This window comes from Chaetodon auriga, chromosome 11 (assembly GCF_051107435.1).
Source record: "Chaetodon auriga isolate fChaAug3 chromosome 11, fChaAug3.hap1, whole genome shotgun sequence".
Lineage (NCBI taxonomy): Eukaryota > Metazoa > Chordata > Actinopteri > Chaetodontiformes > Chaetodontidae > Chaetodon > Chaetodon auriga.
In genome coordinates this window covers 16,346,873-16,398,534 of record NC_135084.1, presented here as the reverse complement: position 1 = coordinate 16,398,534, position 51,662 = coordinate 16,346,873, and the positions used below count along the sequence as shown (strand labels likewise).

General features: G+C 41.5%; 6 protein-coding genes across 6 annotated transcripts; 4 read left to right on the top strand and 2 right to left on the bottom strand.

Moving 5' to 3' along the window:
• The first annotated feature begins 2,633 nt into the window (after positions 1–2,633).
• On the top strand, positions 2,634–6,689 carry LOC143328322 (polymeric immunoglobulin receptor-like). Its single transcript, XM_076743396.1, has 5 exons — positions 2,634–2,679; positions 2,981–3,298; positions 3,446–3,745; positions 3,874–3,970; positions 6,455–6,689. The coding sequence occupies exons 1-5, from the start codon at positions 2,634–2,636 to the stop codon at positions 6,687–6,689; spliced, it is 996 nt and encodes a 331-aa protein (XP_076599511.1).
• A 1,879-nt stretch (positions 6,690–8,568) lies between these two features.
• Positions 8,569–12,361, top strand: LOC143328434 (polymeric immunoglobulin receptor-like). The gene is made up of 10 exons (XM_076743566.1): positions 8,569–8,639; positions 8,890–9,207; positions 9,355–9,654; positions 9,783–9,879; positions 9,980–10,080; positions 10,228–10,262; positions 10,636–10,695; positions 10,920–10,967; positions 11,136–11,216; positions 11,580–12,361. The coding sequence occupies exons 1-10, from the start codon at positions 8,594–8,596 to the stop codon at positions 11,640–11,642; spliced, it is 1,149 nt and encodes a 382-aa protein (XP_076599681.1). The 5' UTR covers positions 8,569–8,593; the 3' UTR covers positions 11,643–12,361.
• A 298-nt stretch (positions 12,362–12,659) lies between these two features.
• LOC143328321 (polymeric immunoglobulin receptor-like) lies at positions 12,660–14,798 on the top strand. Its single transcript, XM_076743395.1, has 5 exons — positions 12,660–12,705; positions 12,951–13,271; positions 13,418–13,714; positions 14,534–14,573; positions 14,765–14,798. The coding sequence occupies exons 1-5, from the start codon at positions 12,660–12,662 to the stop codon at positions 14,796–14,798; spliced, it is 738 nt and encodes a 245-aa protein (XP_076599510.1).
• Positions 14,799–16,594: 1,796 nt separating this feature from the next.
• On the top strand, positions 16,595–22,244 carry vdac2 (voltage-dependent anion channel 2). Its single transcript, XM_076743277.1, has 9 exons — positions 16,595–16,728; positions 18,024–18,095; positions 18,176–18,225; positions 18,770–18,922; positions 19,043–19,095; positions 20,515–20,742; positions 21,258–21,408; positions 21,508–21,565; positions 21,842–22,244. The coding sequence occupies exons 2-9, from the start codon at positions 18,029–18,031 to the stop codon at positions 21,931–21,933; spliced, it is 852 nt and encodes a 283-aa protein (XP_076599392.1). The 5' UTR covers positions 16,595–16,728; positions 18,024–18,028; the 3' UTR covers positions 21,934–22,244.
• Positions 22,245–24,221: 1,977 nt separating this feature from the next.
• Positions 24,222–27,714, bottom strand: LOC143328568 (uncharacterized). Its single transcript, XM_076743771.1, has 3 exons — positions 26,618–27,714; positions 26,391–26,515; positions 24,222–25,949 (listed from the first exon to the last, which is right to left on the bottom strand). Exons 1-3 carry the CDS (start codon positions 27,545–27,547, stop codon positions 24,602–24,604), a joined length of 2,403 nt encoding a protein of 800 aa, XP_076599886.1. The 5' UTR covers positions 27,548–27,714; the 3' UTR covers positions 24,222–24,601.
• Positions 27,715–29,538: 1,824 nt separating this feature from the next.
• comtd1 (catechol-O-methyltransferase domain containing 1) lies at positions 29,539–32,207 on the bottom strand. The gene is made up of 7 exons (XM_076743783.1): positions 32,153–32,207; positions 31,949–32,067; positions 31,155–31,260; positions 30,504–30,622; positions 29,998–30,052; positions 29,787–29,920; positions 29,539–29,691 (listed from the first exon to the last, which is right to left on the bottom strand). The coding sequence occupies exons 1-7, from the start codon at positions 32,205–32,207 to the stop codon at positions 29,539–29,541; spliced, it is 741 nt and encodes a 246-aa protein (XP_076599898.1).
• Between the last annotated feature and the right edge of the window lie 19,455 nt (positions 32,208–51,662).

Genomic DNA, 51,662 nt, shown 5'->3' with positions numbered 1-51,662 from the left:
AAGCTTGGGTAAATGTGCTTTGTTACTTTCCACCACTGTTCCTCACCAGGCCTCAATTTACTCGGGTGCTCCAGTTAAGTTATCCCACTTATCAGCATTTCAGACACTTATGCATGGACATCTCTGCCCCACTGAGCAGTGTGGACCAGTGTGAGCAGTGTGTCAAGTGTGGACCAAGGACCTTGATCAGTACATTGGTGTGGTGTGGTGTTTTATTATTTGGTCTTCAGTTGCTGATGCTTCAAAGCATCCTGACCAGCAGATGATACACCTCAGTCTTTTCTTGTTGTTTTTCTTGTTTGTCTGTTTGTTTGTTTGTTTCTAGCTTATGTGGTTCCCTTTTGCTGTGTTAATGTAAATTAATAAAGCAGTTGATCACAATTTCTTTTGCATATTAAAGAAAACTTGGTGAATTAATTAGAAAATGTGTACAGAAGTCTGTTAGTGCCCTAGTTAAAAAGGTTGATTTTATTATGCTTCTCATCCTGACTGGATCCACAGGTTAATCACAGGGATTGACTTAACCCACTGTGTGATTGATGAGAACCACGCAAATATGTTTCAGTTCCAGTGAGTTTATTTTGACCACACCATATTGTTTCCGCACAATTGTCTGATGAATCAGCATTTCTGACTAAAATGAACGTAATCAGGTAAGAATGCACAAGCCTCCAATGTGCAATGTAGTACAAAACTGTGTAAAACAATGTACATAGTCACTCTGATGTCACCAGTCATTGTGAAGCTCAGTGCCCGTGGCCATCACCACCGTGGCAGTGCCTGTCTCCACCAAACTCCAGGCTAATCCAAAAATGGGCAGAGAGGTGGAGTGTGGGTGGAGTTGAGGGGGGCTGAATGAAGCCTGGTTGCTGAAACCTAGCAGCTAGCTCTCACTCAAAGCAGCCATACCCATAATTATGTATAACATTAAGCTTCAATATAATTCAAATGACTGACATATAAAAAAACATCCTCTTACACTCATGAACAAGCAAACTGGCATAAGAGACCACAACCATTGTTTGTACCAGGCTGTAAACATGTTTAATTCTGCTGCAAAGCTTGGTATTTTAATATGGGGGTCGATGAGGATTGACTCGCCAGTGAAGCCAGCATCAAGTGGCCATTCAAGGAACTGCACTTTTTGGCCCTTTGTATTGGCTTCATTTTTCAGCCCAGGAGGTCGACACTGGGCCTGAAGAATGCAGAAAAAGCAGAGAATGGATGACAAATGTATTAACAGACATCTGTTGAACGGTGCATTCACTGTTCAAAAGCAGATTTATCTCCATTAGCAATGCAGCACTGCCCTCCACTGGCCAATGGAGTACTCTGTACCATAGGGGCATCCAAGGGGGTAGTTTTTATTCATTCATCTATTGAGCAAGAGGCAGCTAAGGACCACAAAGATTACAGAGATGGCTAAATCTGAAACATCTTTTCATCAAAGGCGTCATGTTGCCTTTTTGCCACACACATTAATAGTAGCTCAACACTCTAACTGCATCGATATTTACGTCATCTGACTAACCAATGGAAGGTAACTTCCTTACAACAGCAGGAAGACAGACCTGAACAGTTGCTATTACGAAAATTAGGAAGTAGATGATCAGTACTGTCACTGATTTGGAGACAGTTACATAAAATCTAAAACATCAGTAAATGCAGTATAATATTCAGTGAGCAAGGAATATAAAAGAAGAATATTGTTTTGTATATTGAAAATGTTGTATTTCTTCTTGTTGCAGGAATTCACAGCATTACCACAGTCAGTAAAGTGTCAGTAAAGACTGGAGATTCAATCTCTATCCCATGTCTCTATGGCTCACAGTACACAAACCATGTGAAATACCTCTGTAAAGGATATTATTTTGACTCCTGCTCATATGAAGCTAAAACAAACCAAAGAAATTCAAGAAAGTTTTCAATCTCTGATGACAAAAACCAAAGAATCTTCACTGTGACTATAAATCATCTGACAGAGACAGACTCTGGTTATTACTGGTGTGCTGTACTCCTTGACTTTCACACACTCAGAGCAACAACAACAGTTTAGATGTGAACCAAAAGCTGTGAAGTGGCTTCGCAATTAAAAGATTAAGATAGTTACTAAATTAAACAAGATCCTCTGTATTTTTCTACTTTATCCGATCATCTAATTTTTTATTTAGAATCTCCAGTACATGCCGTATCGAATGGAGTAGGACAACCACAGGCTTTGCTTGGGTTGTGGTATAACATCAGCTTTTTTTGGTTAACAGTGTGACAAATGTGTGTTTTGACTATTACAACAAAGTGTCAGCCGTCATTATTTTGCAAAATAAAAACTGAAAATTTTAAAACGTACATCTTCATAGCTGTTATTTTACCAAAAGCCTTTTATCATTTTTTGTTTTTACTTGTTTTTCAAAGCACTTTGTAACTTAAGTTTTAATAGCTTGCCGTGTACTCACTTAAAACAAAATGTAGGTCCATAATTATATGCGTTGTCATCAAACCAAATTAATGTTACTGCCTTAAAAGGAGGAGGAAGATTTCAACAGCTGCTTTTGCACATTTCAGAGCAGAGGAAGTAGATAACTAGTCAATGCATTGTGTTGCATGTGGCTTTGTCTGGCTCCGCTCTCGGTGACATGGCTGTTCATCTCAGACTTCTCCTCATCCTCACTGGACTCACAGGTCAGTCAGGGATCATCTACAGAGGTTGTGTACAGATGTTTAGTCTTTTTCTTGAGCCGTCATCATGTCAGATGAACAAGGCATGAGGAATTAGGAACAAAATGTCACATGTCATTCTTTAAATTTCAGTCAGATGAGTGACACCAGTTTGTCTTCAAATTATACATGATTTGGAGACAGTTACATAAAATCTAAAACACCAGTAAATACAGTTTACTTTCAGTGGGCAAGGAATATAACAGAAGAACATTGTTCTGTATACTGTAAGTGCAGTAAAATGTTGTATTTCTTCTTGTTGCAGGAATTCACAGCATAACTACAGTCAGTAAAGTGTCAGTAAAGAGTGGAAAATCAATCTCTATCCCGTGTCTCTATGACTCACAGTACACAAACTATGTGAAATACCTCTGTAAAGGAGATTATTTTAGCTCCTGCTCATATGCAGCTAAAACAAACCAAATAAATTCAGGAAAGTTTTCAATCTCTGATGACAAAAACCAAAGAATCTTCACTGTGACTATAAATCGTCTGACGGATAGAGACTCTGGTTTTTACTGGTGTGCTGTGGAGATTAATGGGACAGATGTTAAAGAGTATTTTCACCTGTCAGTCACCAGAGGTAAGAGCCCTTAAAGCATCTCTATTCAAATCCTTTGTGACATTTGAACAATTTTGCAGGAAAAACACAAAGGAAGATCTCAGTTTTTGCTCTGGAGACAGTTTTTAATCTACCCACAATTTTTTATTGAATTTGTTTTCCCTTAAGGTACACCCAGACTTTATGTGGATCATCAGGAGATTACAGCATTAATCGGAGAAGAAAAAAACATCAATTGTTTCCATCATAACTCTGGAGGAATGAAGTGGTGCAGGCTCGGCGGCTCCTGTGTGACAAAGTCGTCTGGATCAATAGATGGAATATCGGTGACCATCAATGCGAGGCACCCCAGTGTTTCTACTGTGACTATGAGTGGACTGAGGACAGAGAGCAGCGGCTGGTATTTGTTTGTCCAAGGAGACTTCCAGATGCCAGTGCATCTAACTGTTACTCAGAAACCGACCACTGGTAAGTAATTACACATTCATAATATTTGTAAAGTACAGTCATTTGTAAATGTTTAGGTTTAATATAGATGAGATTCTATGTTTTATTACTGACATATTACTCTGGTATTCACTGGATTGTATTTACAGTTACAGGAACGAGCAGTTTAAACCCCTTTCCACCTGCTCCAGACTCTGTGAATCCCACAGACCAACCACCAATCACAGATCAGGCTGAACCCGACAGGTCAGACGGCTTTGTGTCTGCATGCAGCCATATTGCGGGAATGTTTAAACAAATCTGTTTATCTTAATCCATTTGCACTGTTTGTTTTTAATGTGTGCAGCAGGGGTCAAGCTGACTTAATGATCTTCATCATACGCTTGAGTTTGCTGATCTTCTTTGTAACGGTGACCTCGTTCATCTGGTTTATGCTAAAAAGACAGAGTAAGTTTCTGCTGAACTTTGATGAATCGAATTTGTGCCAAAATGACTTATTATTTCTATATATTTTTACTTCAAATGCAGAGTATTGAGCATTATTGTCACTCAGCACTGACAGTCAGTAAATTGAGTTTTCACTTTCATTTTTAGAGCGGACCAAAGTAGAATCATCAGCCACAACAACGGTATGATTTTCTGATTCATTTCCCACAACAAAGAAGGAGGCGTGCTATTATGACAATCTGCTTCAATGAAATCAGTAATAAAGATTTCAGGGACTATGTTGTACTGTCCCTTTACAGCTGCAGGGCTACTGTGTACTACTGCTGATGAATATCTATAAGTTAAAATACATACGATACATCTTAAGAATGAATGTCAACCTTGTTGATCTTTAAGAGGAGAACACAGTCAGCATGACATGACATTAAAGGTATTTATTCGTTCGTTCTGTTGTCATGTTGACGTTTCTTATCCGAACGAGTCTAAAAAAAACAGTGTGTAACCTTTATGTAAATGATATTTGGTTTGTTCTTTCATCAGGGTGAAGAGGAAGGAACATACATTAATGTTAAACATGTGAAGGGGAAGGTAACACATAGCTTGTATTACACAATGTTACTGAACTGAAAGGCACACACAATCTAATTTCTTATTCCCCACACACATCATTCATTGAATAAAGCAGCAAGAAAAGAAGCAAAAACAGTTAAACTGTTCATCTGATCTCTTCTTGTCTGTCTCGTCCTGTTTACCCAGAGGTCGGACGCTGAGATGAAGAGTGATGAAGAGTGATGAAGACGTGACGTACAGCTCTGTCTTTTGCAGTAGAACTACAAACTGTACAAAGTGTAAATTTAAACAAAGCCTCATACTGTTTCTCACATTCATAGTGAAGCTTTTTTGGCAAAATGTTTTAGCCACATTAGCAGTGTGGCTGTATGGATGGAAATGTCTGTCTGTCTGTCTGTCTGTCGGTCCACCACCTAGTCAGTTTTCATATAATTACAAATCAGTTGGCCTGGAGGGGCTTTACAATCTGTAGTACATGTAACACCCTCTGTCCTTAGACCCCTGTCTGACCTTCATGGGACTCCTTTTTTCCTCCTTTTTTTTTGCAATGTGTCGTCTGCTGTTTTTTGATTTTGCAGTAACTTCTTACTCCTTTCCTTCATTTTGAGGTTCTACCCATTTTTCCCTCCTCAGCATAGCTGTGAGAAGTGTTTCCCAGACACATCCACAAAAGCATTCATTCAGCAGTTTTTAGTCCAAAGTTTTTTCATGAACATGGATGTTCTGTTCAGTGACGTTTGATGTAAAATGAAGGATAAACTTTAAGTTACATAAAAATAATAATAAACTGTCAAACTAATAAATATGAGCAAATGAATTCAACAACTGATCTGCCATTTTCTGTCTTCATCCTCCTCTAACTCTTCTCGTTGAATATATTGATCACTTCTGGCTGAAATGACACTGTCCTGATTTTTCAGATTCCACATCTCATTGCTTTGTTTTTGTTTTTTTCCTTTTAATTTGATTTTATTTGCCTTATGACTCCTTTGTTTGGTTGTCCTTTTTGTTAATAAATTCATTGAACTGCACCAGCTCTGTCTTCCTGTTTTTTGTCCTTGACATAATTCCAACATCCAAACTGACCATAGACATGAACCCAGCAGACATTAGTTCCTGTTTGGAGAAAGTAAAAGATTTTGAATCCATTATGCACCACTTGCCCTTCTGTTTGGACAATGCTCTGGAGTCAAAGTATTTGTCAGGAGCCATAACCTCCTTAGAATCCATCATTTATTCTTAGTGCTGGTTGTGGGAAATTCCAGACGTGATCAAAATACATTAGGAAATAGATCTTCTTGAAGCCAGACTGGAGAATCAGAATTCCCCCAATGGCTCCAATTTTACTCCAAGCATGGGATCTGTCAGCCCTCTTTCGGTCCCAGGTTCCCGACTATCAGCCCAAGCTTCAGTCCCAGCTCCTCAGCCATCAGACCCACTGCCTGCTGGCCTCCTGTCATCTCCAGTTCCTGAGGCTGTTAGCCGGAGGCCTGTTTGCCTCCTGCCAGCTCCCACTCCCATGTTGGCTAGTCACAGGCTTGCCAGTATTCCGCTAGCTCCCATCCTTTAGTCAGCCAGCCAACATCCTCCCTGCCTTCAGCCATGTCCCGTTCCTGATTTGGGCCCCAAGTTGGCCACCACAAGAAAGAAGCCGAGGTCCCGACAACATTGTGCCTCACCGCTGCTTACATCTTTGTCCTCACCACTGCTCAGTGTCCCAGAGGACCCGCGGCCCAGTGTCCCAGTGTATGCTCCTCCAGTTCCTATGTTGATCACCACCAAGTCTGCTCCTGATCCCCAGCCAGCGGTCCGGCTGACATCTACTCCTGGTTCTCCATTGGTGGTCCAGCCAGCACTCACGCCTGTGCTGCAGCTGACTCCAGAGCCAGAGCTGCAGCGGCCTCCAGTTCTTGTGCTGCAGTTGCTTCCCACCTTCACCACCACCTAAAGAGCCTCATTATTCCTTTGAGCTTGTTGATCATCATTGTAATGGTGACCTTGTCCATCTGATTTGTGCTGACAAAGCACAGTAAGTTTTGATTAATTAAATTCATACCAAATGCATGTGCTTGTAATTTTTAAATATTTATTTTCAATACACATTATTGTGCATGCACAGGGTAAAAGGAGATTTATTGTTTCACTTTTAGAGCAGACGAAAGAGGCGCCATCAGCTATGACAGCAGTAAGATGCGGTTATTTATGTCTCACAAAGATGTCTACAAGGAATTTAAAGGCGGAAGTGTGAGAGTGACCATTTGTTTACGTGAGAAATGATGTGTAAAGGTTTCAGAGAATGTGTTGTGACTTTGCAGAAGTTCTGCAGAATTACGCTGTAGATCAAATAGAGGTTACATTAATTATTATCAGACTGAACTGAGCAGGCATGTGATCACAAAGTGTTCTTCATATCATGACTTTCCTTCGAAAGTAATATGTCAAAATCACTCATTTGATGATTTGAACATGTGTAATGACATTAGCTAATATTGTTCTATTGTAAATACAGTTTTGTTGAAACTGCATGAAAGCTAAATGAGAGGGTGAGAAAATAAATGGTTTTACTTTCAGTCCGTTGACATTTGATTTGCTCCTTCAACACAGGCTGAAGAGGAAGTAACTTACAGTACTATTGACCACATGAAAACTTCAAGACAGGCAATCCATAACTCCAGAAATGGTATGTATAACCAGTATAGGCTGCATGGTTGTACCATTGAAGATGCACGTACAGCATTAAAGTAAACATACTTGTATAGCATATCATTGAAATATTATTGCTAACACTTAAGCAACATTTTAATGTTACTGCTGATAAAGATGAGCGCATCATAACGACTTCTATCGACAGTTTAATCTACAGCACAATATCATATTTATAAACAAATCTTATAAACTGATCATATGATTTCTTTGTAAATCTTTGAGTAACTAGTACCTCCATCAGCCAGGTAAGTGTTGTTCAGTCAACAATATAAAGTATAGCATAAACTTGAAATACTCAAGTAAGGTAAAAGTACCTCGGACTAAGTACAAAGCTTGGGTAAATGTGATTTGTTACTTTCCACCACTGTTCCTCAACAGGTCTCAATTGACTCAGGTTCTCCAGTTAAGTTAACCCACTTATTAGCATTTTGGATACTTATGCATGGATGCTGTTCCCTCACTGAGCAGTAAAGCTATTAAGAACTTCCAGTGCATCTACAGTAAAACTGAGTCAAGTGTGGACCAAGGACCTTGATCAATACATTGGTGTGGTGTTTTATTATTTGCTCTTCAATTGTTGATGCTTCAAACCATCATGACCAGCAGATGATACACCTCAATCTTTTCTTGTTTGTTTGTTTGTTTCTAGCTTATGTGGTTCCCTTCTGCTGTGTTAATGTAAAATAATAAAAATCGTTGATCACAATTTAAAAAAAAAAACACCCAGTGAAAACAACACTGGTACTCACTGTTCAACAGTAGATTTATTTCCATTAGCAATGCAGCACTGCCTTCTACTGGCCAATGGAGTACTCTGTACCATAGGGGCATCCAAGAGGGTAGTTTTTATTTATTTATTCATTCATTGAGCAAGAGGCAGCCAATGACCACAAAGATTACAGAGATGGCTAAATCTGAAACATCTTTTGATCAAAGGCGTCATGTTGCCTTTTTGCCACGCACATTAATAGTAGCTCAACACTCTAGCCACATCAATTTTTACATCATCTGACTAACCAATGGAAGGTAACTTCCTTACAACAGCAGGAACACAGACCTGAACAGTTGCTATTACGAAAATTAGGAAGTAGATGATCAGTCCTGTAGTACATTGGCTTGTGTTGTGTTCTCCTCTCACTCCCCGACATGGCTGTTCATCTTAGCTTCTTTCTCATCCTCACTGGACTCACAGGTAAGACACAAGAATCATTTTATGTTTCTGTGTCTTGTGCTTCTAATGGTCCTAATGGTCATAAGATGATAATAAGAACGACTGTCAGACGAGTAATATCTTCCAGTTTTTATTCCACATAGATTTTGAAGACTATATTTAGCTAGAACGTGAAAAAGCAACTAATGTGAACATCTACAATAGGCAGGTCATGTGAAGGAATAATATTGTTAGTATGTCATTTAAAATGCTGTATTTGTTCTTGTTGCAGGAATTCACAGCATAACTACAGTCAGTAAAGTGTCAGTAAAGACTGGAGATTCAATCTCTATCCCGTGTCTCTATGGTTCACAGCACACAAACCATGTGAAATACCTCTGTAAAGGATATTATTTTAGCTCCTGCTCATATGAAGCTAAAACAAACCAAAGAAATTCAGGAAAGTTTTCAATCTCTGATGACAAAAACCAAAGAATCTTCACTGTGACTATAAATCATCTGACAGAGACAGACTCTGGTTTTTACTGGTGTGCTGTGGAGATGAATGGGCTTGATGTTGAGGAGTATTTTCACCTGTCAGTCACCAGAGGTAAGAGCCCTTAAAGCATCTTTATTCAAATCCTTTGTGACATTTTAACAATTTTGCAGGAAAAACACAAAGGAAGATCTCAGTTTTTGCTCTGGAGACTGTTTTTAATCTACCCACAATTTTCTATTGAATTTGTTTTCCCTTAAGGTACACCCAGACTTTATGTGGATCATCAGGAGATTAAAGCATTTACTGGAGACAAAATAACCATCAATGGTTTCCATGATAACTCTGGAGGAATGAAGTGGTGCAGGCTGGGCGGCTCCTGTGTGACAGAGTCGTCTAGATCAATAGATGGAATATCAGTGACCATCAATGTGGAGCCCCCCAATGTTTTTACTGTGACTATGAGTGGACTGAGGACAGAGAGCAGCGGCTGGTATTTGTGTGTCCAAGGAGACTTCCAGATGCCAGTGCATCTAACTGTTACTCAGAAACCGACCACTGGTAAGTAATTACACATTCATAATATTTGTAAAGTACAGTCATTTGTAAATGTTTAGGTTTAATATAGATGAGATTCTATGATTTATTACTGACATATTACTCTGGTATTCACTGGATTGTATTTACAGTTGCAGGAACAAGCAGTTTAAGCCCCTTTCCACCTGCTCCAGACTCTGTGAATCCCCCAGACCAACCACCAAACACAGATCAGGCTGAACCAGACAGGTCAGAAGGCTTTGTGTCTGCATGCAGCCATATTGCGGGAATGTTTAAACAAATCTGTTTATCTTAATCCATTTGCACTGTTTGTTTTTAATGTATGCAGCAGGGGTCAAGTTGCGCTTATGAGCGTCATCATCCCTTTGAGTTTGCTGATCTTCTTTGTAACGGTGACCTCGTTCATCTGGTTTATGCTAAAAAGACAGAGTAAGTTTCTGCTGAACTTTGATGAATCGAATTTGTGCCAAAATGACTTATTATTTCTATATATTTTTACTTCAAATGCAGAGTATTGAGCATTATTGTCACTCAGCATTGACAGTCAGTAAAATGAGTTTTCACTTTCATTTTTAGAGCGGACCAAAGTAGAATCATCAGCCACAACAACGGTATGATTTTCTGATTCGTATCCCACAACAAAGAAGGAGGCGTGCTATTATGACAATCTGCTTCAATGAAATCAGTAATAAAGATTTCAGGGACTATGTTGTACTGTCCCTTTACAGCTGCAGGGCTACTGTGAACTACGGCTGATGAACATCTAAAAGTTAAAATACATACGATACATCTTAAGAATGAATGTCAACCTTGTTGATCTTTAAGAGGAGAACACAGTCAGCACGAATAGACAGAGACTATATTGAGCAAATATGTGATGACAAATATGGTAATCGGTTTAATGAATGAACCAGTTATGGTTATTGATTCATACTTGGCATTCATTTTCTGCTCTCTGACATTTGGTTGGTTACTTCAATACAGGCTGAGGAGGAAGTAACATACAGCAATGTCAAGAAAAAGAGAAAAAGGACTGTGCGGCAGGTAAAGGACTGTATGAAAATTATTGGGGCTGAAACTTTTTTGTATTTTTTTTTTTCATCAGATTTATTCATATTTTCTTTGGACCCTGCACTCAGCAAAAAGCTAAAGCTGCTGAATAGAAAAAGGGTGAACTATTGTCATGTTCATGTTTCTTATCTGAACGAGTATAAAAAAAACAGTGTGTCACCTTTATGTAAATGATATTTGGTTTGTTCTTTCATCAGGCTGAAGAGGAAGTAACGTACAGTGATGTTAAACATGTGAAGGGGAAGGTAACACATAGCTTGTATTGCACAATGTTACTGAACTGAAAGGCACACACAATCTAATTTCTTATTCCCCACACACATCATTCATTGAATAAAGCAACAAGAAAAGAAGCAAAAACTGTTCAACTGTTCATCTGATCTCTTCTTGTCTGTCTCTTCCTGTTCACCCAGAGGTCAGATGCTGAGATGAAGAGTGATGAAGACGTGACGTACAGCTCTGTGTTTGCAGTAGAACTACAAACTGTACAAAGTGTAAATATTAAGACATCCAAACACAGCCTCATACTGTTTCTCACATTCATCGTGAAGCTTTTTTGGCAGAATTTTTTAGCCACATTAGCAGCGTGTCTGTCTGTCTGTCAGTCACTTTCCACCTAACTGAATTATCACAGCAGCTATTGGATGGATTATTGTAACATATCCCGTATCGTTCATTACCAAAGTGTCCAGCAAATGAATTCCCATCAGCCTCAGCTTTGCTTTATCTTTAATGCTAATCAAGTGGCAGAGTATGTTAGCATTTGAAACTGTGGACATGCTAATATGGCTGTGGACTGTTAGTGTGGTTTATCTTTGATCTTTCTTCCTAATTTTTTTTCTTTGGTTTTCCAACAGGTTCAAGCAAAAGCTGAGGATGTGACATATAGTACGTTGGCTCACCACCAGCAAAACCTGTAAATGTTACCCCTACCTCTACATCTTATCCATCAAGTCAAGTCAGTTTTATTTCTTTAGGCCATGATCACTAATCAGTTTGCCTGGAGTGTCTTTATAGTCTGTACAGCATGTAGAACCCTCTGTCCTTAGACCCCTGTCTGTCCTTCATGGGACTCTTTTTTAAATCATCGTGTTGCAATGTGTTTTCTGCTATTGTTTGATTTTGTGGTAACTTCTTACTCCTTTTTTCCTGATTTTTCAGTTTCCACATCCCTTGAGCTCACTAATGTGTCATGTATTAAGCCTCACAGTGGAAAGTAATCCTGACTTATATTTTTGGGATGTTTTGGAACTTATAGTGTATTTTCTCTCTGTTTTAACTAATTTATTTGTCAATAGATGAGTTTCCATATCTCAATGCACATTCGGACATCTTGCATGTCCGAAAAATCTAATTGAATAAGGCTACACAAACATACTTGAGTATATTGTGTCATAAGATGAGCAGGGAAACAGAATTTCCTCTCGTCAAGGCTGTAACGTAGGTTTTCAAATTAAGAATCACTTAGTGGTTTTCAACAGTCGCATGAGGGGTTGTTTCAGAAATCAAAATCATTTTATTTTGCCACGTTTGAAAAGCCAAAATGACAACCTTTTTCGCAGGAAAATTATATGTCAAAGGTCAAATGGAGGGTGATGCTGTCAAAGAATTACTATTTAAGTTATTATTGGATATTCTGTTGGTGCAGCCATGTTTAATAAATCATCACATTTCAGTTCACATGCTTGGAGCATCTGTCTTTTGTTATTACATTGTGTCTTCAATGGGCCTTGCCCCCAAGTCTGTTGTCATCATTATTCTGAAAGTGCACTGTGGCTGCATAGATATTTCTATATGTACATCATCCAAACAAATGCAAGAGTCGGAGGAAGAGATTTTAACTGTTGCAACTGCCTATTTAGAAAAATCAGGAAGTAAAAAATCAGTCTGTCAACCTTGGTCTGTGCAGTTTTGTCTCACTCTGCTCACTCACCGACATGGCTGTTGATCTCAGCTTTCTTCTCATCCTCACTGGACTAACAGGTCAGTCACAAGGGTCCTGGTGCAAATTGTGTATATGCTGCTATATGCAAACATATACCTTACATTAAATACAACAGTTACATAAATCTTTAAATGTCAGATAAGTTACCCTCCAGTTTTTATCCAATATATTTTGAAGACTATAATGGCCTAGTATGGAAAACAACAGCTAATATGACCATCTACAATAGGGATTGTTGTCAGTGAATATATCCATTAAAATGTTGTATTTGTTCTTGTTGCAGGAATTCACAGCATAACCATAGTCCGTAAAGTGTCAGTAAAGAGCGGAGATTCAATCTCTATCCCGTGTCTCTATGGCTCACAGTACAGAAACAACATGAAATACTTGTGTAAAGGATATTATATTAACTCCTGCTCATATGCCGCTAGAACAAACAAACAGAGTTCAGGAAGGTTTTCAATCTCTGATGACAAAAACCAAAGAATCTTCACTGTGACTATAAATGATGTGACGGATGTGGACACTGATTATTACTGGTGTGCTGTGGAGATTAATGGAGGGGCAGATGTTGGAGAGTATTTTCACCTGTCAGTCACCACAGGTAAGAGCCTTTAAAGTATTTAATGCATATTTAAAATCCTTTGTGCAATTTTAACAGCTTTGGAGGAAAAAAAATGGGGGGGGGGTCCTCATTTTTTATTGCTGTGGACTGTCATTAAGTTTCTATTGAATTTGTTTTCCTTTAAGGTACACCCAGGCTTTATGTGGATCATCAGGAGATTACAGGATTTAATGGAGAAAAAATAACCATCAATTGCTACCATCGTAACCCTGGAAAACTGAGGTGGTGCGGGCTGGACGGCTCCTGCGTGAGATCATCTGGATCGATAAATGGAACAAGAGTGACTATTGATGCTAGAGCCCCCAATGTTTTCATTGTGACTATGAGTGGACTGAGGACAGAGAGCAGCGGCTGGTATGCATGTATCAAAGGAGACTTCCAGATGCCAGTGCATCTCACTGTTACTGAGAAACTGACCACTGGTAAGTACTTTAAGTCATTTGAAATTATAATATTTGTACCACAATTTCTAAATGTTTTGACTTAATACAGAAGTCATATTAGCATTAATTATTGTCCTATTACTGTACTTTTCATTATAAACAAAGCCACAGTGACAGGACATTCAACCAACTTGTCGGACACTTCTGAACATATGAATCACACCAGTGTCTTTGCAAGCGAAGCATCTACTGGGCACCTGAGGTTTGTAGCCCTTGTTTTAACATACAGTATTTAGCACTAAGATTAATTAGCAATAAGGGTTTTGTAAAAGTGTAATGCAGTGTATGACCAAGATGATGAATAGATTTTAAGCTGTATCGTAGGACTGTTTAAATTACACATTGTTTTAAATTAATTTGTATTATGTGCTTAAAATTTTCATACTGCACTTCTTCCAATTGCTTCACAAGTTTCACCATCCGTCTGAGCCTGTTGGTCCTCTTTGTAATGATGACCTTGTTCATCTGGTTTATGGTCAGAAGATACAGTAAGTATTTGGTGATAACTTCATGTAAAAAAATCTGCTTCTTCTGAAATGTTTAGTTCTTCATTGTGAATTGAGAGACGTTAATGGGTGTTTTCACTGTCTCTCTTTTAGAGCTGAGCAAGGAATCATCAACCTCAACATCGGTAAAATATTCTGACAATACCTTTTTCTTGTTGAGGAGATTAACCACAATCAGAACTCGAGCATTGCTTTGATCACAAAGTTATTATGTAATGGTGATCATGGATGGGATCTAATAAAATTGTGCACTCTGACTGTAAGTGACGTTTGTTTTTCTCCTTCAACACAGGAACAACAAGAGGAAGTACGAGACACGAGAAAACCCTCAGGCGAGGTCCTGCAACCCTTAGCTCTTAAAAGCATAATATGTAATACACAACAAAAGCAAGATAAGAAACACATAAGTACATTTAAATGTTTTGTTTTTGTTTTTTTTTACAATCCACACCAGTAAATAAAAAAATTTGAAACTGATCAGAAACAGAAACTTTCATATCTGTCTCTCCTTGTTTCCCCACAGGCCCCATGCAGAGAGTGATGAGGAAGGCATGTAAAGATCTGTGGTTAAAACAACAGACAGAGTGTAAATATTTAAATAGCCAAACCAAGTCTGACACTTTCCACAAATGGTAGTTCAGGATTTTCAGCAGACCATCGTGCTGATGGTGTCACCAAGTTAAAATGTTTACCTTTAATTAAATCACATAATTTTTTCCTTCAAGCTTACATCATTTGTGCTTTGCATTGCAAAGTTTCTTTGCTCTTCCTTCCTCATTTTTATTTTCCGTTTGTTCTCTAACAAGTTGAAACAATTTTGTCTCAGTACCAAGTTTTGTTTTTTTGTTTTTTTGTTTTTTTTGGGGGGGGGTCACCTTTGCCATGCATTTTTATCCACTTCTGCATGTTCAGTATATCTGCAAAACATTTCAAAGATGCACTGGCTTGTTGGCTTTGGCAAGTCTTCGGGCTTGTCTGCAGTATTATTATTATTATTGAGTTTACTGTTCTTATGAAATGTAATTTTATAATCCTTAGTCCTAGTTTAGCCTACAATTTCAGAATATAAAGTCATGTATGTATACTCGCCTCATGTAAACTATTTTTAATGTATGTGCTGTTTTCATTCCTTTCAAAGTTACCGCACATTTATAGCCTATTGCATGTTTAGAGAATAAGTCATGATGTTAAATTGAAGTGAATAAAGAAAACTTACAGTGCATGATGGAGTATTTTTGTAACTTAGTATAATCAGTGTATTGCAGAGTTAAGGAAGAGAGTGTGATGTTGATAAAACCTTATTTTCCTCAGTATTGGAGAGAGAAGAACTGCATTTTTTCCATCGATTTTGCAATTCTTGCTACTGCTGCTCAGTGGCGTGGCTTGTGTCTCTTGGGGCTCCAAGCAAGAATCCCTAGGGCACCCACCCTACCTGTGCACACTGCAAAAATTGGATTTTTGCACACACAAATGCAGAATTTCCAGGACATTTGAGATGAATACTGAAAAAATAGATTAGTGGGTCTCAAAGTGAGGTCCAGGGACCAACAGAGGTCACTGAAAGCCCAGGCCTCTCAATAATCGATGCTGTAAACAAGTGGCCAGGGCTCCCCTTGTGGCCGTGGGCTCCAAGCAACTGCCTGGCTTGCCTGTCCACAAGCCCCGCCCTTGCTACTGCTACAAGTCAGTGTAATGGGAGGACTGCTCTTTTCTTTTGAAATATGGCCTCCACTGACTTTGCACCTGGTATGCATTACATGTATATTATTTGTAGTGTTGGGGAAATCTGTAGGCTAGCTGGTGAAGCTGAAAGAAACTCCTCATTAGAAGTACGAGTTAAGCATAAATTTGACTCTAAAGCAGCAAGCATCACTGCAAGCTACTCTGAAAAAGTAGCGTAAAACATTTCAAAAGTATTTCAAGAAACAGCGACAACTAGGTATGATAAATAAATGCACTCTTTTGTTTGCATGAAAGTATTACCACACAAGATAAATGTAAAGTACAAGCACAAAGTGTTGTTCTTTGAAGCAGTCAGCTATAAAATTATATATGGCTGAGCGTCATCATGGCGATGGATATCGGCCTTTACTTTTTTTAAAATGGGTGAATAACAAACACACACACACACACACACACACACACACACATATAATCTTTTTATTATTTTCAATACACACACACACATATATATATATATGTGTGTGTGTGTGTGTGTGTGTGTGTGTGTGTGTGTGTGTGTGTGTGCACATAATCTTACAATTGACTCCTACTATGACGCAACATGTCGTGAGATGGAGCCATTTTTGCTCAGGCACATATGTGGCCGCCCCGGGTCCTGAGCCGGGATGTGATAGGTCTGGATTTCATTGCAGTACAGTCTCCTTCAGCTCGCCCTCCAACCGGTGACGCCTGCCTCGGCCGTGCGGTGTGAGGAACATCTCTTATAAAGTCACTTTAGTTTACCGCTAGCCCCATCCTCTACTGGTAAGAGAGCTATTTATTCAGTCTGAGGCTGTTAATGAACTCCATAACTGGCCAGAATTAGTTTTTATGCGTGCTGTACACACACCGGCACTCTGTAGGCTAGCAAAGTTAGCTAAGCTAGCTGCACTCGGCATGCTGCGTCTGACACATGTCAAGTAATAGCAGGGGAGTTTTGCGTTGTATTACACGTCTCATGCTGCTGAGAAAGCGACAGAGGTTCTACAAAGATACTTTTAAAAAATATTTATAACTTTTTATTCTAACGTTAGCTATCATTTCGTAAACCTCCCTGTGGCCTAGTTAGCAGCAGTGAGGTAGCTGGCTGATAATGCCAGCGAACTGGCTAATTAACACATCCCGCTAATTGACACTGGCATGCGCCTTGACACGCCTAGCTGTGCCTGCCAATTCACGTGGAGGAGTAGTTTAATCAAGGCCAGACCTGAACTAGGCACTCCAGTGCGGCAAAATGGCTCCTCTCTCACTCAGTAACCTTGTCTAGCAGCTGTCAGAGACCTGTGCTGCTATGCCTACCTGCAGCACGTGAATGCTGTTAACAGTGCTAGGGGCATTTGATTCAAAAATGAAACCTACAATGTAATTGTCAAAGTCAGCAGTCGCACCCTGAACTTAGTAACACGAAGCTTATCTAATATTGGAGAGAGAGGGTTTGGCAGTGTGCAGCAAATGCTGTACAGTCCAGTGTTGTACAGTATGAGCTCAGATACAATAGAAGCAGGTCAGCAGCTGCTGCAGCACGGAGGACCCATGCATCTGTTTTTTAAGATACATCTTGTCATTGAGATATTGGTTATTTAAATATACACTAGCGCAAAGTCTAGCTTTCCACTCAACAGGTGTGACAACCATTTCTTTTGCTTTAAGAATGATTGTCTTGTACACAAGGCAGTGTTTTGCAGAAATCTGAGGAGTAAGAAGTGTGTAGCCTGTTTTTTGCACAAATAGTTGTCAAGCATTTTTAGCTTCATGGCATTTATATACTTTAACTTCACAATTCATTGCATGTATGTGGGCATGAGTGGTACATTTATGAAGGACAACAATCCCTGCCCTGAAGCCTGAAATATTGGTTCCCCTTACATCATACAAAGACCCTTTCCCCATGAGCTTGCTCTGTCTGTAACCGTTTCTCTGACAGACCTTTTATTTGCAGCTGTTAGACTTATACATAAGTCACACTCATCATCACATTTTTGGTTTCTCTCTAACTTCATGGAAATATACTTTAGGTCAGAAAAGTAAGGTGAGCGTCGTGTTTTTGCTTCTATCTACAGATACGATGGCTGTGCCTCCCTCCTATGCTGACCTGGGCAAGTCTGCCAAGGACATCTTCAACAAAGGCTATGGTAAGGTTTCTCACGCTTTGACACTTGATGTTGTCGACAAGCTTTGAAAAGACTTGAACAAAACAAATTGTTTTCTTCAGGATTTGGCTTGGTGAAGCTCGATGTCAAGACGAAGTCAGCCAGTGGAGTGGTAAGGCCGTTTCTTTGCTGATTTAACAATAGAAGACTAACTTACTTCAAAGTCACTCAAGTGGTGAAAGTGCACATTAAATTCATAGGATAATGTACATTTGCAATAGGAAAGTTAAGTAGCAGTTTATGTCTGGCTTATCTGTGTATATTACAAGGGTTGCAAGTAATTATTATTAGCAAATGGTTCAATTATGCTTTTATTCATTTTTGCGATAGAAATATTTAAAATGCATCTCAAAATTTGCTAAAGCCCATGGTGGCATCTTCAAATTGCCCAATGCTATCAGTTTACTATGATGCCAAACAGAGGTGCAAAGACCCACATTTGAGAAGCTAAAACCCAAGACTATTTGGTTTTGAGGCTTGATAATTTACTTAATCAAACACCAAAATTGCTCATTTATACTCTGTCAAAATGACCAGTTGTCTCTGCTCTCTAGATCAGCTAGCTTGACTGACTGAATAAGTTTTTCATTGTCGTTACTTATCCAGAGTAAGTTGTTTTCTCATGATTGTCATTTCTCTAAAATTGTTCCCCACAGGAATTCAAAACATCTGGTTCCTCCAACACTGATACCAGCAAAGTTGCGGGCAGCCTAGAAACTAAATACAAGAGGTCAGAATATGGCCTGACCTTCACTGAGAAGTGGAACACTGACAACACCCTGGGGACAGAAATCACTGTTGAAGATCAGGTTGGTAAAATAATCAAACATGTTGTTAGTTAACAGGTGCCACAGGTCAATGCCTACCCAGTGAACACAGACCGGTATTCATTTCTTTGAATGTCAAATGGTTTCTCTTGTTTCTCACAGATTGCCAAGGGACTGAAATTGACTTTTGACACAACCTTCTCACCAAACACTGGGTAAGATGATATTTATCAATTAATGGAAAAGTTAGCTTCATGTGGTTTTTACTTGAACTCACTGGTCAAAATACTCACTACAACATAGTTTACTCTGCCTGTTGCTTCTCTACAAGAGTCATTTTAGCAACCTGATCTGTGCCATACATGTTTGTGACAAGTGTAGTTGCCGACCATGTGACCCCCCCAATCCCAATATGGAGCTGGTCTAACTGGTAACTGGAACTGGTTTCACACATTTGCTCCAACGATGATTTGCAGTTTGTTGTTCTCTGGGAGGAATAAAAGTGAGCCAGATGCTCATGCAATCCTTAATGCGTTCTTTCTATGAGGTGTTAAATCACATGAGGACACATGGCCCAGAGGAAGCGTATCCTGTTTCATATCAAGTGAGGGGGGGTTTGGTGAGAGTGGAGTGATGTAGCTACAGCCTGGGAAATAAACAGCAGCTTGAGCCAAATGTTGGTTTAAAAACAAGAAATGGAATTTTGGCGGATTCATGGACCTTTGACTCAGCCGTGACTCAAAGGTCCTAATTCAAAGCTGGTTTGTGTTGAAGCCGGCTGATGATTTTTTCAGTGTTCTAGTGATGTGTCCTGTGAAGAAAAACAATGTTCTTATACTGTTTGCTACTTGAGCTGACAGCTGGCAAACTCTTAACCGGTGCACCGGTTAAGAGTTATCTCTGGGGGGATCATAAATGAATGGCAGTACTTCCTAAAGTGGGTGATACGGGGTGCATTAACTGTATTGTGATTTATATCTTCAAACATATTAAAACAGAAGATATAAGAAATATCAAAATGTACATGTGAAACTCAGCAGAGATGAGAAGGAAGTGAGATGGCTCACACAGCAGCTACTTCCATCAGCAACTCCTTCAAGAACAATGTGTTTAATTCAGAATGTCATTGATTAAGACTTTTTAAAAGCATGTTTAAAAGTTGTCAGGATGTAGTCTTAGTTCTGAGTATATTTGGTGACTTAACATTTACTTAACATCTATTAGCATATTTGTGTGAGACAAACATAGTTTACATAGTTTTTACATATGGGATTGTTTCCTATGGAGAAATGAGCAGTAACATTAATAACAGTAATCAGTAACACTCAGACTTTGTCAGCGTTGTTGAGGATCTTGTCTGTTGATCTGCCAAGTTGTGGCCAGTCAGTTGATCTATACAGTGTGAGAATGAGTTTCACGCTCTGGCTGTGCAGAAAGGCAGAGTGTGAGTTAACGCAACAAGATCAATAAACACACAGCTTTACAACATATAAGTATGGTATGCTTTGCATCATAGTTTGGAGGTTTCAGATAATTTGTGTGTTGTTGTTGTGCAAGAAGCTTTTTTTTCTGCCTAATCTGACTTGATTGAGGTTTCAGTTAAGGTTGACCAAAGCTGGGTTTCTCATCAACAGCAAGAAGAGTGGCAAAGTCAAGACCGCCTACAAGCGAGAGTACGTTAACTTGGGCTGTGATGTCGACTTTGACTTCGCTGGACCCACCATCCACGGCGCTGCTGTCGTCGGCTACGAGGGGTGGCTCGCCGGTTACCAGATGACCTTTGACACTGCCAAATCCAAGATGACCCAGAACAACTTTGCCATTGGCTACAAGACAGGAGACTTCCAGTTGCACACCAATGTGTAAGTCGAGTGCCTTTCACTTAAAGATGGGATTTTACAATCTGTTTGTATGCAGAATTTGTTCCCCAAATCTGTAAATATTTTAAAAAAGTTTGTTGTTTATTGTGTGTCTAATGAAGCAGCAGGGAAGATGATGGGCACATTAATTTAGCAATTACAACAAGATGTTAAATGGCAATTTCCAGACAAAGCTGCAGCTATAACAGTTAAATGTGTGGTGGTTGCCATGACTGCCAGTTTACAAGTCATGTGGAAAAACTCAACTGTTGCTACACTTCTCAAAATGCCAACAGTGAAGTCATTTGCCCGCCACTTAAGCTTTTTTTCCCCGATCAACAAGCTTTCCCAGTCTGTGACAAACCCCTCGTAGTAAAGAAACTGAAAGCAAAGAAAGTGGATGAATATGCTTCTGCGAGCTGATGGCAACACCTCCACAATGAACACCACCTTTAGTTAGACACCCTTATTTTGCCTCCTGTAGCATGAGATCTCTCCTATGCTTATGATCTTTAAAGCAACGATGGAGCTGAATTTGGAGGCTCCATCTACCAGAAGGTGAGCGACAAGCTGGAGACGGCGGTCAATCTGGCCTGGACCGCCGGCAGCAACAGCACACGCTTCGGTATTGCAGCCAAATACCAGCTGGACAAGGATGCCTCCGTCAGTGTAAGTTGGGCAGCAGAGGCTTTCAGAGCAAGGCAGATGAGGCAAAAGAATGTGATTATTAATTGTCACCAACTGACTTGTGTTTTTTTTTCTCCATAGGCTAAAGTGAACAACAATAGCCTTGTTGGTGTTGGGTACACCCAGACACTTAGACCAGGTAAGTTGTTTTCTGACAGGTTTGTGGACAGCTGAAGGATGTTTATCAATGAAGTTATCATACACAGTTCTGAGGTTGAATAGCTCTGTTTTGTGGTGCACAAGTCTAGACTCCACACTAGAGTCCTTCCTTGTGCACAGCACTTCAGTTTTAAGCAAACGCTCCATATACTTGACCTAGAATAAATTCATTTATAGCAACACTTTAACAGCTTGAGAAAAGCAGTTTTGCCTTCGCACTTGTAAAGGCTAATTTTGGTTCCTCTCGCCTGTGCAGGTGTGAAACTCACCCTGTCTGGCCTGGTCGATGGCAAGAACATCAACGCAGGAGGCCACAAGCTGGGTCTGGGCTTGGAACTGGAAGCCTAAGCTTTCTTCATACTGCAAGGGACTAGGGAATATCAGAAGAATCTGGCCTTAAATGTATGTCCAACTCAAACCAGCAAGGGGGATATCTTTGGCGAGATTGGTTCAAAGGTTTATGACAACAAACTCTAACTTGTTGAGTACCACTTCAAGTTGGTGCTTCTGTCATTGGTATATTTTACCTTTGTCGCTTTTTACTTTGTAGTCGCATCTATACAAGAGACAGTTGGTGGCATATTATTTATAAATCATGTCATTGTTCCTCTCCAGTACTGCCATAATAATGAAATCCAATACAATCCCTTTGCCTGTCATCATCTGTCTGTGTGGCTTTATTGTAATGATCCCAGACGCTCTTGTTTTTTTGTGAGGACGTTGGTGTACGGTTTTGTGTGGTGAGCATTTTCATACCTTTCTGGTTTTACAGTCACCACCATCTGATATTCCTTTGTCATCCACACAGTTTTCCTTTTTAATCATGTTACGTACACTAGGCTTATTCTGCTATTATTTAAGTACTGCTGCACCCTTCCTGCTCATGCACACAAGGACGTACTAAAGCTCTGTAATGTTTTGTTTTGTGACGGCCGTCAGGGTTTGTGATGTTCTGTTAAAGCTCCCTTTAAACTGGGCAGTTTTCGGGGTTGCTTAAAGCTGGGTCTGTAAGTCTGAGAGAAGCCTGTACACTTGGCCGACCAAGCAGAATTACTTTTTGTTCATTCTGTGCTAACAGACAACTGGGGGGGGCACATAATTAACGTCGCAGTAATGCCAAACAATCATTGTCCGGAAGAGGTGTAAATTAAATTTGCACCTGTGCACACTCGGAAAGTTCTTCCTTGTTTTGGGCAGAGATGGAGCCCGCAGGAATCTTGGAGGTCCTTATGTGTATGTTTGAATTTTCAATAAAGTCTTTGAACTCCACAAAACTCATTTTCAATATGTCATATCGACGTGCCACTAATAAGTAGCTTGTTTGGTGGAGGTTAAAGGTCCCATATTAAGCACATTTTCTGTTTCGTGCTTTTATTTTGGGTGTCTTCTCGGTGCCTGTCGGTGCCTGTCTCTCTAAGATCCCCCTCCCAAAAAGCCCATCTGCTGATTGGTCAGCTCTCATAGGCCTGAGCAGGCACTGCCCACCATGTTTTCAAATCCACTCTGCCTATGTTTACGAAGTCACAACCATGCTGGGGTCACAGCTGAGGGCGGTAACTGGTTTCCTTAATGAACTCCTAACAGCTTGTGTATAGAGTTTTTGTTGCTTTCACAATGTTGATACAGATTATAATTTAAAAAAAAAAAAAATCTCACGTTCCACACTATGGGACCTTTAACTTTTCAGAGACCTGTATCATATAGAGTGGGCTCTGATTGGTTGCACGTGTGCTAATAATTCATGAATAGGCAACAAGCATGATTAGGCATGTTTAAGTACTTTTCTTCACAGAGGAAACAAGGTTGCTTAAGAACCTGAAGCAGCTTCAGAAAAAGTTAAAAAAAAATAAAATAAAAATCCTGCAAGTTTTTTAAAAGAGCGACGTCATGCTGTATGTTCAGACTGTTCAGTGTCTTCAATAGAAGCACAGTTGCCCAGTCCTCTGTGCGCTTTTACACACCTGAATTTAAGCATGGTTTCTGCCATTCTTTCTTGCAATGAGAGCCAGCTCTTGTCAGATTTAACGGGGAGCATCAAAGCTGCTTTTTTCAAGTCCTATAAACGTGCCAGTGCTGATGTGCCACTCAAGCAGGAACTCACTTTGATGCCAAGTTCCTGGCTGTGTGCTTTGAGTGTTAAGAGGTGTTTTAAGTGATATTTTGGGAACAATGATGCATAATTTCACTGCAAACTCCTCTTTATTTTTGGAATATTTGTTTATACTCAAGTGTTGGATGGATAGAGGCATGTGCACTCTAAAGTCTGTTATGAATGTCTCTAGTGTGCAGGCTTAAAACCTTGCAGCAGGGATAAACTAAAAGGAAATGGAAGCTGCTCTATAAAGGAGACAAAGCCCAATGCGGACCAACTGAAGTTAAACCCAAAGAGGTCAAAAGACTGTTTCTGTGGACACAAAGCGACACTGGGCAGTAAACAAGGAGATTATGAATCAAAGAGCACTAGCTGTCATGTTTTAAGGTAGCAGTGATCTACATTTAGCCTGTAATGTGCATCTATCCACATCACCCATTTTACCAGATTTGCATGTTTGAGTGACAAAAATTAGGCTTGAGATGGGCGAAGCGTTTTATCCACAACAGAATACAGAATATTCAGAGTTTTTTTTTTTTTTTTTTAAATGTTGCATTTATTTGTCAGCACATACCAAAGCAAATGAAGACAGACACACATTCAAATTGCGTCTTTTACATTCATGATTACATTAGTGAAGTCAAAGGATTTGAATACATCACAGGCTGATTTGAAGTTGAAAGGCGAAGCTGCTGCAAACATTGGAGGAATCATGCTCTCTCCTTTTAAGTTGATCATCCTGAAGAGAAGGTTACAGCTTTGAGCTTTCGTCTCATTGCTTGCCTCAGTTTAAGCCTTAAGTTTGCATCAGCGTTTGATAAGCCATTCTCTCTATTTTTAGCTTCACTATCTGTCTCAACGCATCAACTGCTGTCTGACTGAATTTAAGGTGGAATGTCCTTCATCCTCGCTTCCTCTGCCTCATCAGATGTTTCTCCCTGTTGGGCTTTTTGGAGCGTTTTCCTCGTTTTTCTCTGGCTTGCTGCTCTCCACCGTGACGGTTTTACCTTGAGGATCATTTATTTTCTCTGAAACTTCAGACTGCTTTGATTTCTGAACCTGGCTGCTCTCCGGCGCCCCCTGATGTAACTCTTTTATTTCAGCCTTGGCAGTTGTCTTCTCCACTGGCATCTCAGCTTGGACAGTCTGGGTTTTATCACCGCCGCTTGGCTTCTGATCGTCCGCTTCAGGACGACTTTCCGCCTCAGATTTGAGAGATGGCTCTTTATCTTGGCCTTTATTGCTATCATGTTTAGCATCTTGAATGCTTTTTGCTACTTTATCCTCACCTTCTGCAGCTTTAGATTCACTGATTTCCTTTGGCTCTGTATGGCTGTTTTCCTTTTCCTCACTCTCGGCTGTTGACCTTGACGATACTTGAGCCTTTTCCGAAAGCTTCTCTGTCTCTACGGACAAAGTGCTCTTTGTCTCTGCTGTACAATCGCTGGTTTTCTCAGCTGTTACCAAAGCCAGAGCGTGAACCTTATCCTGCACTTGAACAACACTGCTTAGCTCTTGAGCTTTGTCTGATTCTTTGGACGCCTTGGCCGAGGTCTCGTCAGCAGGCTTCTTCGCTTCATCAGATTTTTTCTGAGGTTCCTCCTCTGCACGGACGTCTGGCTTTAAGTCATCTGCTTTTGAAGACAGGTCTCTCTGATCTGTTACCATTGTCACTGCAGCTTCTTTCTCTTCTTTTGTGTTTTCAGCTACCTTTTGATGTTGTTCATTTTCTCCCTCATCATTGCTCTCACTTAATAAAACTTTGCTTTGAGTATTTTTATCTCCACCACTCTCCCCTTCACTGTCTGCTGCTTCAGTCTCCTCTGACTCTTCTTTACTTTTCTGACCTTTTTCACCATCATCCACCCCTGCAGGACTCCCATCATCTCCTCCATTCACTGAATTTCCCACAGATGCTACTTGATTCTGCTCACTATCAGACACCTGCTCACCATCTCCCTCTCGACCGTCTTTACTACCCTCCTCTTCCTCACTGCCCCCTCTACCTCTTTTGGTACACTCCTGCTCATCTTTTCCCACCTCTGTCTCCTCCGATCCTGTCTCCTCAAACTCTGACATCTCGATTTCCCGGGTGGTCTCTGTTATGATCTCCTCTACAAACTTGTACTGGGGCTCAGCTCGTCTGTGCGGCCCTCCCGGGCGGCTGAGGCGAGGCAGGGTGTAAACGGGGGACTGGTGGTAGATGTAGGGCAAGGAGATGTGAGTGTCTGACATCGAGGAGAGTCGAGCCTCCTCACCACAGAGAAGTTTCCTGCAAGATAGGAGACACAGATTTTATGTGCAATGACCGATGTACACAATTGAAGCTGAATTTATTTTAATCCACATTAATGAGAAAGACTTGAGGCAGGTGCAGCCACCGCTGAAGGGCATTGACCTTATAAGTGAAACTTAGAGAATTTTCTGTCTTTAAATACAGTTTTATTTTAATTTATTTATTCCCTTAGTGAAACATTGTTGTTGTTGATGTTTGCATGAGACTCTTTTCAGTTGGATTATGCTTTAATGCAGCAGTCATAGTAGATGATGAAAGTTTGTGCAATGATAAAAAATAACAGAATTCTATACAATTACAATACATAGATTTTTAATAATCTTTTTACCCCCCAAATTGTTTCTTTGGTAATAATACTGAGGGCTGGCACTAGAAAACTATTTGACCTGAAGCTCCGGTGGATGCAGCACACCTCACCTGTAAGACAGGATCTCCACATCCAAAGCCATCTTCACATTTAGCAGGTCCTGGTATTCCCGCAGGTACCCAGACATGTCGAATTTGCAGCTGATGAGCTCATTTTCAAGGTCTTTGATTGTGTTCTGGAGCCAGAGAGAAAGGACGACGTGTTACTGGACATAAACGTGCACGTGAACGCTGAACGTGGTTTTATCAAAGAGAAAAAGAAGAAGAAGAGGTCTCACCTGGTAATGAAGCATTTCCTCCCTGTGGCGATCCTCGACGTCATGAAGTTGCTTCTCCAGCGCTTCCCTGATGCCTTTGCTGCAGTCCAGTTCGATGTTCTTGGCCTGCAGGCGCCTCCTGTACTCCTGAATCTCCTGCTGAGTCGCCTTTAACGCCTCCCGTTTGATCTCAGCTGCCTCCGTTAATCTTGCAAACTGACATCGGAAAGTTTCTCCTACCTGCTGGAAGTCGGACACGGTATGACCTTCCAGTTGCGCCCTGATGTCCCTGAGTGCCGCAGTGACGCCGGGGTTGCCAAATTCATGCGCCTTGACAGTCACCTGCGCAGCCTGGATTTGGTCAAACATCTCTGACACCTCGGCCTCATGGTTTCTCTTCAGGGAGTGGATTTCGTCCACGAGAGCCTGCGCTTTCTTGTCCAGCTGTAGTTTAGCCTGATACGCGTCGCTGATGTCCTTCTGCAGGACCACAATGTTGCTCTCGGCGTCTGATTTGCTCCGCGCCTCCTGTTCGTGTTGTCTTCTCAGGCTGGACAGCTCGTCCTCTAAATTCACACGCTCAATTTCAATCTGATGCTTCTGGTGAGTGATATCCTGAACCAGTTGTCTCAGTTTCCTGAGCTCGGGTCCGTACTCCTCCTCCAAACAGGATGCGGGTTTCGCTTTGCCCCTGATCTCCTCGATCTCTCTCTCAAGCAGATGATTGTGGTGCTCCAGATGGCGCACCTTCTCTATGAACCCCGCAAGACGATCGTTCAGGCCGTGCATCAGCTCCTTCTCATTAAACTTTCCAGATAACGGGTTGGTCAGATTCATGCCCGTGGACGCGTCTCTAATCACGACACCGGTATCTAATGTCGACCTCTTCGCTTTATGTTGCAAATACTCATCTGGAGTGATCCTGCGCGGGAAGACGAATGCGTTATCCATGCCTTGAGTCGTGCTGTCCGGATGAATCTCCGGTGCAGAGTAGCTCCATGCGGACTTTTATAACCGTCGCCATCTGCTCGGTATGCAGAACGGAGCTGTCCGCGGTGCTGAAAAGGTGTAGCGTCAGCTGATGCGTTAATGAGCGCTTACACTACAGTTTGTCGCAGGCAGCAGTGACGTGGCTCAGCTGACAGGAGATGACAAGACAGTCAGCCCTCCCTCCGTTATTATTATTATTATTATTATTAACATTATTATTATTATTGTGTCGGGGAGCTTAAGGTTTCCCTCATTAATAGCACGTCCAGCCGTTTCAACATCACCTTGCTTTACTGCATTTAGCGGATGACGTCACATTACAGATACTTCCTGGACAGGTTTGAACTCACCATAGACATTGAACATAGTGCCCGAAATCAAGTCACTGGGTTGCTTCCAGCAGTGCAGCATTCACTCTGTAAAACGCACAGTTTGTTCAGTTTTGTGTACTCAAGTACTAAGACACACTTCTGACGTACTTGTACTGTGTTTACATTTTGTGCTGTTTTAGAGTTCTTCACTATAGTCTGGAGGGAGGTGTTGCACTTTTTTACTCCACCTTAAGTCCATTCTGCTGATAATATGTCTGTACTTTTCAGCACTTTTCAGTCTGCACTTAGAATGCAGGACTTTTACTTTTAATGGAGTATTTTTTTTTCTTTATTTCTTTATTTTTCATGATGTGAGACACTACAGTGACATATAACAAGACAAAAAAGGGGGGAAAAAACATAAAACATACATACTTATATACCCTCCAAGCCCCACTTCCCCCATTCACCCCCAAATCCCTTCACATTCTATCCATGTAATTGAGTATATCTACTTTTTACTTTGACTAAAGGATCTGAATACCATAGGCAAACATATACACCACAGCAATATGTTCAGCCTGCTTGTGACTTTAACAAAGTATTTCTACACTATAGGACTTCCACTTTCACTAGTACTTCTTCCACCACTGTATATGTTTAAATTTAATGCCAGCATGTAGATTTGGTGGTCATTTGCCTGCCAAACTCATGATTAAACTATTAGGTGTAACACATGAAATATGTTTGTTATTTGAGCTTTTACAGGCTGAATTGTTCCGTTTTTGAAAGCATCAAATCATATTTTCACTTTGCAGCCATTTAACTAGTAAAACATATAGAAAAAACACATTGCACACAATACACATGTTGTATGGGGCTCCTATATGTTTTTTTTTTCTGTCTAGACTAATACAGTTTAACACCTCGGGCCGATGTAGACTTAAATAATAACCTTCTTGTTTGTTCTCTGCAGCCTCTTTAACTGTTGTTAAAGAAAGGGAGTGCTGCTTGCCTTCAGCGAGAACTAGAACAAGAATGTTTTACAATCAAGCTGCAGTTAAAGTGGAATGTTTTACCATTTCTTCACACAGCTCTGAAGTGTCATGCATAGAAAAACCATTAGATCACAACAATTTAAGACACTCAGTGGTGTGATAACGCACCAATAAAGGCTTCTGTGTTCATCTCACTATAAAGAGCTTAACTGAAGCTTCTTTAAATGTCTTTAGCTTCCCTCGGCTTTATTCCACTTACATCATTTTGCTATTTTGATGTGTGAGCTGCTGTGTTAATGTACCTACAAGTAGAGCCGATCACATCAGCCTGTAAACAAAATGACATGTTCTGTGACAAAGAAAAGCAAACCACGTGTTTTAAATATTTATCTGATCCCGAGCTTTAGTACTGTGGTATTTACTGATCTAGGAATAACGTCACTTTGACGCTTGAAACTGTATATTTGTTTATATGTTTTTTTTTTAGCACTTATGATTGCTGTTCTTGTAAAGGCAGTAAACACATGCAATGATTGTTGGAGCTGACAAACAAGTTGAGAAGGTAATGTACTCCACATGTGATGTTAAATTTATTTTAATTTAATATCAAAACTAAAGCAGCATTAGGACAAACGTGGAACTTTCAGCGTTTGATGGCAATGGTCAGCCCGTCGCCCACAGTGAGCATGCTCAGATCAATCCTCTGGTCCTGGTGTAGCTTCTTATTGAGAGCATCCAGACCCTGGGAGGTGACGTCATTGGGAGCAGGATTCACGACCCTGCCGCCCCACAGCACCTTCAAACACAGTGACAACAGAGCTGCTTCATACTGTACACCCCTCAGTGTGTTCTATGACAGATGCTCAGCCGGCTCGTGTAAGGCGTACTTACATTGTCGATCGCAATGACGCCCCCTTTTCGTATGAGCTCAAGGGACTTTTCATAGTACCTGTCATAGTTGAACTTATCAGCGTCGATGAACACAAAGTCAAATGTCCCAGCTTCCCCAGCTGCTATCAGTGCATCTGATGAAACAGAGGTGACAATTAAAATGCAAAAGTGATTTTCAGCAGAAATCTTGACTCCGATTAAAAGCACTTACCCAGTGTCTTCAGGGCCATCTCATGTCGTATATCTACCTTGTTTTCAACTCCAGCCTGCACAAAGGGTTAAATTGTGTGAAGTGAGAGTTGTGCAATGATTTAAAATGTTTTTCTTCTTCCTGTAATTGTTTTCTAAGGAGAATGTCAGGCAAGGCTGAAACAGGGCTTGATTTTACTGCTTGGCTTTGCATCTTGACGTGACACCGTTTCCTGAGCAGACACCTTTTTGCTCTCCAGCCGGCAGCATGCTGTCATACTGACAGAGGGCAGATGTACAGCATGCTGTCTGCTGCACAACCTGGATCTGACAGAAGCAACAATCAATCCTACTGTACTTGCAAAATGCCACATTCAAATGTTGCACAAGTGGCAGGTTGTGTAATCCAATCTGTACTATTACAGATGTAAGATTGAAGGTTTCATGAACAAAGTTTTTCAGTATCTCCTTTTATCATGTGTAGAACATGATGCTTTATGACAGCCGTTTAGAAAGAAATTCTCTCACCTCTTTAAAAAACGGTTTGGCAATGTTCACATAGCTTTCTTCTATTTCACAAGCCACCACAGCTCCATTCTCTGGCATGGCCAGCGCCATGCTCAATGCATTGTACCCTGTGTACATCCCTGCAATCGAATGTTGACTGAATAAGACAAAAATTCAAGATGGTTAAAGGATAAGAGAGTCCACTGTGGGAGCAAAGAAAGGACCATATGTAGGTTTGAATCTCATTAACAACTGAATACTGAGTCCTAAGATTTAATCAATACTTAATGGTGGAATCTGAATTCTTCCAATGCCACTTATAGCACTGAAACCCACATAAAACACAGAGCAATTTTAGGTTGTGCAGTTTCACTCATTCATTTCAGTTCAGAAAACCCAGTTGCTCACATTGGATTGGTTAAATTCAGACAATCAAACATCATTAAGCATCAATGCTCCTATCAATCAACAACTGAGCCTGATTGGAATCAATCAGATCTCTGTCCTGCCAGGTCATTTAAAAATGTTTCAGAGCTGTAAAGTCTGCAGGATTTGATTTTCAACATTAAGTATTCAGTAGTGGTTTCATTTCACACTTGCATATGTTTAGCTGCATCTGAAATTCCATCATTATGATCCTTTTTTACTCCCATAGTCTCTATTTGATCTCACCAATTTCAATAGCTTTGGTTGCATTCATCAGTTTAATGAGATTTGCCATAAACTGGGCCTGTTCACTGGCGACCATCATGACACTCCACGGGTCTTCAAGGGTTTTCTGAAAAGAAAATAGAAAATAATTGAACATGTATAATCATATTGTCTGACTAAAGGATATACAACATATTCTGGTGCTCCTCACTGGTGGTAGCTGTGTAGTGTTGTTTGGGTATGTGCCGCCCTCTAGTGGTCAAAAATTAAACTGCTTAGATCCTGAAATGATCTGCACTGGTAGATTATGTATTATTTATAAATTTGTTGTAGTTGCATAGAAATTAAGATAGTAAATGACACAAAACACAAATCAAATCAAATTCTAAGCAGGTGTGTCTTCAGCTGCTTTTTAAAAGTTTCGAGTCTTGATCTGAAATCCAGTGGCAGGCAGATCCAAACTTTAGAAGCACCAAACTTCAAAGTCACAGTCATCTTTGGTTTTCAGCCTGGAGCAGCGGATGACCAGCCAGCGTTCGTCTGACCTGAATAAGCTGCTGATGGCTTCGGCATGTTGATCAACGTCGGCAGGCGCCTGCCCATGTTAAGCTAAAGGTGATCTAAAGAATTTCAAGTTTTAAGAAATCAACTTGGGGCTAAAATGGGATCTTTTGGTTTGAGGTTGAGCAGCATCATACTTAAACACAAGACAAGTAACAAGGGAATAACAATGGTCAGTGTGTGACTGCTAAAGTTATCAGCAGCAGAATGAGGCCCGAGTGTGTGAGGGCTCGCTGGTTCTCTGGTTGTCTTACCAGCCTGAGTTTGGTGAGGACCTCGTGCTCCCTCAGTGAGTTGTTAACAACATACTGCAGCACAGGATCGCTCTTCCCTCCGCTGTGGCTCTTCCCCATTAAGGCAGACTTTCCCACACCTGACCGATGAGGAACAGCAGCTACCGTTACCAACAATCCCAGACTGTCTGTTACCCTCCAGATTGTAAAACCAGCATCTCGTACCTGTCAGTACAACAGCAAGTCCGATGCAGAGAAGCACTTTAATATCCGCAGCCATTGTGTTCCGGGCCCTTTCTTGCTAAAGAGAGGCTGAGCAGTTTTATTTTAGACTCACTGAATCTCTCTGTCAGTCCCTTTTTGTACACTGCTGTGTGTGTGTTTGCTCTGCGTGACCTTTGAGAGGGAAGCTCAAGTTATTGATTCTGACTGAAGAGTTAAAGTACAAAAGTCAGCACATTTTTGTCGGATAGATGATTTTTATATCAAACTGGAAATGTAGACTTTTGTAGGCCTATTATTTTTTTAAAGACATGCAATAATATGATTAAATCACTGAAATTCAAAGTAGTCCCAGGACAATGGCCTCTCACCGAGCCAATTATTCTCAGCTCAGTTTTTTCTTTTTATTTGCTGAAGCCAAAAATCTCAAAATACCACAGATAGTCTGCCAGTTATTTTGCAATCCAAACAAGCACTTTGAACAGTTTTATCTGCGTATGTTGATCTCACCGTCTTCCTGAATTTACACTATTATTGAGCACTACGCTGCAATTCACGAGTGAAAGGTAAATATTTGTGTATTTCATAAGACGACACTTTCCTCACTGTGGAAACTCCTGTGTGAGAAGATAAAAACTAGGAAACTCTCCAAATTTGCTAAGTGATAAAAATAACTTTAAGTAGTTTTCAACTGACATCTCCTTCTGTGTTGACAAAAGCTTCTGAAAGTACCCGACAAGTGTCTAAAACGTGGCTGGACGCTTGCGTGTGAATATATATTTCATTGTGAAACAAATCAGAACAGAGCCATAGAACTATATCAACACGTCACAGTCCATCACTGCTGCACAATACTGCCTCCCAGTGGTACAAGGATGAATTGTTTGTTTATTTTCTGGTGTAGTCCTCCGTGTTTTAGTACATTTTTATCTATGGACATATGGAGTTCCACAGCAATGCGTAGAGAAGTGAAGCAGTGAAGAGCAATGCTGATTTGAGACCATTTAACTTGTGTAATTCCTTTTCTCCTGGATATTACAGTTACTGTTTGTGAGCGTCCAAAAATTAGAGAGAAACCACTGAAAACCTTTCTTCTCTGGCAGAGATGTAAAATCCAGTTTTGCAATTCAGAGCCAAGCTTTCTCACTGACTGGAAACCATATTTTAACATTGGTGAAAGGAAAGTTAAAACTCATGAGGACGCTTCATGTTTGCACTAAACTGAGATCAAAGAGGCAGATTTAAACTCCTACAATGTGATTTCATAAAACAGGTGATCTTTGAGGGACAGGAATCAGTCAGTGTGTCTGATAATAAATTACAATAAACATTATATTACAGTGATGAACACATAAATGCACCAATAACTAGAATACAATAATATATGATTGTGAAATGGGCCATCGTGTATAATAAGGCTACGTCTGCATCATTTTGCCTGCAGGACTTTTACTTGTAAAAGAGTATTTCTACACCGTGGTATAACTACTTTTATTTAGGTATCTGAGTACTTCCTCCACCACTGGCAAAAGGGAGACTTGAGGAGAGACTATGACAAATGGTGTACTTTGGTTTATGTTATTCGCGGCCGGCAGACTGTACATAGATATTTCTGTTTTGTCATCTAGCTGACTTCATGAGGTTTCTCTGCAGATGTGCTCCTGTTAGAGATAAACATCGTACCATTATTGCCACTTACAGCAGCTACGCTGTGTTTGAGAAAGGAGCTGGACGCAGATACAGAGAGAGGCCAACATGGGACTGCAAAGACTGCAAGAAATCAAGGAGACAGACAAATATGTAAGAGCAGAGCCTGGAAACTCATATGCACAAGAGATGATGAGTGCTGCATTAAGACAGACTTTTTTTAAAAAAAAATATATATATATATATATTCTTTTAGACTTGAAACCAGGTTTTCAGGCGCTTTACAGGAAATATCCAACTCCTTCTGTCAAAAGTGATTTAACATTTAACAGTTTCTTTGAGCTCAGGCAAAGTTTAATGAGCAGCGCTTTGTCAAGTGACGCCGGTGGAGTGTTTTTCACGAGCTCCAACTTCAAAACGGGAACAGGGAAGACGGTAGCCAGGAGTGCTCAAAAAGGAGTTTTGGGGACGTGAGTGGGATGCGAGGTCTCTCCAAGGACATGGAGCTTCCTCTGACTGTTCCCTAATTAAGAATGCACAGATACAAACAAAAACACGACAAGAGCGCATCAATTAAATGAGCCATGACACGAACTGTCTCTTAAGAGAAATGTTGGAGTTGTGACGAGTAGAGGAAGGGGATGTCTCAGAGTGCGCGCACGGTTCTGCCAAGGTCCTCTCGGTGAAAATGAGATGCCGTGTTTTTCCACCATCCTCTCCCTCCCTCTCCCTCTCTCCAGCTGCTTCAGGCCTCTGCTTATGTGACGCTAATTGTTTCTGCTACTTGTGCCAAGTACCTACTCTTCCCCAGCACATTCTACAGACAGGCCCTGGTCCCTCAGCTGCTTTTTGTGTCTGTTTAAGGAATGAAAAAATGTGTGCTGCCATCTGCAGCGAGCGCACCACTGTTCCTCCTCCCGGCCGTGACTGTCAGGGTGCCACAATGATCCGCATTCACACACTCTCTCAGAGGTAGAGAAGAGAGGAAAAAAAAACTATGTGGTGGAGAAACAAGAAAACAAAACTGACACATACAACTGCTAATATGAAACAAAATAATTCAAGAGGTTCCTGTTTTGATGCATTTAGCGTGCGGGAGGAAAGACACTGTACGGCTGAGGGGGGAAAAGGCTTTTAAATTCTGCAAACCATGCAGAGGAGAAATGCAGATTTAAAAAGCAGGTCCGTCTAAACTTGTGCTGGTCTGTCTTTGATTCAAGCCTTAACAGGAGAGACAAAACTCTGAAATAAATGCGCAAAAATATACTTAGTGAATAGTTTCTCGGCCTTTCAGCACTCATGAGCTCGTCCTTTCTGCGTTTCCCCCTCATTCTGTTTAGTACCTAAATGTGAACAGCAAGTGGCAGTGTTGTTTAGCTAATCCGCAGCCTTCCTCTCTAATGCAAACACCAGGCGCGAAGAGCAAGGCCTTCACTCCCCTGTCTGGGAACAAACATCGCTTCTGCTCTTGTTGCGCTGACCTGTGACACAGGGCGCACAGGGCTGCACATGCTGACATGCCTGTAACGCCCCATGGCTGTTACATCATGTGTGTTTCCATCACAGGGCTTTTCGGCGCACTCTAATAGCAGCAGTCAGTTTGGCATCGTCTCAGCAGGCAGATAAGCGCGCATGAATATTAAGTGATGCTAATCACAATGGAGAGGCCAACGTCAAAACGACTGACAGACATTTCTCGGCATTCAATTGACATCCTCAGATTTGTCCTCCGCTTGACAGCAGCGTCTCGCGACATGACAAGTCTGTTTAAAGCTTCCGGAAGAGGCTCGCACCCGTGCGCGCGATTGGAGACGCACTGACACCGATTCTGCTCAAACTGGGCCACTGTGCAAGACCCAAACAAGTGTTTCTCCACACACACACACACACACACACACACACACACACACACACACACACACACACACACACATACATACATACGAAGAGCATCGGTTTATGTAGGCCACTTGGAGAGTTGCAGAATGTAGATGAGGACAAAATAAACATATTGCCTCCAAAAACTGCTTTTTCAATCATGGGAATCTGGATTTATCACCGCTGCATTAGTCTGCAGTGTGTTTGGAGCGTGAGTGTCGAGGATAAGCCATTCAATTCATTATCATCCTCTCTTTGTGTATTCAAGCCGTGCAGAACAAAACAGAGGATCTGCTTCAGGAAAAAAAAAATAAAATAAACAGAAATGAATGACAGGTGCGGTTGTTTGACTTTCAAATCACCTCGGCATCTATACTATTAACCTGGCGTGCAAATAAATACAGAATTCAATTTCCATGGAGTCACGCGATAAGTTGACAGTCCTCAAAAAGATCAAACAGGCTGCTTCAGGGCACGTGAGCCACAGTGAAAAAAGCCTTGGGTATATGAAAGGTGTTGACACCTTGAGCAAGCCACAAAAAGAGACAAATGTCATATCCTGAGAAACAATTACTGGGTGAACCACTGGTTTTAAAGCCAGCAGGTCTGCCAGCTATATCATTCTGCATACAGCAGAGCTGCTCCCACAACACCTCGCAGTGGTTGTCAGTCAGCGCCAGAGGAAAGATGCTCTGTCTTTGTAGCAGTACTGAATTCTTGAATTTTAACTGCCCCGTCCTCTAGTGTTTTGTGTGCAAAGACAACCCCTGCCTCAGTTTCTGTCCCTACATCCTCCCCTCCTATTAGTCTCACTCTCATCTGACTGCTGTGTCCCATTGTGACCGCACTTGAGGCGCTAACGATAATGTTATAACCCAGAACAATTTGCCACGGCAATCAGACTCACTTAATTGAGTTGATTATGAGCCCTCTGTCTGAGATGACCCCTCCGGACTTGGAAAAAGGGAAGGGAGAGATGGAGGGTGTGAATGCAGGGATGGATTTCTTCAGGCGTTCCATCACTGCGCAGGATTCGCATGGGATATGACTGTTGGGAGGCACGAGCAGAGGCGTGTGTGTGTGTGTGTGTGTCCGTGACAATTCTTCATGTGTGGGGTGTTGGGAGATGGCGTGTTGGGAGAGCAGACCTTCAGGGAGGTGTAAAGGAAGAGGGGTGGGACAGTGGCTGGAGGAAGAGGAGGGCTTCGGGCAGGGGGAGGTTTGGGCTCTGGGTTTGAAATCACAGCACACCCTCTGTAATAGACCCGGACACACACCACATCTGAAGTTAATCCAATCAAGACAACACACACAAACATAAGGTCAAGAGCAGCTTGTATTAGTGCGATGATGTCAGGGAGAAGTGGTGTAGTTAATTGACTTTCAGCATGTTTAAGAGAGATAGAGCTGAAGCAAAGCAGAGGGTCTGCAGCAGATGTGAAATCAAGGCCAGATGAGTCTTTTATTAGCAGGTTGAAATAAACATTTCAGTGTAACTTTGACCGTCTTACTGTTTTTATTTAGAGCAGCGGCTTGTGACCCTTTAATACAAACCAATATACTTGCAACCCCTCATGACTATGACCAGGCATCGGACATCAATGCTCTTTTTTAACAGTATTGAAAAATGTCAAACACCAGAAAGCTTGAAATGTATGGACAGATTTGTTATTATGTTTGCTTTTTCTTTGATCGTGTAGTTTCACATTTAAATCAAAGTTTTACCACAAGTTGTAGTTTTTTGTGTAGACAGAGAAATTATTTATGTTTCTCAAAATCTAGTATCGTGAAACTTTTATGGAAAAATTACATGGATTTAATTTTTAGCAGCTCATTTGGAGGCTGATTTTCTGAGAATCATTTTTAGCAGGTTTGAAGACATAAACTTTGCAGACATAACTGTAAGATATCTCAAAAGAAATATTGTTTTTGTTTTTTTGTTTGTTTTTTTTTTAAGTAGTAAAAGAAAAATCAAACACAGTTTTGTGGATAAGAGTTTTGTTTTTTCTTTTTAGATTCAGCTTGTGTTGTGCGCGCTCGTGGACGCTGGGAACCACCAGAGAAATGAAAGCACAGACAGATAGGAAACATTTTTAGATGTATTTTCTTTATATGAGATGTATTTTCTTATAGGTGAGAGCTGCGAGTATCCGTCCCATGCTTTGCTTCACTCAGCTCTGCAAAGTCCTCACACATGTCACACTCTAATTCTGCCACACGACTGCTTTAGCACTTACACTGAAAGTACATAAACAGAGTTACGCATCTTAAATGTAGAAACATTTGTTTGGAACATAACAGGGCGATAGCTGTGCTCAGAATGGTACTGTTTCATTTACAGTAAAACAGGACACACTAATAAGGGACACAGAGCACACTGCTGTAATATCTGGGGATGGAAAGCAAATGTGCTTTTGAGAGCCAAGTATACTGGTCCCTTTCATAGGCGACTTGGTTCCACCCATGATCGAATGCAACATTCTAAAAGGACTATTTACTCTTTTCATTTCCTCTTGTGTATTACAGACGAAGGAGCGTGTGGCTTGCTGTATGAAAACAGGGCCTGGCCTAATGTTGCATGAAGACCATGGTGAATTCATATTGATGGGAAAGCAGCCTCTGAAGCCCAGCAGCCATGATTTTTTCATAAGCCACCGGGAACAAGAAGTCAGTCAGCTGACAGGTGCTAACGCCGCCAATTGTGCCGTGGATAAGAGATGGGACGTGGAGAAAAGGGGGGGGGGGGGGGGGGGGGGGGGAGAAAGGAAAGGCAACAACTGGCTCCTCTTTTCTAAGCACTTCTGCGTGCAGAATGTGTACGTGCTGCTGCGTTGTGTGTGCTCCCTGCACCCTGTTCCCTTCTATAGCTGGAGAGGATTTTACGGAGGAGACTGTGTAAACACCAGAATGCATGTCAAATATGATGAGTCTTGATAGCTGTAAAACATACCCAAGGACTGCTCCTCACTTATTATCTACAACCAGAGCCCTGGAGCTATGTCTGCATCCTTCTGCCTTCCCTCCACGCATGTCGCGCCACAAGTCCCTCTCTGGAAAGCATTGATTATTTTGGCATGAGCCAGGGAGAAAGAGAGGTGTGATTTCTTTTGTGTTTCCTGAAGAAAAAAAAAAAATCAGCAAAAATAAATATTTTTGTGCGCTTGGTGCAGCCACAAGAAAAATATGAGCACATTGGGAAGAAATAAAGATGATGGATTTGCTAGCTGACGTGTGCGTATGCTTGTGTGCCTTGTGTGAGAGCGTGTGTGTGTGTGTGTGTGTGTGTGTGTGTGTTTGGGCTCTGCAGAGTTTTTGGCTGCTACAATTGGTGCATTGTTTTTGTTCAGGTGAATGTCGTTTTCTGAACTCTACATCTAGAATCCTATTATCTGTGTGTAATTGTTCTCCTCTGTTTGCTATGTCTCTGAGTGTGTGGCGTGTACAGTATGTAAAAGAAGCAGCAGGAACGCGTGTTGGAGAGAGCGACCAACCTGCAGGCGGTGTGAGGCTCCAGGGAACCACTTCAGATTGCAGGCAGAGGGACTGATAAGGCAGCTAGCCATTCATCAGGCCAAATGAAGGCAGTAAAGTTGACTGGAGGAGCCCAGGCATCGCCCCAGGATGGCGTCGACGTCTCGGTGGAGACCTGTGAGTAACACATGTGAGCAGACATGCATGCATGTACATACACACACAGCTAGCTGAAAGATGGGGCAAGAAGGCTGGATGAATGGACTGGGAGGAGCTGCAGGATTCAGGACTCAGGCTCTGGAGAGCAGGGGATAGAAATGTAACAGACCTCCAGGAGCAGATGCACCATCTCCTCAGAGCTACACACTGCGACTTAGGCTCCTGTCTGGGGTACATGTGGCCCGCTCCACTCAGAAAACATCCATCAGACAGATATTACTGTAATCCTGAGGTGATACATTAGCTCGGGTGCCAGGGGGACAGTGTGTGTCGGTGATGGAGCTCCCTGCCGGTGTCACAGGGGCCTCTCAGAGAGAGAACTGCTACTGCTCAGCTCAGCACGGCTAACACTTTCCTGCTTTATGTCACAGTTTGAATTTATTCCATAGTAATGCTCTTTGTATTTTATTCTTAATCACACTACCCAGAGGATGGAGACATATTTCCACTGAAGAAAGTGCCACGAAGTTGCACACTTATGAAAGCAATACATTACTTAAGCACTTAGGCCAGCCAAAGAGGAGAGATGAAGCTACTTTAGAGTGTTGCTGGTGTGTTTATAAGACTATATTAGTGTCTCACTGGTGCTTTGATAGAGCTCATACCATCAATTTGCACAAAGACTCTATCTTTGCTTACATAAATCCCACCTCAGGGTTATTATGAATCTGATTTATTTGCTCCGCTTATGTTTATTATTGTGTTTTATGGTTTATATTCTGTGTTAAACGCCATCAATAGGACTGCAGAGCATGTGTGTCTCATCCTGCAAGGGATGAAAATGGTTTATGGAGCTGTGAGTGCCAATAAACAGGCAGCCACAGCCTTTTGGATGTACATCTTTAATGTTTTATGCATGATGAACTCAATAGTTTAGCGCAGGTTCAAGGCCAAATGGTAAGCGCTGACAGGACTTCCCGAAGGCAGCTACACACTGCAGGCACAGGACGGAGATTGAGCTGCGTGCTTGAGTGGGGATCCTGTCATATTTCGTTGCTCTGTCTGCATGTGTACCTGCCAGACGGACAGAGTGAAGCAGAACTACAAGCCAAACAGAACGTCAGCGTTTGGCAGGAGAGGCCAGCAGCTCCTCCTCCACATTCTGCGTCCAGTTGTGATCCGGTCATCTGGACACAGTCATCTTGATGTTGTCTGAAGTGTGGTGTGGGAACTGTGGGCCGTGTAAGTGATCTGTCTAGAACAAGATAAAAAGCAGACAGTCCACCCAAGGACAGCAGGACAGATTGATGTCATCACCAAAGCAGCGCACGGTGACACGCTCACTTCAAAATGTTGCAGGCAATGATAAGAAAATAAAAGCAGCCAGCGTGGGGCTCTCTTTTAATAGATCACTGCCCAATCGATCATGATATCGACCATTGGGAATACGCCAGTGTGCTGCTCTCTGTTGAAAAGTTCCCCTGCTAAGGCGCTTTGGATGCATGACTACTCAGCCAAACGTGTGCTGTAGAATGATCATTTGTCACTTGGAGTTGCTAAAATTGACCAAAGGTAAGCAAACAAAGCAGATCATTAGAACCATTGTTTTTACTGGGAACAGTCATGTCGTACTCCATGGCTGCATTGTGTGTTTTCTCTATTAACTCCACAATCACCCCTGTCCGTTTCCTGGTTGCATGAATGTGACTGGTACCACCCTAATGATTTACTTACATTTGTAACTGCAGACATGATGGCTGACGTCTCTTAAATAATGAGTTGCTTCCTAATAAGGTGTCAAGATGAATTAAAGAGCTGAAAAGACAAAGCAAGAATATGCACCAACCAAAAGGATTCTGCAGCCTGGAAACGTGAATGTTGTTCTGTAGCTTTCTGCTGATCAATAAAGAATAAATGAAATGATTTTTTAAACCATTAATAAAGCCATGAGTTAGAACTTGTGCATTATTAGAATGTGGCACCGTGCAACCAAACAGGAATAAAAGCAACAGAGCAAAATGAAATGCAAAATCTTTCCCAAATATCTACCAATAATCATATTCAATGCACTAACGGGACTGCCATATCACTTCAACATTTTCTTTCTTTCTTTTTTTTTTTTTGCTTCAAGGCCAGGTGAGAATCCTAGGCTCCATCATAATTCACAGACCCAGATTTCACAAAGTTTATATGCCAGGTGTAAATGAGAGAATGTGTGGATTTCCTCGTGTTTCCACCCCAGCGCCTGTCTCTGCTGTGAGTGAGTCTTTGATAGCTGTTACACTGTGAGACAGACAGGCCTGTGCCAAGACGATGGCATCAAAAAGCCCACGATTGACAGCTACTGACAGCCATCTTCCTCCTAAACACACTTCAGGTCCCCTGCGCGCCCCCCCCTCCTCTCTGTCTTTTCTCTCTCTGTCGGGGGAAATTGAGGAGACTCAGAGATAAAGAGAGGGATGTCGTAAACTGGCACCTGTCATCATGTTTTGTTTTGGTCAGGGCACAGAGAACATTCGTAAAGTTTTAAAAGACATTTTGAAGGATTTTGTACTTTCACAGCTTCAATTTGAATCTCCAGGTGATGTGCTCAGTCCCTCATACTGGCTTATGTTGCTTTTGGCCATCGGGTGACGGTTAAGTAGAAATGTTTGTGCGCGAGAAGTCTCACAAGCTCCTGAGCTGACATTTTTCCATGCGAACAATCAAACAGTAATTAATTTTTGACATTCATTTGGCTAAATATGCTGAGACAAAGTATTTACTTGAGATATTTAGCCTTCTTAGTTTTGTTTTCCAAGACATGCCACCTCGATGTGAAATGCTGTCACAGAGACTGAGATGCCTGACATGAAGCACAAAGAAAGTGAGGTCTTTGGCAGGCAGATATGCACGAGCATGCACACACACCACTCACACACAAAAAAAAAACTGCACTCACACAAATGGCACGGCGCGTTCATGCTCGCATCCGCGCAAGCACGCAGACAAACACGCAGGCACCTGGATTTCTCAGGTTGTTGCTTTGTTTCATCAGCTTCAGTCGGAGCCAGTGTTTCCTCGCCATACTCAACCTGTGGAGCCATTATCTCCTGACACACTTATCCTCCTCTAAATGATTTCTCTTCATCTTCTGCAAGTCACCTAATCAAAGTTGAAAGCTTAATGCCATTCAGAGATCCCACTGCTTTCAGCTGCATTCACTGTCATTATGAAAATGAATGGCGGCAGCTGAGAACTCAGATGTTCTTTCACATCATGACGCAGAGTCTCTTAATGTGTCTTGTGATCTTTACCGGTGCTGCCTTTGACTGAAGGCCTTGGTCGGGGACTCGACTAATCATGTTGGTTTCTATATCTGCTCCGTGTCTCCCTCTCTCACCCGCTCTGTGTCTCACTAGCGTACGTGTTACTCATCGAGATCATTAGCGTATGTTGAAAAGAGCGCAGACAGAAAGGAAATCTAAAATTTCACTCAAGCCTGAAGCTGGTGGTCTCTTCGTCTAACGACAGTCGACTGGCTCCGGGGAGTCTAATAAGACGGGAATTGTCACGTTCCTCATTGGACAGAGGAGGAGGAGGGGGAGGCCTTGAGGTAAATGTCTTTCTACTCTGGAAACCTGGCATGGGTGTTCACAAATGTTCCAGTATTGTTATATGTCAGCACTGCGAAAACAAAAACAATCCACAGTGGCTGAAAAAAGGGAAGCGACTGACTTATTTCAAGCTGTTATCTTCAAGGTATTTACTTGTGTCTGGAGTGTTCCACAAATAAGATCATATTGTACTGAAGCAACTAAAATGATCTCAATGTAAGCTCAGTGTGACACGTAATTAGTTTCTGACGTCGTGTTTTTTTCAGCGGAGGTGTTGATGTTTCTCCGCACAGCTCTGAGTTTGTCTTTGGGTTGTCACTCCCGTAGAAACTTCTGCACGCTGGAAATTTATTTAGAGAGACTTTTTATTGAAAGAACCTATCACCAGCTGTATTTTTCAGAGTTATCTTCCAGATGTGCCATCGTGAGGACGGGATGACATCTCCATCTCACCCCTAATCCGCAGCCGTCTGCTGGGTGTGTTTGCTTAGGTTTTATATGTGTTTACAGAGACGGTAATTACCTCTTTTAGACATGCAGCTGTTAGAAAAACTGATTTTATGGATCGTGGCCATTGCCAAAAAATGTAAGCACCCTGGGCTTAATTTGTCCATTATTAAATCATAATTACATTTTCTTTGAAGCCATTAGCTACAGGGGGTTTAACAATCATTTTGTGTTAGGCCTCTAACTTTTTCTGTGCTTTTCCACACAGAAGAAATAATAATTTAAATCTCAATGATGTGTCTGGATTCTTTCCCCCAATTTAGCTAACAAAGTGCAAGAATGATTCATGGCAGATGAAGGCATACTTCATAATTAGATTACAGCTTGATGGACTAGAATTTATTATGAGGACACATACACAGAGCCTTTGATGCAGTTTTTCTCCACACTTCCTCTTTTCCCTCCGACTTCATCGGCACATTGCTCACTCGTCTGTAGTCAGCTGCTGGGTCAAGTTACCAAGTTGTGGTAACACATTGTTACAGCAAATTATGCACAAGCACGGACGGGCCAGCCTCTAAGTGATGGCCACAATATGCATTTGCCTTTAAAACTTAAAAGGGGAGTTTAATTTATCGAGAGTGTCACATGGCAGGAGTGAGTAATTACTCCCAGCACCCCTGTGGACCACAGTGGTTAATGTATTCCAGGGCCCTAGGGGGAGCTGTCAGGAAGAGGACACCCTCACTGCTGCTCTGCTCACTGGCCATGTTGGATGGTTCAGGATTCAAGATTATCAACACACAGCTCCAAATCACTCTCTGAGGGTATGTCATTGTGCTTTTTTCCCCCCCTAAATCTATTCCCTGGTTTTCAGTTTGTGCATCACCCGCAAGATGCAGATTTTATGTTGCTTGAGTTATTGTTTGCTAAAGTTTCTAAAGAGGGAAGTAACTGGCCCAGCATTTGGGTTTTATGGGCTGGTCCTGACAATTAAAGCCTTTTTTTCTTTCAGACTTTGAATGCAACAGCTTTTTTTGAACAGTTGTTGAATGTCATGTTTATATGTTAAGAGACTAGCATGAAACGATGTGCTTATTTACTGCATGTTTTAATGATTTGGTTCAGTCAGTACGAATTAATTGTGACTCAAGAATGCAGCCTGTTATTTACAAGACTGGCAAAGTATACTAAGGTTGTGCGGTCTCACCCGGCTATTAAACCTCACAATTCATGCACAAACAGTCCGAGGCTTAAGTCAATTATTAGTACAAAACAAAGCCACTAAGACAGCAACATTGAGACAGGCGTGTGAGCACCATTTACAGCATATCAAACAAGCAAGACCATGACAGCGTGCAGCCCAGGGCACATTTTATTCACCGTTTCCTCTCATATCTATTACTTGATATAGGCAGACATACCATGAAACCCAATATTTTTAACCACAAAAAAGCTGGAAGATAATTCCGGAAAACTAACAGAAAAATGATACGACCAATATGATTGTGGTCTACTTACTACACTTCAGTGGCTCAGGCTGGGCCTAATAAAGCTGCAACCGGCATTTCTCAGATAACTGGAATCTCCTCAGTAAACTGTCTTTCAACTCTGTCTTGCATTTCTTGGTAAGATCCCTCTCAAAAGCAAATTGAATTAAATTAGCAGAACTGGAAAACTATCCAGGAGCACCTGTTTGGGTTTATCCACCCCGTGCAAGGTCATCTGGAATTACATTGCTAAATTCTCCAAGATGAGGGTTGGGAGAAGGGCTGCTCATAGATGCACAACTGCTTTCCAGTTCAGGGGTAGCTGGCGGTGGTGAAAATGTCAACCCAGGCCCCGTCAGTGGTGGAGATGGTGGAGGAGGTGGCATGATGGTGGCTGCACTTGCTCTGCTGTGGTTGCTAGCTTGGTGGTAACGTCACCACTCGTTCCTGTTTCATTACTGCAAACTGGAGCTGATCCTGCAGTGTGGCTGCGTCTGTTGTGTCCTCATTATGGAGCGTTGCTAAACCACTTTCTTATGTCCATTTCCACAGAGAAATGAGATTGCTAATACTTAGACCAAGCAGACACTGGCTGAAGTGAAGCATCATGCTGAGCCAGATCTGCTCAAGGCGTCTTTCCACCAAACACTTTGGGTACAGGACCCTTGAAAACCTGTTCTTACATGTACCTTAACCCAGATCTGCTTTGTGTATCCATCACAGACAGTGCTTTCAGATGTAAGCAGTGTTAATGCTGGGGCTTCTGGGTTAAATCTTGGTACGGGATGAAATTAAATGTGGAAACAGGAAAATAATCGTTCTAATGAACTGAATTGAACCAGACTGCCTGGTGGAAATGCAGATACTTATTCCTGCTTGACAAGCACAACCAACAACTGCTCGATGGTTCTCAAATGCCAAAGAGACAATTTAGCAGGTTTGTTTTTGTACACCTGCTTTTTCAGAGAGGGAAGCGATTAGAGATTTGCTGTTGGTTTTGAAGTCTGAGCCATCAAACAATTGTGTTTATCACTCGAGAAGACCATTGTATTGTTGACTTCCTGTCTGCCGTTCAGTGTGAGGTTCTGACAAAAAGTCATTTCTCGTCTGAGCAGCTGTTGACAATAACTTATCAAGCAGCAGAATACAGGCGTTCTCTTTGATGTCAGCATTGTTTGGGGGAGAGGGTCAGTAAGTGGGTCAAACTGTGCTTACAAATGCTTCTGCTTCTCTTGTAACACACTTATTGTGTCGCATAGGTGGATTTTAGTGGTCTAATATATAGATTCAGCATTGACTTTAATAGGTTTCTGTTAGATTTACCATGTTTGCTTGGCCACAGCGCACCTATTGTTTATACTAATCATGCATTTTGTGATGTAATTATCTTTCCACAAGGTTAAAGTTGCTGTCATCACTGCTGTATTTTTATATTATTAGTAGTTCAAATGTGAATGAGTGCTGAAAGCTGGCTCATAGACGTTGAGTCCGCAGATATTGTTCTGCTTTCAGGGTCCATGGCGTCACTGCTTTGGTTCTCTCTCACTGCAGACACACAAAGCTAGCGACTAACCGGTGAACAAAGTGAAGAGTTTCCCTTGGCAGAGAGCAACGCAGAGTGAATATTAGACTTACATTCATCACAATGTCAAATAAATGATAATGTTGCTCTGTATCAGCTGGATGTGAAAATTAGCAACTGCTTGCATGCCGTATCAACTTAAAAGGTGATGATATGTCAGTGGAGCGTTGACAGAGCGTGTTCCACTGCCTCCAAGCAGACCAAAACACCACCCACAATCAGCACTGAGAGCATGTGCGTTAACATACAGACTGCAAAGAGAGTGATGGACAATCTTTAGAGAAGTTGAATTTTAAATTTAAAAAAAAAAGTTCAGAAATGTCCTATTTGATAGTATTAGCAGACCTTTTGGAAAATGCTCCATCTGCACCAAAAGCAAATCAAACTAGAAGAGTTCACCCGGTGTGGATCTCAGCCAGGCAGCGATGCACGGCCTGCAGCTCAGATCTGATCAGGTCATAGAAATTAACTTTATAATTAATAGCAGATGGGTTGCGGATGGGTGAAATAATATATCATTAATGAGGGAAATATTAATTACATTACCTGCTGCGATCCCTCACAGCAGAAACAATAGGAGCGTCTCCACATTAAAGGAGACTGGTGCGCATCTACGCAGGAGGGACATCAGCGTAACTTCATTGATTATTTAAATCTCCCGGCACGATCAGTCAGGGTCTGATGTTAATTAATGTTCTTCCACACATCCAAAAGGTCACACACATAGTCCAGGTTCATACAGCGAAAGTAAAGCATTTATCCTCCTGATGAATCCTGAGCTTAAATTCAATTACAATGAAAGTTAGATAGGATAGTTACGACTTTAAAGCTCATGAGCGCAGCAAAGTCAGAAAAACAGCTTCCCAACTCGTGAAATGGGAGCATCTGAGGAGCACGTGAATGCACTCCTAATCCACGCATAAATCCAGATTCATCATGAGTCCTGCCGCACTATCGCTTTTTTCCATTTCATGCCGTAATTGCAAGGTTTTGTACATTAACCAGTTAACTTACTGAACATCAGTCAGTCATGAGCTGACAACATGGTGTCAGGGGCATTTGTCTGGAGACGCATTTCACAGGGTTCAAGCAAAGTGTAAATTTTATTTCTAGCCTTCACACTACCCATGAGCGTAGCCTGACAAATAAGAGGCCTTGCTCTTTTAAACACCACTGATAATATAATGCGCCTTTTGCATCCATGAGAAATCTCCCATTATCTATTGACTCAGTCTCACCCTGTGTCTCGGTGACTTACGCCTCCCTCTAATTCCCATTACCGGGAACACTGTACCCTTATCAAGGGAAACAATAAGCCACTTGTCAGCGCAGCTAGAAAATATGAGGAAGCATCTGCCCGGTCCAGAGGAACTCATGACTCTGTGGTGAAAAAGCGCTCCGCCTCTCTCCTTATGTCTGCCCTCCCTCGCTTCAGCCCTCCCCCTTTGTCAGTCCTCCCTGTGACCTCTGGGAAGGCGTGGTGGCAGGGTGGCAGCGGTGGCGTGGAGGCAACACAACAGCAGAGTAAATCTGATCATCAGGGGATGAGTCAGTAACTGAATTCAGCTTGGTCCACGGGGGGTACGTGCTGCAGTTTGAGGATGCACAGGTGGGAGTAAAGGGAGGGGTGCTTGGGTGGAGCGGGACACCGACGCTTTCTCATCTTCCACCCCCAAATAGAAGCCCTGCTCCTGAGCCGTAAACCTGTCACAGAGATATGTCTATGTCGATGATGGCATCCGACTTTTTTTTTTTTTTTTTTCAGCCCAGCCGCCCCTGTGCTGGGCTGTTATCTCCTTCCTCCCTGCTATGTCTCCCTGCTCTTTAAGACAAAGGGTAATAAAGCTATAAATTGTGTGGTCTGCGGAAGGTATGGACATTCTGTCTGGGAGACGCTGTAAGAACTGCCATAAAGCACCCTCAAAGTCATAGCTGAAGATTTACAGTTATTTAACATCCTCCTCTTCCCCTAAATCACAGTGATAAGAGAATTAAGTGATAGCTATAGGTTCTTTGTCCTTAGTCTATTGATTTTCTTCGCCCCTCAGAAGGATCCTGAACATTATAATTATTGAGCCCTGCAGTTTGATGCAGGTTTACAGAGTAAGAGAGGCGCCCTCAGTTCGATTCTAACACAGTTAAAACAAAAGGCACCCGTTTTTCAATTTAGTAATGGGCTTCCAATTATGCTTCATTTACCTTGTTTGGCCAGAAAATGGTTTGTCTAGGCCTCTGCGCTATAAACAGCTTCTTTGTGTGGTGACAAAACCGCAGTAACAGCTCTATTTATGTTGAACACAGGGCCCCGATTCTTCAGCAATTATTCAGCCATGTGGATAGAAGGATTTTGTCACACGGTTTCATCATTAAGGACATATCCCTGCTGTTTTGTCAATGCAGTGATCGGCGACATCAACAGAGCATCTCTGTTAGATAAAAATCAAGATCAACCGACGAGTGCTGCTGTTTATCCCTGCATTATGAAAGCTTTACCCTCACTATAAACCCTCGGCCTGAAGACAGAACATAATCCTGTTCTTCTGCCTGAGTGTGTTTTCAGATACTGTGCTTGAACAAGGCACCTGAAACAGCAGGTCATCAATACGCACAATCCACAGCAGACTTCTAAACTGATCGAGAAGAGGAGAATTCAGAATTATTTCTCCTGTGGTGATAAATAAACAAAACACTTGTGTCTGTATGTGCACATGTGTACTTGAATATATGGCATTTATGTCATTTTGGGAGCCTTGATCTGCCCACCGTAAACTGATATTTTACCCGTAACACTCACTCTGTTTCGTAAAATGTGATGTTCAACCAAGCCTTAAATTACCTGCTGCACAGGGTAATATAGACTCGCCAATTAAGAAGTCATGTCAACTTTGGCATTGTGAGAAAACAAAGCGGAGCCACTCAGGAGGTTTTATGTTAACTGTGATGGACCATCTAGCCTGAGCAGGAAGAAAGAAAGAAAAGCAGCAAATGGCTCTTTCTAAAGGTAAGAAAATGTCATGTTTGTGTGCAAACACCTCTGAAAATATGTATAAAAGGGCAAACTGGATAACAGGTTTTCTCATATTCCTCCAAGTTCAGTTTGGTAATTTAAAAAAAAAAATAGTATGATAAAGTATGATGGTAAAAAAAATTAAAAGTATGAAATGAAATGAAACATTTTCCACAAAGTGACAACTTCACACACCGTGGATAATATTGTTTGTCACCTTAAAGACCATATATTTGCAAATCTTAATCACTGTCATTTCTCAGGTTTGTGAGAGACCAGAGGCAGCCTGTTACAAGTAAAGGAAAACGCCCGCATTCAATATTTTTTTGTGTTTGGTTTAGCTAAGCAAGAACAAGCAACAAGCCCTCATACCTCAAAAACAAAGTCATTTTTCTGTTTTCTAAGAGCATCCATTTGACCATTACAAAACACTCATATGACCGTTTCTGATCTACCATCTCTGTGTAACAGGGTCCATCAGTAATGAACCCACACGCGATTATACAGGAGTTTTACTGTATTGGTTCAATCTTTATCTGATCGATCCTTTTCCAGCAGCAGAAGCTGTTCTTTAGCAAAAATAGTACCCGCCCAGCACTAAACAGAAGACAGACAAAGTTAGCAACTAGCTGGTGAACATAGTGGAGCATTTAGCAGCTGAAGAGTCTGATATTTCCATTCGAAGGTGGAAAAAACAGAGCTAAAAGTTGAATGAAAATTGGATTTCCACAGACATGAATGCTAAAGTTGCTCCTTATTGGCTGAATGTGTAAATAGGCAAGTGCACCATATTAACTTGTAAAGTCATAAAATGCAAATGTTGTGTTTGTAGCTTGATATGCTACTTATATGCTCATGTCACTTAACACAGGTTTAAGGTTTGGCTAAGTTTAGGCGAAAACTCAAGAACTCCATTTAAAAGGTTTAGTGGTGCAACAATGTGACGCTATTTCTGTCTTAATGAAGAATTCTGTAGATCTGACACTGACGTCAGTCTCAAACTAGCAAATAGGCGGCCACATGTACGTTCTATAAAGTATGCACACATACACACTCTCCCTCCCTTTTTTCATTTTCTTTCTTTCACAGAAACACAAGCACGCACACACATACCTACGCACCCCTCAGGCGCCACAGAGGGCCACAGCCTCACTTACCGCTGCCTGACAGTTGGCTTCTTAACAAAGATGCAGGGAATATAATTAAATCATTTACCTTTGATACCCAGCCAGCTTTGTAATTAATTAATTCACCCAGGGTGTGCAGGAATTGCCTTCACCAAGAGACACAGGAGGAAGAAAAAAAAGTCGTTCTGCGTACTTTGGAGTAAAAACCAACACAGCGCCCTCCCTTTCTTTCCCACTCGTCCACCTTGCTGCAGCGGCGTCCTCTGAGACGGGGAGTGAAGAAGTTAAGAGCTTCTCTAGTTGAAATAATGACCCTGTGCTGATGTTTAGGCCTCATCAGCTAGATTGCCTGAGGCCGGATCAGGCTGTTGCAGGAGGACAGGCCTTCCTTACACATCCCTTTCATTTGGTCTGACCTTTGCGGTGCCTGTGATGTGCGAAGGTGATTGCTGTCAGCATCATCAGTGTCACATGGCACCAGAAATAGCCTCTGTGGAGATCAGCAGTACCTTTGGAAGAGCAGGCTATCATGAGCAGCACAGATTATGATGTAAAATCCAAATATCATGCCGAATGCTGCAAAGCCTTCGGAAACAGACACAAACATCAGTGACATTATGTCTATATGGCACTGCAGTGAGTCACACATAATTATCATTAATACCATCATTAAGTTATTTGGACTATACAAACCCGTTGTGTGCTGTGTCTGCCAGTGTGTTTTGTGTGCGGTTAGATTAAGCAAATAGACCTTGGTGGCGGGAATAAGAAAGCTTTTTGTAGTATGTTCTTTGGGCTGTCTGTTAGTTGTTTGCCTTGGGTGTGTTTCTGCTGAAATGATTATCACATTTTTGCATTGGATCTGAGTCAGAGTACCTCTGTGGCACTCTGTGGCTGTAAGACGCTCAGAAGGCAGCCTGGAGCAAATTCTTCATTGTCATCATTTTGCCTTTCCAAGAACATCAAGCATTTGAATCAATGAGCTTTCATCAGCTATCTAATTTTTTACCCCTCCATATCGCTTAGCTACTGCACTGCCAGTCAAACAGAAAAAATACAGCAGTGTTGTTTTCATTATTTTTTTTTTCTCTCTCTCTCGGTTTGTAAAT

Coding starts and splice junctions, on each gene's coding strand:
- LOC143328322 (XM_076743396.1), top strand. CDS start 2,634: ATGGCTGTTCATCTCAGACTTCTCCTCATCCTCACTGGACTCACAG. Junction 2,680..2,980: donor CATCCTCACTGGACTCACAG/GTCAGTCAGGGA, acceptor TTCTTGTTGCAG/GAATTCACAGCATAACTACA. Junction 3,971..6,454: donor GATCAGGCTGAACCCGACAG/GTCAGACGGCTT, acceptor ACCACTGCTCAG/TGTCCCAGAGGACCCGCGGC.
- LOC143328434 (XM_076743566.1), top strand. CDS start 8,594: ATGGCTGTTCATCTTAGCTTCTTTCTCATCCTCACTGGACTCACAG. Junction 10,081..10,227: donor GTTTATGCTAAAAAGACAGA/GTAAGTTTCTGC, acceptor TTTCATTTTTAG/AGCGGACCAAAGTAGAATCA. Junction 11,217..11,579: donor AACTACAAACTGTACAAAGT/GTAAATATTAAG, acceptor GTTTTCCAACAG/GTTCAAGCAAAAGCTGAGGA.
- LOC143328321 (XM_076743395.1), top strand. CDS start 12,660: ATGGCTGTTGATCTCAGCTTTCTTCTCATCCTCACTGGACTAACAG. Junction 12,706..12,950: donor CATCCTCACTGGACTAACAG/GTCAGTCACAAG, acceptor TTCTTGTTGCAG/GAATTCACAGCATAACCATA. Junction 13,715..14,533: donor TACTGAGAAACTGACCACTG/GTAAGTACTTTA, acceptor CCTTCAACACAG/GAACAACAAGAGGAAGTACG.
- vdac2 (XM_076743277.1), top strand. CDS start 18,029: ATGGCTGTGCCTCCCTCCTATGCTGACCTGGGCAAGTCTGCCAAGGAC. Junction 20,743..21,257: donor TTCCAGTTGCACACCAATGT/GTAAGTCGAGTG, acceptor TGATCTTTAAAG/CAACGATGGAGCTGAATTTG. Junction 21,566..21,841: donor CACCCAGACACTTAGACCAG/GTAAGTTGTTTT, acceptor TCGCCTGTGCAG/GTGTGAAACTCACCCTGTCT.
- LOC143328568 (XM_076743771.1), bottom strand. CDS start 27,547: ATGGATAACGCATTCGTCTTCCCGCGCAGGATCACTCCAGATGAGTAT. Junction 26,516..26,617: donor AGGAAATGCTTCATTACCAG/GTGAGACCTCTT, acceptor CTCTGGCTCCAG/AACACAATCAAAGACCTTGA. Junction 25,950..26,390: donor GTGGAGATCCTGTCTTACAG/GTGAGGTGTGCT, acceptor CCTATCTTGCAG/GAAACTTCTCTGTGGTGAGG.
- comtd1 (XM_076743783.1), bottom strand. CDS start 32,207: ATGGCTGCGGATATTAAAGTGCTTCTCTGCATCGGACTTGCTGTTGTA. Junction 30,623..31,154: donor AACCAAAGCTATTGAAATTG/GTGAGATCAAAT, acceptor ATTCGATTGCAG/GGATGTACACAGGGTACAAT. Junction 29,692..29,786: donor GCGTCATTGCGATCGACAAT/GTAAGTACGCCT, acceptor CTGTGTTTGAAG/GTGCTGTGGGGCGGCAGGGT.